The sequence below is a fragment of the Oreochromis niloticus genome, linkage group LG17 (assembly GCF_001858045.2).
Source record: "Oreochromis niloticus isolate F11D_XX linkage group LG17, O_niloticus_UMD_NMBU, whole genome shotgun sequence".
NCBI classification, from domain to species: domain Eukaryota; kingdom Metazoa; phylum Chordata; class Actinopteri; order Cichliformes; family Cichlidae; genus Oreochromis; species Oreochromis niloticus.
Window position 1 is genome coordinate 9,625,408 of NC_031981.2, and position 71,179 is coordinate 9,696,586.

General features: G+C 39.7%; 5 protein-coding genes across 6 annotated transcripts in view; all 5 read left to right on the forward strand.

Moving 5' to 3' along the window:
• The first annotated feature begins 376 nt into the window (after window positions 1–376).
• On the forward strand, window positions 377–25,490 carry ano6 (anoctamin 6). Its single transcript, XM_005451704.4, has 20 exons — window positions 377–656; window positions 12,674–12,744; window positions 13,055–13,183; window positions 15,834–15,899; window positions 15,979–16,266; window positions 17,943–18,056; window positions 18,159–18,274; window positions 18,371–18,505; window positions 18,600–18,702; window positions 18,898–18,958; window positions 19,118–19,263; window positions 19,404–19,481; window positions 21,346–21,574; window positions 21,659–21,828; window positions 21,912–22,009; window positions 22,477–22,607; window positions 22,756–22,961; window positions 23,224–23,423; window positions 24,988–25,093; window positions 25,188–25,490. Exons 1-20 carry the CDS (start codon window positions 602–604, stop codon window positions 25,359–25,361), a joined length of 2,676 nt encoding a protein of 891 aa, XP_005451761.1. The 5' UTR covers window positions 377–601; the 3' UTR covers window positions 25,362–25,490.
• A 2,726-nt stretch (window positions 25,491–28,216) lies between these two features.
• On the forward strand, window positions 28,217–34,129 carry pwp1 (PWP1 homolog, endonuclein). The gene is made up of 15 exons (XM_003444973.5): window positions 28,217–28,411; window positions 28,551–28,609; window positions 28,698–28,852; window positions 28,939–29,024; window positions 29,157–29,253; window positions 29,381–29,491; window positions 29,624–29,754; window positions 30,789–30,859; window positions 31,347–31,443; window positions 31,549–31,610; window positions 31,688–31,799; window positions 32,631–32,721; window positions 33,074–33,195; window positions 33,282–33,387; window positions 33,522–34,129. Exons 1-15 carry the CDS (start codon window positions 28,346–28,348, stop codon window positions 33,614–33,616), a joined length of 1,461 nt encoding a protein of 486 aa, XP_003445021.1. The 5' UTR covers window positions 28,217–28,345; the 3' UTR covers window positions 33,617–34,129.
• Window positions 34,130–34,747: 618 nt separating this feature from the next.
• Window positions 34,748–38,041, forward strand: mrpl42 (mitochondrial ribosomal protein L42). Its single transcript, XM_003444972.4, has 5 exons — window positions 34,748–34,905; window positions 35,357–35,420; window positions 36,718–36,802; window positions 37,005–37,165; window positions 37,931–38,041. Exons 1-5 carry the CDS (start codon window positions 34,827–34,829, stop codon window positions 37,974–37,976), a joined length of 435 nt encoding a protein of 144 aa, XP_003445020.1. The 5' UTR covers window positions 34,748–34,826; the 3' UTR covers window positions 37,977–38,041.
• Window positions 38,042–40,609: 2,568 nt separating this feature from the next.
• ube2nb (ubiquitin-conjugating enzyme E2Nb) lies at window positions 40,610–47,536 on the forward strand. The gene is made up of 4 exons (XM_003444971.5): window positions 40,610–40,766; window positions 42,481–42,727; window positions 44,263–44,403; window positions 45,554–47,536. The coding sequence occupies exons 1-4, from the start codon at window positions 40,737–40,739 to the stop codon at window positions 45,595–45,597; spliced, it is 462 nt and encodes a 153-aa protein (XP_003445019.1). The 5' UTR covers window positions 40,610–40,736; the 3' UTR covers window positions 45,598–47,536.
• A 22,211-nt stretch (window positions 47,537–69,747) lies between these two features.
• The window catches only part of nudt4b (nudix (nucleoside diphosphate linked moiety X)-type motif 4b), an 11,459-nt gene continuing 10,027 nt past the window's right edge, over window positions 69,748–71,179 (forward strand). The window contains exons 1-2 of one of the 2 annotated variants that reach the window (XM_013271180.3): window positions 69,748–69,894; window positions 70,130–70,247. In XM_013271180.3, the coding sequence (XP_013126634.1) occupies window positions 70,149–70,247 (99 nt within the window). In that variant the 5' untranslated portion in view covers window positions 69,748–69,894; window positions 70,130–70,148. Of the gene's footprint in view, window positions 70,248–71,179 lie in introns of both variants that reach the window. The other variant, XM_003445029.5, reaches the window with a different exon arrangement.

Consider the following 71,179-nt stretch of genomic DNA (forward strand, 5'->3'; position numbering starts at 1 on the left):
AGTTTATAGCATTTAAAAAGGAAACAGAGCATTACGATAAAAGATTACATTACATATTTACTCCCCTGTCCCTGTATTAGTTGCTGACATTGTTTACTGTAGTTGCTAATAAAAGGTTTCATTAGAGAGGGAAAAAAACACTGGAGACATTTTTATTTTTTTTTAAAGAAAGTTGTTTAACTGATAGAAGATTTTCTCTTAAACTGAATGTGAATTATATCAACAAGTATCTGGTCAAGGCCTGGAGAGCTGAGGTCCATGCGCAGAATTATTAATTTTGAAAATGTTGATGGGCATAAACCAGAAGAAAGCTACGCAGCGTCAGATAACCAACTTTTATTTGAACACTCTCCTCCTCCTCCCCCGCCCCCCTCCAGCCCCACCCGTTTCACACTCGTACAAGTCGCTGCATAAAAACTTCACTGATCCAACGCTGTGAACTGAACCAAGAATGCGCGGAGGCTGTGCCTTGAAATCACAGTGAGAACCAGCACGCTAGTTGGTTTCTGGTTGTATAGTTGTTTTTTTTTTAACTTTTTGTTTGTGAAGTGATGACACTGGAGCTGTCGGCAGGACTATAAGCGACCACGACATCCTCGAGATGGAGTCCGACATGGAGGGGGATATAGAGCTGGGCATGATAGAGGAGGAAGTTGGTGAGAGAACATGGTCTTTTGCAACAGTTGTCTGCATGCTATTCCGGAGCGCGGACTCGGTCTGGGTTTTATCCTCGTGATGCTGTGGGTCCTTATCGAGGCAGCTGTCGATATTCTCAGGCCACGTTATCTCCGGGAACCACCTACTCATCCTTTGCTACTCTGTAGTGGAGAAATTATTACTATTGTAACTCCTTTAAACAAAGTCCCCTTTCTCTTATGTATTCTGCACTCCGGTATAGTTAAGATATTTACTTTTTACTCTATAATGTGGTAGTCCCATTATGGCGCAAATACAGTGTTGCTCAAGGATAGATGACGGTGTGCAGTGTTACAGATTGATCAGGAATGGGCATGTGCGGAGAGACAATTGCGCACCAGTGGAGGTGTGGTGTACAATACAGAAATCTCCTAGAACCTAAGATTACAAATGACTATAGTTTCTCGGTATTCCTAGATAACACAGAAACACACCTCTCAGCGAGCTTTTGTTGTTTGGATTTTTCACGTTCCTGACTCTGCAAACCGAAACAATAACTCCGCTGCTGAACAGAATGTCTCCTGGGCTGGTCTTCATCTCTGTACCCAGAGTTGATTCTGCTGCAGTGTTTCTGTGAAATCTATATCATGTCTGTCTCATCTAAAGTGACACAGACCTGTCGATGAGATGTTTTTTTTCTCCCTTTGTTCACTGATGTCTTAGACAATAGATCATAAGATAAGATCATAAAATAGATCATAAAGAGCATCTCACTGTAAAGGCACTCTAGTCTAATGGAGGCTTCGTTTCATTAGAATCATTTACAGGACTGTGGTGGTCAGTGCATTCACCAACAAAGTAGTCTTAATGAACGTCAAATGTAAAATGGTCACACTGGCTGTGGTTGAGGTAGTGTCAGTCACTTTGGCTTCTTACCCAGCTTTCTTTTTTGTGCTTCAGTAAACCTGACGTTTGATCTCAGTCCAGGCTTGACACAGTTGCTGAAGGTGTGCACTGGATGTACCTGTTTTACTGAACCGATCAAACAAAGATGAGAAAATCTGGTTTAAGCACTTTTCATGAAAACCAATAATTAGTTATTTATTTATTTGTGTGTAAAGCATACAGCCACATTCGTGTCCTGACTTGTAATAGAGCTGGTGCTCAATTCTTATCTGTTGTGAACCCCCCCCCTGAGCTCGATGCAGAAAGGAAACTCCTGCCATTTTGTAAGAGACTTTTTTTTTTAAACCATCTACGGCCTTCAAAATTATTATTATGTACGCTTTAAGGTCACGTAACTAAGCACCACAAAGTTTCTTTCTTTTAAGGAATAATCCCTTTTCCTCTCATTGTTACGTGTGCCTTTTTTTTCTTTTTTCTTTTTTGTATACTGATGTGTCGGATGTACTCTGAGGAAGGAAGTAGCCTGCGACTGGGTTAGTGGTTTCTGACAAAATAAAAGATTTCAGTGGCATGCTTTTCAAATGACTCACACTTTCTGAATCAGTTATGGTTGCAGTGGTCCTGTAACAGTGTTTGTGTTCGGTGACTGACGATTTCAGATGAATGTGTATCTGCCTGAACTGCTTAAAACCCGGGCTGTATGTTATGTCACTGCACTAACCGACTTTGTGGGATGACTTTGTAGTACAGAAGTCAGACCGTGAGCCTGCTTGAAGACTTTCAAAGGAGAAATTGTTGATTTTAAGAGCAGTGATTCTTCCTCACGCTCCCTCAGCATGTTACTATGGCCTGTGTTATGAAAACAACATCTGTCTCCAGTTAGTTTTCTTTTCCGCTTTATATGGAAACACTGCAAGACTTCCCATATTAGATTTTTAGGTCATCTGTTTTTTCGAAATAAGGGACAAAAGATTTATGAGGCAAATGAGAGAGGCTGCAGTGTTATTTTAATGTGTATTTTCTTGTTTTGACGTAGTCTGTGGTGAGAATGTATGTATGTTGAGCAGCGGAATTTCTATTTTGTATCAGGGGATTTATAGAACAATTGTGGTGAGTAGGAAGTTTTGTGCAAGCAATAAATCAGCGAGAGAGTGTTATGTTTAAGGAAGTGAAAAGCAGTCTGTGGTGCTTCAGTGAGCACTGCAGAGCTAGAGCATTAGCTATAACTCAGTGGAAAACAAAGGTTAAAGAAAAGTGGGTCAGTAGTCCTTAAGAATGCTGTAGACTGGTGGGGAATAAAAAGCTGGAATTAAATATGGAATGAAGCTCAGTTGAGTCATTTTGTAGGCAAAACAAACAAGAGTTCACTGATTTCATTAAAAATGAACCTAGGTTGTTTTCTACAGCATCTGAAAAAGTGGTTGGGTGGAGTATGTGAGCTGTTTCTGGGCTCTAAAGTGGGGAATGCCAGAAAAAACGTACAAGAATAACTGCTCTTTCAGCCTACTGATGCATATTTCGATCAACAATAAGCTCCTATAAGCAGATACCTTCTTAATATAATATATGGGATCTTACCTTTTGCTTTGTTTACCTTAGGTGACTAAACCATTTGTACTGTAGGACCTTAACTCAGTGTAACTATATGTTACTGTACTGTACTTAACTATACAGAACTGTTATAATCAGTAGTATATGCATAAACATATATGCACAACTATTAGAGAGCATAATTTAACTAGTTTATGGGCTAAACTGATATTTTAGACACATTTAGTTTAAAGGGCACACATGCTTTTCCTTATTCTCTGGCACATTTTTGCTGTACTATGAGAGATAGTCACATTAAACATGGCCAAAAGTCTCACAAAATTAGGTCAGCATATGTGCATCCAGTCCCTATGAGTCAAAAGCTTAGGGCACACACTTTTATTCTGTTTTTTATGTTTGTTTAATTCTACTTTAAGGGGAATCCCCTCACACAGTCCTGGCTGTCCCCACCCACCTGTTGGTCGAAGATAACTTAAAGGGACGAGACCCAAAACGGCCTGTTTCAGACACTGGAGTGACAGAGAGTTCGGATATAGAGATATATGAGGACCATTCTGAACTGTAAATCATAAAGCGCTACTCTGCTAAAGTTGTAAATGAGCATCAGCCCTTTCATAACAGGTTTATGACCATATGACAACGCTGTAAAAGAGCTTTCTGTCCATATTTGTCATTGCCTTCACAGCTGCACCCTCCCATGATTTTATCTTGTGGAACTCCAATGAAATCAAAATCTCCTCGCAGACATATAAACACCCGTCTCTGTTTTTGTGTGCATGCCCCAGCAGGCATACAGGCACACTCATCCTCTCTGTCGTGGCTGACAAAGATATGTATTAGGACAAACATGAGATGCAGGTCAAACTGCAAATAAAAGACTAAAAGAGAAATAGTAGCAGAATAACTTTTGTGCTATAAATGCAACTGAAATTAGTACATTCTCTGTACAAGTCTGTTCTGGGAAAAAAAAGCTACAATATAAAATCTATATAATCTGCTAGTAATGCATCTTCTGCAGTATGTAGTTTGCATCCACTTAATCATGGACATTTGGATGTTTGGCTGGACATGGATAATTTCAGGCTTTCAGTGAATTATCTGACTGAAATGATTTTACAGCATACATATTTAATGGCTTTAAAAAAAACAAGAACTGGTTACACATGATGAAAATTACACATATATATATATTTGACTACACTTCTTGGCATATTTGCTAGAATTCATTTAAAATTGTTGGTTTCACGGCATGTATCCAGCCCACAAATTTTCAAAAGGTTTGAGGCTATGGGAAGCTTGATGTTAGCCTGCTTTATCCATTTCAAAAACAGGCTACTGCATTTGTTTGGAGTCATTATCCTGTTGGAACACCCAAGTGTTTCAATAATCCAGCCACAGATTTGAGGTGAAGTTAAAGAATTTGGGGGTAGTCCTCCTTTGTCATTGTTCCATCCACTTTTTGTAATGCACGCTGGCAGCATAACAGCCCCCAGAGCATGTTCAGTGTTCTTAGGTTTGAAAGCCTCACCTTTACTCTTCCAAGCACACCTGTTGTCATTGCTGTCATGGCTATACAACTTTTCCCCTTCTGACCATAAAACCTTTCGCCAGAAGTAATCTGGTTTATGTGGGCAGCTGCAAATTTCAGTTGACCTTGAACCTCCTCTCAGTCAACGGCAGTGCAAAACAGACTTTACTGTGGAGTTCCAGCAGTTTCCAGTTCAAAGCAGTGTTTAGCCTTGGTGGTTTGTATGTTCTCCTGAAAATCCTAACAAATTTTTTTTTCATCTGAGGGCAACAGTTTGGGTCTTATTCCAGAACTTGGCAAAGTGGTGACACATCTCAATAACTTGTACTTACGTCTAACAATTGTTTGAACTGATGATCTTGGAATCTGCAATTAATTAGAAATGTCTTTCCAAAGTTGTGACAATTAGTGACAATGACAGTTTTCCTCCTTAGTGTCAAGGCTAGTGAGTTAAACTCAGAGCGCAGGTTTATTGCTGGGAAAACTCTTCATAGAAATAACATCACCAACAAACTCAAATCACAAATACAGGACTAGGCACTAAACTGGGCACTGAAACCTAAAACTAGAAAACCTGAGGAAACAAACCAGAACCAAGAGCGAGGAAATTTACAGGAAAATGAGGGTTGAAAACACAGCACGAAGTGAGGATTAGGAAGCAGGAAGGAACACAGCTTCTTCTTCTTCTACAGTGGGGCAAAAAAGTATTTAGTCAGCCACCGATTGTGCAAGTGCCCCCACCTAAAATGATGACAGAGGCCAGTAATTTGCACCAGAGGTACACATCAACTGTGAGAGACAGAATGTGAAAAAAAATCCATGAATACACATGGTAGGATTTGTAAAGAATTTATCCGTAAATCAGGGTGGCAAATAAGTATTTGGTCACCTCAAACATGGAAAATCTCTGGCTCCCACAGACCTGTAACGTCTTCTGTAAGACGCTTTTCTGTCCCCCACTCGTTACCTGTATGAATGGCACCTGTTCGAACTTATCATCTGTATAAAAGACACCTGTCCACAGCCTCAAACAGTCAGACTCCAAACTCCGCCATGGCCAAGACCAAAGAGCTCTCGAAGGACACCAGGAAAAGTATTGTAGACCTGCACCAGGCTGGGAAGAGTGAATCTACAATAGGCAAGCAGCTTGGTGTGAAAAAATCAACTGTGGGAGCAATCATCAGAAAATGGAAGACATACAAGACCACTGATAATCTCCCACGATCTGGGGCTCCACGCAAGATCTCATCCCGTGGGGTCAAAATGATCATGAGAACGGTGAGCAAAGATCCCAGAACCACACGGGGGGACCTGGTGAATGACCTGCAGAGAGCTGGGACCAAAGTAACAAAGGTCACCATCAGTAACACACTAAAACGGCAGGGAATCAGATCCCGCAGTGCCAGACGTGTTCCGTTGCTGAAGCCAGTGCATGTCCAGGCCCGTCTGAAGTTTGCCAGAGAGCACATGAATGATACAGCAGAGGATTGGAAGAATGTCATGTGGTCAGATGAAACCAAAGTAGAACTTTTTGGTATAAACTCAACTCGTCGTGTTTGGAGGACGAAGAATACTGAGTTGCATCCCAAGAACACCATACCTACTGTGAAGCATGGGGGTGGAAACATCATGCTATGGGGCTGTTTTTCTGCCAAGGGGACAGGAGCGCTGATCCGTGTTAAGGACAGAATGAATGGGGCCATGTATCGTGAGATTTTGAGCCAAAACCTCCTTCCATCAGTGAGAACTTTGAAGATGAAACGCGGCTGGGTCTTCCAACATGACAATGATCCAAAACACACCGCCCGGGCAACAAAGGAGTGGCTCCGTAAGAAGCATTTGAAAGTCCTGGAGTGGCCTAGCCAGTCTCCAGACCTCAACCCCATAGAAAATCTGTGGCGGGAGTTGAAAGTCCGTGTTGCTCGGCGACAGCCCCAAAACATCACTGCTCTCGAGAAGATCTGCATGGAGGAATGGGCCAAAATACCAGCTACTGTGTGTGCAAACCTGGTAAAGACCTACAGTAAACGTTTGACCTCTGTTATTGCCAACAAAGGTTATGTTACAAAGTATTGAGTTGTATTTTTGTTATCGACCAAATACTTATTTGCCACCCTGATTTACGGATAAATTCTTTACAAATCCTACCATGTGTATTCATGGATTTTTTTTTCACATTCTGTCTCTCACAGTTGACGTGTACCTCTGGTGCAAATTACTGGCCTCTGTCATCATTTTAGGTGGGGGCACTTGCACAATCGGTGGCTGACTAAATACTTTTTTGCCCCACTGTATATAGGGTTTATTGGCGGTTGGCAAACAGCAAAATGGTGCATTACCGCCACCAACTGGTGTGGACCGAAATGACAAAAAATAAATAATTAAACTAATTAATTAATTAATTAAAAGAAAAGAAAATATTCAAATTCTTCCGAACAAATGGGTCTGTCTTAAAAACCAAAATACAGCCTGATAACTTTCACTCAAAGAGCTCACGCGAAATAAATCAAACAAGTCCAACTTCACTTTCATATCGTCCAGCTTTTTGATCAGCTGTCTCCTCTCCATATCATACTTCTGACAATGCAATAAAACATGTTCTATTGTTTCCTGTTCCCTACTGCAGTCACACTCCCCTGTACAGTGTTTACCTATTAAAAATAATGTGCTATTTAAGCCAGTGTGTCCAAATCTCAGTCGAGATATAATCATCTCCTCTCTCCTGTTTCGTCCTGTACTTCTCATTTCCCCCACTTCCCTTTGGATGTTGTACAACCATTGCCCTTTCCTCTCCTCCTCCCATTGCTTTTGCCACCTTTCCTTCATTTTGTGTCGTATTCTGCTCTTGAGCTCCGTCCTACTCACACTAATAGCCATAGCTATCATCGGTCTCCTTGTTGAGACTTTTGCTGTCCTATCTGCCATTTCATTTCCTTTAACTCCATGATGCGCTGGTACCCATAAGAATGTGACCACAAGCCCCATCATAACAAGTCTGAACAATGTTTGCTGGAGCTCAATCAGAATGTCAGGTCTGCAGTCTGAGTGGCTGTCTTGCAAGCTGGCCAGTGATGAGCTCGAGTCTGAGCATACCACAGATCTTAGTGGTGTCTTTTCCTCAATCCACTGGACTGCTAACAATATGGAAACCATTTCACCTGTGTATACTGACAAATCATCACTGATCCTTTTCCCACCTTGATATTAAATTCAGGAACTATAAAGGCTATCCCACTTTGGTTGGCTGTATTCTTTGATGCATCTGTGTAGATTTTGACATAACTATAATACTGATTAATATATTCCTGCACTGTATGCGAATTTAAAATAAAACCCCTCTCCTTGGTCTTTTTCTTTAACAATGTGAAATCTACTACTGCGTCAGGGAGCATCCATGGTGGTATTGTAGGCAACGGTACTGTTTGACTTATGTTTACCTTGTCCAGATTAAGTTCAGCTGCTTTCTGTCAAACTGTCCACCCAAAGCTCTTTAATTGCATTTTCTCTTTTTCCCAGCATGGTTGGAAAACAGTTTTCGTTGGATGATCGTGACCATGTCCTTGTAAACTTGCCCAGTAATTCAATGTCAGTTGCTCTCTTCTTATTTGTAATGGCATTTCCCCCATTTCAACCTGTAGTGCTGCTGCAGATGTTGTTTTGAATGCACCTGAGCAAAGTCTTAACGCTTGATATTGGATACTATCCAACTTATGAAGACTTGTTCTGGCAGCAGAATTATATACTAAAGATTTCCTATCAGCCCCCCAGTCAATTCCCACTAAGCACCTCATTACATTCAACACTTTCTTGCACCTGTCTATTATTTTCTGAATATGTATAGTCCATGTCACCCTTTCATCAAACCACAACCCCCAAAATTTAAATTGTTTTACCCTTTCCAATTCCCGTCCATATAATCTGACCCTGACGTCAACCCCACCTCTCTTTCTTGTAAAAACCATCAACTTAGTCTTATCAACTGAGAATTTAAACCCCCATTTATACGACCACTGTTCTATTTCTGCAATCGCCCCCTGTACTTTCTTCACCAAAAAGTCTAACCGTCGAACATTCGACCATTTATACCCATTTCCCTCATTTTTATTAATAGACCTTCCCTCCACATCATATCATACGCTTTCTCTATATCAAAAAAGACCGCCAGCACACTCTCCTTATTCACTTGTGCCGTCCTTATCTCATGTTCTAAACATAAACATGCAACATTGTAAATTTATGTTGCATGTAGCACCTTGGCTCTGGAGGAACGCTGTTTCGCCTCACTGTGTACAACTGTATATAGCTGAAGTGACAATAAAAGCCAACTTGAACTTGAACTTGAACTTGAATAAAGCTGGATCCATCGTTCCCCTCCCTCTTCTAAAACCACTCTGATACTGAGCCAAATATCCTTTCTTTTCTACATAGAACACTAATCTTTCATTTATCATTCTCTCCATTATTTTGCAGATGTTGGATGTTAATGCTATTGGTCTGTAGTTTCCTGGTTTCGTATCGTCTTTCCCTGGTTTACGTATTGGCATTATCACTGCCTCCTTCCAGCTTTGTGGCAACTTCCCTCCCTCCCAAACTCTATTATACAGTTCTAGTAAAACTTCTTTAGCCGAGTCGCTCAAGTGACTTATCATCGTGTAACAAATCTGATCCTTTCCAGGTGCTGAAAGGTTAAATTTCCCAAGTTCAATTCAGTCTTTGTAAATGGCATATTCAATGAAACATTTGTGTCGTCAACTTGCTGCAGTATCTCCCTGTTCTCTGCTAGTGTAATTTCTCTTCCCCTTTGACCTTCTTCACTAATATTACTTGAGCTATGGATTTTAACAAAAGTTTTTGCCATCATATGTGCCTTGTCTTCTTCTTTCACCGCTGTGACTTCCCCTTCACTCAATACTGGATACCCACATTTCCTTGTAATGCCATTCATCCTTCTGATCATTGACCACACCTTACCAATATCTGTCTCTCTCCCCACAGAACTACAAAAGCTCCTCCAACTGTCCCTCTTTGCAGTTTTAATGGTTCTTCTTACAATAGCTTGTGATTTTTTATATTCAATGAAATTCTGATAATTGTGATTCCTTTTTAACACCCTAAAAGCTTTATTCCTGCACCTAATCGCTTCATCACATTCCTTTGTCCACCGGGGTACAATCTTCCTGTTCTTGCCTCTCGTCAGCTTTATAGTCTGGTTCGCCGCTACCAGAAGTGCACCACACACAGATGAATTTAGATCATCAACAATAACATTCATATCAATTTGCTGCATCTCCATATCACTAACTTGTTCAAACGTCTCCCAATCTGCAGATCCAAAACACCATTTGTGCACACCTCCTGTATCATACCTCTCCACATTCATTGCTATCTCAGTCTGTACCGGATAATGGTCACTCCCCACCGTTGTCTCTTTAATTACCTGCCATGAACAAATACCCGCCAAAGAATCTGACACCAATGTAAGATCAAGTGATGATTCTGTCCCATCCCTACTGTTGACCCTTGTACTGCTTCCATCATTTAGGCAAACCAAGTTTTTAACTTCCATTAATTCTTCAATTACTGCTCCATTTTGATCATTGAACCCTCCCCATAATGTGCTATGAGTATTGAAATCCCCACACCAAATTACTTTCCCCCCTAAGTGCCCCCCAAGTTCTTCCATTACTTCCAGTGACAGTCTTTTACATGGGTTATAAAAGTTTACTACCTTTATGCTTCCAGTTTTTGACCAAGTTTCAACTACAATATACTCCAGCTGTGTACCTTCTCCCACCACTCTATACTGAACTCCTTGTTTGACAAATATAACACACCCTCCACCTCTGCCCTCCCTTCTATCCCTCGGAATACCCTCATACCCTTTAATAACAAAATCCAAATTTGGACTGAGCCAAGTTTCCTGAATACAGATAACATGTGGTTTCTCAATAAATCCCTTAAATTCTTGACCATTTCTTATTAAACTTCTAGCATTCCACTGTATAACTATCAGACTGTCCTCTCTCCTGGTCCTCCTGCCTTCTCATCTCCCCCCAGTCTCTTATGAACTTGCTCCCAGGAAATAGCTTTTACACCAAAAAATTTCTCAGCCCCTCTAACAATTATTTTAATCTTCTCTGTTTTGTGTTTAACTTGGTCTGTACAATTTATTGCATATGCAAGGAACAAAATCATCCTCTCCACTGTGATTGCTGGAGGGGTTTCATCAATCTGTTGTCGGTCAACCTTTGAAAGTTGTTGAACCGGTCCTTTCCCATCTGTTGCCTTTTTCACTTTCTTGACCGCTTCTGCATAACTTATGTTTTGTACTGCTTTAACTTGCTCTATTTCCACAGCTGCCCTCCTAACTGCACATCCCCCATATGTCACCCTGTGTTGCCCATCACAGTTACAACCTTTATCCTGTACACTGTCACATGCATCATACCTGTGTTCACCCCCACACTTTGGGCACCTCTGTTTCCCCTTGCACACCGCTGCGACGTGTCCATACCTCTGGCATTTGTAACACCTGAGGGGAGGGGGAACGTACGGCCGTACAGGAAAACTCATGCACCCTATTTTAACTCTTCCAGGAAGTACCGGTTCTTGGAACTCCAGCATTACAGTCACACTGTCAACTCTTTCCCCATCAACCGTTCTCATCAGTCTTTTGATCCCACTGACCTCACTGCCAGAAATACTACGTCTAATTTTTTCTAAATCTTCCTCTATTGGAATGTCCGTGATTACCCCTCGCACCACTTTAGACTCCCCCAACACCTTCCTCTCTCTCACTGCCTTTCTGCAGATGCCCTCAGTAAGTAACACTTTATTTTTCTGTTCTTCCGTCTTAACGATTATCAACAAATTCCCATCTCTAAGTACTTTGGCTAACATTACCTCTCCAAACTTCTTTCTCAGCTCTCTTGACAAAACTATCGGGCTAAGTTGCACCCCTTCATCCTCCGGCCTAAATTTCAATATTATTTTAAACTCTTCTCTGACAATCCTTTTCCGGATAACAATCCCATCATCCGAACTATTCCCCTCCAAACTTCGTTTGCTGCCCTGAGTTCCTATGACACTTTCATCCTCCCTACCTCTTCTCCCTCTCCTTGCCCCTTTCCCACTAACCGGTGTCCAATCTCCTAAATCCATGTCATCATCGTCATTTACCTGAGTTGCCATTCCAGTCCAGTCACACACCAGTTTATGCCAACCGCCAAAATCCGTAATCCAATCCGCAAATCAGAGTCAAAACCAAGCCTTCTCCAAAGTTCAAAATCAGCGCCGCTCCTTGCTTCGACCCCCTCGACTGCAGCTCCCTAGCCAGCGCTCAACGCTAGCCACAGAAAATGACAACAATCCTGCAGCAGCTACGAGGCGGACAGACGCTCAAGGAACACAGCTGGGACAAATCAGACATAATGAGACGAGGGAAAGCATAACTAGATACACTGGCACAGGAGACAGACTATCAAAATAAAACAGGAAATACGCCATGTACGCACAGACACGGACTCAGAGAGATACGGTACAGAGGGAACATAAGGACAGAGATGACTAGACAGGAGACGTGGGACCAGGACAGGTACAGAGACACAGACTTGATACTGAACAGAGGGAACACGGAGTACAGGGACAGGAATGACATGAGACACGACCGACAGGGGAACGAGAATAAACACGAGGGCAGAATTAAACCTAAGAACTAGAAATCACAAAGCCAGAAGAACTAAAGCTCTAGTAATACAAAACAGAAACCAAACCCCTAATAGTCATGAACCACGATGAAATCAAAAATGAAAAAACTAAATTCAAAACACTTGGCCACTGACCCAGGTCTGTGACATTTAGATTTTCAGAATTCCTTCAATTTTCCTGTTGTTTTAAGTATTGGTCCAAGAAGCCCCATATTTCCTGATATTCATGCCCATGATAAGTTTATGCAAACCTCTGTCCAAAACTGTATGTCTGTTTTTTTTTTCATGTTTGCATTTGCATTCCTATTTATATATGCAATCTTCTTCTTTCTTTCTTTCTTTGCAGTATACCCAGAGGAGTTTTTACCAACTTATCACTCTATCAAAGAAGGAGGAAATGTAATTAAAGCACAAGAGGTGAGTCAACAGACAATGAAGTAACATTAAACCCCTAACATAATATTATGAGCTTTACTGAAACTTAGTGGGTCGGACTGTGTGGTGAGAGAGGGGGAGGGAGAGGAGAGCAGGGCGTTACAGTGTTTGTTGACCTACGTTACACGTTGAATAGGCAGGTCCAGGTCAGCGTTAACATTGTTTCTGCTGCGACTGTCTCCAAGCTGGACATTTACTTGTGATTATGTTCAACAAGTATGACACTATGGAGGAAGAGGAGTATGAGTTTCATCCTGTAGATTTACCCACTGAGCCTTGTTTTTCCCCTCAGGTAGAGTTTAATGACAAACCAGACTCCCTGTTCTTCAATGATGGTGTAAGGAGGATTGACTTTGTCCTGGCGTATGAAGATGAGGACAAGAAGGAGTATGAGAAGAGGCATGTCTTCCAGAGACGCAAGGTAAGCTTGTTTTTCTTTTAACCTTATTGAGCATTTTAGTAAAACGCACCATGCCATTAAATCCAAAGGTACTGGGTGTACTGTAAACGGTGTTAAGTGGAGTAAATAGTGCATAGCAGAGAGATGACATTATAGTAATAAAAAGTTTAATTTGCATAGTTCTTTGTAAAACACGGTGGTTTCTGGTATGTATGTGGCAGCCTGGATATACGGGTCTTTATATCCCATTAATAAAATGATAAAATCAATTTTAAATTTCACTGGAAGCTGATGAAGGGAAGCAAGAATAGAGGTGACGTGTGAGTGCGGGCAAGCCTAGCTGTTATGTCAGTGTGATTACTGACCTTCAAGAAGCTGTCAGGGTGAAAAAGAATTGCAAGGAGCAATGGAGGACATTTAAAGTTATCCAACTGTTAATGGTAATGTTAAGGTTGTCATCGTCAACATAGTAATATATGAGATGCCTTTAAAGCTCTTAAGTAGATGGCCAGGAGAGTAGCAGATATAAGACAGAGTTGGACCAAAGTGCTTCTAGTGAGAATATTTAGCTATTAATGATATTCTGAAGTGTGTGTCAGAATATAATGAAAACCATTTAAGAAAAGTGATGCCAACCTAGTTCAACAACCTGTCATATAAGACCGGTGTGATCAGTGGTGCTAAAGGCTCGGGGACTGCAAACAGCCTGCTATGCCAGCATTCAGAATCCATAGAGTGTAGTTATGATGTTAGATTTAGAGTGTTAGTATTGACATTTTATCTCTGAGCGTCTATTCTTTTCACCAGTGACTCTCTGGTTCGATTCCCAATAGGTTTTATCTGAATGCTTTCATTTTAAAATTAAGATCTGACTGCATTTTATTTATCCCAATGAGTTATATAACGACATTCTTCTAATAGAATAATCTAACATCATAACGTATACACAGAGTGCATACATGCGAATGTATATAGCCAAAATTTTCTCAGTGTTTGATTTATTACTCATACAAATGGCAGAGTCTGTTTCTTATTTGTAAATGGAGTTTTTGTTTGCACTTGGATTAGTCTGTCAGTCTGTGGCTTCATATTATTCGCCTGTCTGTAAATATTCATTATCCAGGATATGAAGCATTAGATTCTGACTGTGAGGTGCTGCTCCTGGCTAAATTCCTTGAGAGAGCAAATGAAGAGCATCATTTTTTCAATTAGATGCTCAAAGTTCACCATCAGAACAGATCTTTTTGGTCATGAGTAATTTTTAATTTATGTTTTTAGATTTTGTGGTGCAAAAATGTTAAACCACCACAACTCTTCCTGGTCTGGTTTCTGTTATTAGTATTAGACTGAAGGATGAACTGGCATATCCAGGCTTGTTTGTCCTCTTTCACAACAGGTTTACAGTCAGGTTTATATATAATATAATGCTTGGAAATTAATATGTCGTTGTTAGAAAAGAAGTGCCACATGTTTTCCACTTGATTGAGATGAGAGCTGTGAATACAGGCAGTGGGTGTATACAGCTGTAACCCAGCTCCACGTCCGTAAAAGCTGATCAGCCAGTTTTACTGAGTTCCTTGGAAAAGATTTGCCTATAAAATTATTGGAAGTATCACAGTCCTGTCCTGCTTTCCTCTCTATTCGTTAATGTTACGTTTGTTTCTTAGTTTGACTGTTTATTCTTGATTGACTCGTTCCTGAATATCTTGAGTCTTAGGTTTGTGTTTCCGTTAATGCTGATTTCAGTTACTATTCTGCTTTAGGTTATTTGGTTTAGTCTCGAGTTTGTTTTTTTTTAGCATTTCCGTCCTGTGTCAGGTTCAGATGTCAGGGTCATTGTCTCTGTATTTAGTTGCTTCCTCTTTCATTTTGATAGTCTTGTCACTTGCACTTTATGTTTAGTTCTACTTCCCTTGTTTCCACTTGCTACATTACTCCTTGCATTTATTGTCTCCCTTTAACATTTGTCTAATCAACCCCTTTAGCTCTGTAGCAGCTTACTGGGAGCTTTCCTGTTTGGAATCTGTAGCATATCTTGATATCTTCCCTATTTTGATCCCTTGTTTAGCACATGACAGGAAATCAAATTTCATAAGTCTGTTAGAACTGAGGAAACATTATGTTCATAAAAAATCCAGCAAGCGGAGAGTCTCTAGAATTCACTCCCTTAACTTTGTTGTTCCAGAGCATAACTTTGGTCAAACACAGGTTGCTTAACCTTATTCTGCTCTGACTGCTGGGAAGGCGTGGTTCTTTCACATGTTGTTGGTTAAATGGAATTATTATGATTGTCTATATACATCGCATGCAATTGTGGTATTTCCTGTTTCTCAATGAGTAATCTTTCTGCTAACAATGTTAGCAGTAACAAAGACTAAAGCTATTTTTAGCTATGCTTCGTTAACAGTTCCTTGAAAGTGTCCATGAGGTGCTGAATGTGACAATTTAGCGATCCCAAATTATTCACCAAATGAGCACACCAAAGACAGAGCGCAGTTCCTGCACCAGGAGAGCAACATGATGCAGTATTACAGTATTATATCGAGTTTTTAGTACATCTTTTTGAATAATAAATAAATAAATCAGTCAACTAAAGGGGCCATGAAAGTATCTGCTGTATCCAGCGATTAATTTGCATTGGATATTTATTTTTTATTGTCTTATTCTTTAGAACCGGCGAGAATGCTTTGAGGACAACCTGATGAAGATGGGCATGGAGTTGGAGGCCACACAATCTGTAAGTGGATGTCCTTGCCTGTAAGATACTGTTTCTGTCCCCATCTCTTACTTTAACTGAATTCTCTCTTTGTTTGCAGGTTTTAGATGAAAAACTCGTGTTTTTGAAAGTTCACATGCCATGGGATGTGCTGTGCACCTATGCCGAGGTCCTGCATATCAAGCTTCCCATACAGTCCAACGACATGTCGGCCCGCCCCTCCCCGTGGCGCTTTTTCTCCTGCATCACCAAGCACTTCTATCCCGATGAGAAACTGATCAGTAAGGAGTCCGAGTTCTTCACCGCCCCCTTTGAGAAGAATCGACAAGATCTCTTCTGTATCAAGGACAAAGATCACTTCTTCACTCCATCGATGAGGAGCAGGATGGTAGGTTGTTCCATGTAGCTGCCATAAGTTCAGGCTGCCTACAGCTCTCCCTACACATAAATATCTCAATGGATTTATGGATTTCATGTTAAAATTATTAAGTCAGGGTTCACAGACAGCCTTAAAATGTCTTAATTTTAAAGGAACTATATTTGAAATAATAGTCATCTTAAAATGTCCTATTTTACTAGTGAGAGGTGTCAAACTTCATCAGATTAATGTGTATACCAGGCATTTGGGGGGTGGGGGGTTCCTAACCGTTTTTATGTAACTTTTTCCATGAATTTGTGGTTGAAGTCTTATGTACAACATATTACATATACTTTCATAAATCGCACATTAAAATAGTGGAGAAAAAGTTAGCAGGACTGGAAAATGCAAGTTTGGACCAAGAACAAAAACTTTTATGCTCCTAGGTGAATGATCTAAGAATGGTTTGCTGTCATAACAATTTATTTTGAAGTGGTATGTAAGGAAACAGGTGGAAGAGACTCCGGAGAGGTGGAGGTACGCACCGGATACAAGAGGGATGAATATCAGTAGAGCTAAGACTGAATACATGTGCGACTGAGAAAGTCTTAAGAGTGCAGATATTAAATGTACATGAATTTAAATACCTGGGTCCAAGCATCCAAGGCAACAGGCAGTGCACAAGGCAAGTGAAGAAGAGGGTCAGGGGTGATTTGTGACAGAAGCACAGTTTGAGGACTATGGCACTTCCAAAAATACAGGAGGTGGAGCTGGAGGTAACAGAGTTAAAGATGTTCAGATTTTCATTGGAGTGACCAGAATGGTCAGGATTAGAAATGAGTACTCGAATAGAATTGAACAGTTTGGAGACAAAACTAGAGTGGAAGATGGTTTCTGCATTTGGAGGGATAGTGGACATATTGTACAAAGTTGAAGATGGAGCTAGGAGGAAAAGAGCAAACCATAGAGAAGAAGGACATGCAGAGGGTTTGTGTGACAGAGGAGGATGTTGGAGTAGAGGTGGAGGAAGGTGATCTGCTCTGGTGACCAGTGAAAGGAAATTTAATTCAATTAAACTGAATTTATATTGCACCAAATCACAACACCTGAGGGTGCTTTATATTGTAAGGTAAAGACCCTACAATAATACAGAGAAACCCCAACAATCAGATGACCCCCTTTGAGCAAGCACTTGACGACAGTGGGACTGAAGAACTCCCTTTTAATAGGAAGAAACCTCCAAGCTCAAGGAGGAGGAGTCATCTGCTGGTTGGGGGTTAGAGGAGGGAGAAAGGACAAAAGACACACACTGTGGAAGAGAGCCAGAGATAAACAATAACTAATGATTGAATGCAAAGAGGTCAATTAATATAGGTCAGAGGCACAGGCTGCTCTGTTAAATCCAGTTTTTTCCCAACTGCAGTACGGAAAGAACTGCATGCAACTGGACAATTCCTCATTAGTTTATTTTTCCAAAGTGATGATTCCAAACTTAGAACACTTGAGACACTCATTTAAATAAAATAACATATATCCATTGTTAGAAATTATATAATTATCTTATAGTTTTTTATTTGATTTGAAAAAGTCAAGAACTCCTTTTAGATTGACAGAGATTGTTGTCTATGCAGAAAAAAATCATTGACAAACTGAATGTATTATAAAATAGTAGAATAATAACTTTTTGACTCTTTTTCTTTTCTTAGGCGTATTACATCCTGAGCCGAGCCCCCTATGAAATACGAGGAAACATAAAGAAGTTTGGCATCACCAAACTGCTGGACGGTGGAGTTTACAAAGCGGCCTATCCCATCCACGATGTAAGTCATAACATTTTCTGCTTTATTTTGCATACAGCGTATTGTCTTGTTTAGCAGAGCTGTACTATGATATGTTAATGGCTTCACTGCTCGTCATGGCAGTGTCGGTTCAATGTCAAGTCCCAAGAACCAGAGTGTCCCAATGAAAGATACCTGCTCTATGAAGAATGGGCTCATCCCAAAAGCTTCTACAAGATGCAACCGCTTGACCTCATACGGTAAATTTTTTTTCTGTGCATAAAAAATGGTCTTCTCAGTTTGTTCAAGAAAAATTAGTAGTAATTATTAATGACTCTAATTATGTTTATTGACAGGCACTACTATGGTGAGAAGATTGGCATCTACTTTGCCTGGTTGGGTTTCTACACGAGAATGCTCACTTGGGCTGCTGTTGTTGGGATCGGCTGTTTCATCTACGGGTACTATACCCGGGACACCAGCACCTGGAGGTACTACAAACAATTTATTTCTGTTTAATGATTTTAAATATTTTTTTTAAAAATTCTCTTTAATGGTCTGTCTTGTGTCTTTGAAATGCTGCAGCAAAGAAGTGTGCGACCCTGATATTGGGGGAAAAATAGTCATGTGTCCACAGTGTGACACGTGCCAATACTGGACATTAAACAGCACCTGTAACACTTCGAAAGTGAGTTCTGTTTTATTGTATTTGAATGCATCTTTACTTGTCTTTAATGTTGCTCAGTATACTTTGCAACACAGCGCTCACCTCACAGTAGGTAGTACTGTTGCCAGATTTGCATAGTGAAATGTGTGGCTGCTGTTTTACTTTGTGACACAGCTGCAGCTGCCGTTGAAATTTAATCTCTTTCTCTTTTTTTAGAATCTTTGCATATTTGATAACTTTGGAACGTTAGTGTTTGCAGTTTTCATGTCAGTCTGGGGTAAGTTTGATACAGTTTCTACCAGATTTTAGCTTCTGTTATTATGTTTGCTTTAGCATCATCTTTGGTATTATTAGTAGAACACCCTATTTATATTGCGCTTCTTTCTCTTATAACTGCCTGGCTTGTTGTTTCCTGTGTTTGTTTCGCTTTGTGCAGTGACTTTGTTCCTAGAGTTCTGGAAGCGCTACCAGGCAGAGCTGGAGTACGAGTGGGACACTGTGGAGTTCCTGGAACAGGAAGAGCCACCTCGCCCAGAATATGAAGCCAAATGTATCCATGAGAGGAAAAACCCCATTACAGGGGTAAATCCCACATATTTTTTCTCCAGCTAATCTCAGCTTGAGTTTTGATTTTCTCCGTTTACATTGCATCAGTGAGTTTCACCTCTTCAAATATTCTTGTTGAGGTTCATAATTTCATTTTATTTATGTCTGCTATTTAGGTGAAGGAAAGCGTGCCATACACAGCCTGTGGACGATGTGTCCGTGTGTCGATAGGAATGACAACAGTCATATTCTGGGTGAGTCATGAATTAAATGTCTTTTTTGTGTCTATTTTGGAAACACTTTTTTTTTTTTTTTTACAAAGAAGAAGAAATACACAACAGGAATAGTAAGAACAATATATAAACTCCTTTTAAGGTATACCCTTCTTTTAATTTTATTATTTTACATAACAGCATGGCATGAAAAACGTCTAATCCTTAGAAGGCCTTAAAATGATTATTATTTATTTAACAGAAAGTAAGCCAAACAAAGAAAACCTATGTACAAAATGTAAAAAACTATGTACAACCCTATTGTTTCTATAGGAATTAAGAGGTTAAATATATAGCCAGGTGCTGCTAGTTAAATGCACTATTAACTGCTCATTAGCTATTAGTTGTTTGGAGAAAACCAAACACAGCATTTCAACACAAACACCACATACCAACTGTGAAGCATGGCGGTGGATGGGTGATGATTTGGGCTTGTTTTGCAACCACAGGACCAAAGAATCAAGGTGTCGCAATGTCCCAGACAAAGTCTGACCTCAACTTCATTGAAATGCAGTGGTAGGAGTTGAACAGAACAGTAAACAAGCAAATGTCCGCATATCTCAATGAAATGAAGCAATGTTGTAAAGAAGAGCAGGCCAAAATTCTTCCACAGTGCTGTGAGACACTGATAAAGTCACAAAGAAAAAAAATAATTATTGTAGTGAAAGTTTGTTCTACAAACCAATTTATTTTGTTCTGATATTCAATTCAATTCAATTTTATTTATATAGCGCCAAATCACAACAACAGTCGCCTCAAGGCGCTTTATATTGTACAGTAGATCGTACAATAATAGATACAGAGAAAACCCAACAATCATATGACCCCCTATGAGGGGGAAGGAAGGGAGGGGGAAGGAAAAACTCCCTTTTAACAGGAAGAAACCTCCGGCAGAACCAGGCTCAGGGAGGGGCGGGGCCATCTGCTCCGACCGGTTGGGGTGAGAGAAGGAAAACAGGATAAAGACATGCTGTGAAGAGAGACAGAGATTAATAACAGGTATGATTCAATGCAGAGAGGTCTATTAACACATAGTGAGTGAGAAAGGTGACTGGAAAGGAAAATCTCAATGCATCATGGGAATCCCCGGCAGCCTACGTCTATTGCAGCATTACTAAGGGAGGATTCAGGGTCACCTGGTCCAGCCCTAACTATATGCTTTAGCAAAAAGGAACGTTTTAAGCCTAATCTTAAAAGTAGAGATAGTGTCTGTCTCCCGAATCCAAACTGGAAGCTGGTTCCACAGAAGAGGGGCCTGAAAACTGAAGGCTCTGCCTCCCATTCTACTTTTAAATACTCTAGGAACAACAAGTAGGCCTGCAGAGCGAGAGCGAAGTGCTCTAATAGGGTGATATGGTACTACAAGGTCATTAAGATAAGATGGGGCCTGATTATTAAAGACCTTGTATGTGAGGAGCAGGATTTTGAATTCAATTCTGGATTTAACAGGAAGCCAATGAAGGGAAGCCAAAACAGGAGAAATCTGCTCTCTCTTTCTAGTCCCTGTCAGGACTCTTGCTGCAGCAAGATATGTACGGAACTATTTCACTTACTACTTCCTTTTTACAATAATTATATACTATTATTTATATAATGTGGTTTCAGTTCACAAAAAAACACATTTTGCTTTAAAATAAAATGTCCATTTTAACCAATGTAATATTCAGCAGGAAGTATTGATCTATAAAAGTAGTTAGGGTACATGGAACAGTTTCCTCTTTGACGCCACATGTTTTCAAGCATCCTGTTATTCCAGCTGTCTTTCTCCACATCTCTTGACTATCAGAAAGAATTTGTAATAATTTTGTTTTGTTTATTATTTTTTTTTACTGATTTTGTCCTTTAGATAATGTTGATCCTGGCATCTGTTGTGGCCATCACTGTATACCGCCTGGCTGTCTTCTTTACTTTTTCTCGTGAACTGAGGTATACAAACTTGACAATTGCTGAGCCAATAAAGGAGTATGTGACACCTCAGATGGCCACTTCTGTCACAGCATCACTGATTAGCTTTGTTGTAATCATGATCCTCAATACTCTATATGAGCGGGTCGCCATCTGGATCACAGACTTCGGTGAGTTAAACATCCAACTGTACTCTCTTTCCTCAATGGAAAATAACCTAATCCACGGTCCTTTCATATCCGACACAATAACAGAGCTTCCACGAACCAAGACGGACTATGAGAACAGCTTGACTCTGAAGATGTTCCTCTTTCAATTTGTCAACTATTACTCCTCATGTTTCTACATCGCCTTTGCAAAGGGGAAAGCAGTTGGCTATCCAGGAAAGCCTGTTTATCTTTTGGGAAAATACAGAAATGAGGAGGTACTATTAGTCCATAAAGTTTTTACATAGCCAAGTAAATAGCTAGATATCCATGGCTCTCAATGTGTGTCTTCGATTTGCAGTGTGATCCGGGTGGTTGTTTGATCGAGCTGACGACTCAGCTGGCAATCATCATGGGTGGAAAAGCCATCTGGAACAACATCCAAGAGGTCTTGATACCGTAAGGACTCGGAATCTAGGACCTGTTTTTGTTGAGATGAGGTTGAACGCTAACTAGCCATCTTTTAAAAAGCTGTCCTTTTACTGTATACATACATTTGCTTGAAAAGTGAATGGACCCACTTTTTCCTAAACAATTCTCCGAACTTTTCAATTAAATCCAGCCCATTTGAGCTGATGTGGTCTATATGTCAACTACATTTTTATCTATTATGTATTTTAAGCTTGAACTAAAAAGTCAACCATTTGGACAGCTGATAAACCTCTAATGAACAGAAAATTGCTAACTGGGATGAGCATCTCTTTAAATTTAGACAAAGGGATGTCTTTTCAAAGGTCGAGACTTCACAGAAAGATTTAGCTCAGTAAACACAATAAGTCGCTTACAACAGTATTCAAATCGATTAGATAAATAGGCAACAATACTTACTTACTGTTACTTTACGCCATCTCTTTCATCCTTTCAAGGTGGTTGAAGAATTTAATTTATCGCCGCTGCGCCCATGTGACAACGGAGAAAGTGATTCCTCGCTGGGAGCAGGACTACCAGCTCCAACCCAGCTCAAAATTAGGACTGTTCTATGAATACCTTGAGATGGGTGAGATGGCAATACATTATTGGCACTTTGTCTGTTATATTTGCAGCTGCAAGTAAGATGCTGTTGTTGATAACAGAACCTGAATATACAGAATAATCGATTATTTTATTAATACCTGGTGCACTGGGAAACCTCTTGTTCCTTACAGTCATCCAATTTGGCTTTGTGACCCTGTTTGTGGCCTCCTTCCCTCTGGCTCCGGCCCTGGCGCTGCTCAACAATATAATAGAAATTCGGGTTGATGCTTGGAAACTCACCACTCAGTTTCGCCGTGCTGTGCCAGAGAAGGCACAGCACATAGGAGCCTGGCAGCCCATTCTTCAAGGCATCACTATCCTGGCTGTGGTAACAAATGTAAGCTGATAATTACACCCAGGCACTAGTTTTTTTTAACTCATTTTACAGGCGATTACAGTCTCAGCCCTTCAGTTTAGTTAACTACTATCACTGAACCACAGTTATTAACTGCAGGCTCAAAATGACTATATGTTTGTCAAAAACTAAGAAAAACGTTGTACCGTGTGCAAAAAGAAAAGTCTCACATTTTAACTTTTACAACCAGCTTTCTGCTTTTTCTGCATTAACTTTGTGCCCTGATGTTTGTTTGTTTCAACAGGCCATGATCATTGCTTTCACGTCGGACATGATCCCACGGCTGGTCTACTACTGGTCTTTCTCAGTGTACCCCTACGGAAATAATACTGAAAACACCATGAAGGGCTACATCAACAGCTCGCTGTCGGTATTCAGTACCAACGATTTTCAAACAGTTGATGATGACTATATCCACACGCCTCCCAACCTAACCACTTGCAGGTACAAAGACTGAATCATCTCTGTGTGTTGTGTTCAATTTTCATTTAAAATTAGCTTCCACACTTTCTAGACAGTGCGAGGTGGACTGGAAGGGCAAGCGCTTAAACTTTTTGTTTGTTAGTCCATTTTGACATAAGAACATCACACAGCAGATTTGATCAACTCCACTATGAAGGTGCATTATAGGATTTAGATCTGGTAACTGTGGAGGCCATTTGAGTACAGTGAATTTATTGTCATTTTTAGGCTTGAGATTGCTTGAGCTTTGTGACAGGGTTAGTTATGATGAGAAGAGACCACAGCAACAATATTTGGGTAAGATGTAACATTTAAATGACACTCTGTGTCCCAAGAAGATATTTCCCACATCGTTACACCACCAGCACCCTAAACTGACCAAAAGGCAGGATGGAGCAATACCTTCATGTTGTTTACGCTCAATTATAATCGTACCCTCCAAATGTTGCTGCAGAAATGGAGACTCATCAGACCAGGAAATGTTTTTCCAATATCGTTAGTTTGTGCACACTAAAGCAGTCTGACTGGTCACCTCTGACATCAAAGGTGCTTTTTTCTCCAGAGACCTCCAGCTCACTGAATATTTTATTTTCTTCACACCATCTTCTAAACTAGCTAGAGATGGTTGTGTGGGGAAATCCCAGTAGATCAGCAGTTTCTGACCATCCCATTGGGCACCAAACACCATATCCCACTCAAAGCCACTTAAATTAGCTTTCTTCTCCATCCTGATGTTCACTTTGAACTTCAGCAGGGAGTTTTGATATTGTGTATATGCCTAAATACAGTAAGTTACTGCCAGGTTATTGGCTGATCAGATATTTACCTTAATTAGGAGTCCAAAAATATGTACTTAATGAAGTGGCCAGTGAGCGTATTTGAATGTATGTAACTTGGGAAAAAAAGGTTTCAATTAAGTGAGTTGACTGTGAGTTTTTATTTAACCTTAGTTAGATCATATATGCATAAACATGCAGAAACCTATGCACACATATGTGTTTATGTTTAAATGCAAGTAAATAGCAAACAGTCCCTGCAAGTACGTGCAAGGCAACCTGATTTAATCACAGTTATAAGATTTACTGAAAAGAAGTTTTATCTGTAGCCTTGAAAAATGCAAGGAGAATGACTAAGCTGAGGGAGGGAGTAAAGACTAAGGACAAGAGAGGAATGCAGACCAAAGCTATTTTGGTATTAGGCATGGGGGCAGGGTTTGGTTTCAGCAGGGCAAAGACGGAGTCCAGATCAGAGCCGAGGAATGGACCAAGGAATGCTGGAGGTTGACGAGACGGGCTTTACCAGCATGTGAACACAAATGAGCTACAAAACTTTCCAGAAACGGCTGGAAAACTGTTGAGCTCGAACCAAAGAGTGGAGAAGGATGAAAAGCAGCTGTGGCCTGACTTCCACTCCTAAAATCAAGCACAGACAAATTATATTCTGCAGTCATAAAAAAAAAAAAGATTAAAGCTGAGAAATGCAGAAACAAATGTGTGGCAAATCAGTGCAGGTTTGACGAAAACTACTAAAAACTTTTCTCTTACAGGTATCGAGATTATCGGTTTCCCCCCGGGCACCCCAAACAGTACGAATACAACATGTTCTACTGGCATGTGATCGCTGCCAAAATGGCTTTTATAATTGTTGTAGAGGTGAGTATAAACCAAATCAACAGATCATGTCAGAAAAAGATCATTTAACAACATGTCAATGGAGGTGTCGTCTTCTTTGTGTGTGTCTTCGCAGCACATCGTTTATTTTACCAAGTTCATCCTGGCCTACATAATCCCTGACGTCCCGTATGCTGTTAAAGAACAAATCAAACGGGAAAAATACCTGACCCAGGTGATCCTCCACGAGACCAACCTGAAGCTGGTGTCCAAACGTTTAAAGGCAACTGAAACTGAAACTGAAAGCTGAGCATTTACAAAAGAGGGACTTGGAGGTGGATGAAAACGGATTGGACACAAAAGCAGAACCTTTTAAGTGTGTCACAAGAAGAGTGTTCTTTCTCTGTATTCAATTCAATTTTATTTATACAGCACCAAATCACAACAACAGTCACCTCAAGCGGCTTTATATTGTAATGTAGACCCTATAATAATAATAATAATATCCATCCATCCATCCATCCATCTTCATCCGCTTTATCCGAGGCCGGGTCGCGGGGGCAGTAGCCTAAGCAGGGAAGCCCAGACCTCCCTCTCCCCAGCCACCTCCTCCAGCTTATCCGGGGGAACACCAAGGCGCTCCCAGGCCAGCCGAGAGATGTAATCTCTCCAGCGTGTCGTGGGTCTGCCCCGGGGCCTCCTCCCGGTGGGACATGCCCGGAACACCTCACCCAGGAGGCGCCCAGGAGGCATCCTTGTCAGATGCCCGAACCACCTCAACTGGCTCCTTTCGATAATAATAATAATACAATAATATTATGATTACCAAGTTAAGAAAGCATGAACTGCCTGACAGGAAACACCATCCTTGAGGAGCTGCAGGACAGCGAACGGAAAAAACAGAAAAACCACTGATGTGTAGTCTTCCCTAACCACTATTTTCTTGCCCTGGACTGCCTTGATGTGTTTGCTGGTGAAAACGCACTTTAAGAGTCTTGTTTTTCTAGTGAAATAAATGTAGCTGTCCCTTCAAATATAAAGATAACAGCACAGGTGGAAAAGACAACAGCAAAATGCCAAATATGAACTTTTGACTCAAGAAATGTGAATTGTAATTTTTTTTTTTAAATTACAAAAAACCACAAATCCATCTTGATGTTAAAGACCAAAAACACAAATACTAAAATCAAGAAAAATGTAACATTTAGCACATAGGTTTTTTTTTTTTTTTAAATTTTAAACTAAATGACATGTTGTATGTTTTATGCATTGACTTTTGCAACCGGATTTATTCAAAAGGGGAAAAAAAGGCAGGTAAGAACGTCAAATCAGTGCTTTCAACTGTGAATCTTTCGTTTTTTTTCCTTCTTTCAGCTCTTTCACATATTTTTCATGGCTGTTACAGAGATGACCTTTCAAGTCATAGCAAAGGATACATTAAGCATTTTTTAGTTATGCTATTCTTTTTGCTTGTTTTGGGTATATCAGACTGGAGCAGTTTTCACTTTAGCATCTCACTCTGTCAACCTTCCTCCACGTGGGTGTTCACAGCTTTCACACACATTTAATAATCATCAATATTGCAAAATGCAGATTTGCACCACTTTTGAATGCAGTGTTGGTATAATGCTTTTGTCACCTCTGTTAAAGAGGTCGATCTAAGAACTCACAATGTTGCACGACATAAATGTGCAGAAGATTTTCCCCTTTAAACTTTACATGTGTTTTTGTGTGAGGTGGGGGTTCTAGTAAGGAGATAAATCAACAAGTTTTGTATATAAAAAATATGTTGAAATGGGGAAAACATAATATATCCTGTGAAAAAACTTTGGTGAATATAAGTCTTGTGTATGACCACTGCACTTCATTTTTTATTATGAAATGATTGTTCAGCCCTTTTTATGTTATCCCGTGTCAGTCATGAAAGTACCTCTTTTAATCGACCTTGTCCTGAACGTAAGTATAATCACCAGTAACAGTATCATATATCAATATCTTTATTGTCTTGTTGTTTTATACGGTCATTAAATTGTTTTTATATATATCTATAAAAAGCATATTTCGTGTCTTACATCAGACATTAAAACTTTTAGGTTTTGTACCTTTCATTTAGCCCTCATCTCTGATACGGATACAAGTGTAGTGCTCACATTAGTAAAATTAAACACGGCCATTATACTGAGTTGAGGGGGGTGCACCTTTAAATCACAACAGAAAGGCAAACACTCAGCAAAAACTTCTCAGTGATACTTAGCAGGAGCATCTACCTTAAAACGCCTCACAGCACTGTCTAAATTATCCTTAATTTTAATGGTCACCTGACCAAATAAACTCTATAACCAGCAGGGATGTCAAACATAAGGCCAGGGGGCTTGAACTGGCCTGCAAAGACAATCCAGCCTACTAGACGGCTTTGAAAAATGTTAAGAATTTTTACTACTTTTTCATTTAAGTTTTACAGTTTTCCCTACTGATAAATAGCTCCCACGTGGCCATTCGTATTACACCAAAGTAAGTAACTGATAAACAAATGACTACCTGCTACCTTGGCTCATGTGATTAGGTAGAGGATCATCAGGGGGTCCTTTTGGCCCTCTTTGGGGGGGATACTCCCACGGGGTTTAAATCTGGGACTCTCCACCATTTGACTCTTAGAACTGAAGAAGCTTCTCGAATGAGAGGTGAAACGTCTTCAAGCAACTTACAGAAGTCCAGACGCTTTTCTTTCCAGGCTCCTTAGACTACGATGACCTGGATGACTGAGAACCTTCACAGACACTACCTGCTGTGGAAATTGTGTTAACAATGAGTCTAGAGGGTTTTTTTTGTTTGTTTTTTTAAGAGAACTCTTTTTGTGAATTAAAAAAAAGCTACTAGAGCTTACTTATTTCTTGCTATTTAAGTCGTGCTGACAAATTTCTTTCATGTACTACAGCAGCATTTCTTCAACAAATAGTAAAACTGAAACATACTGTTGAAATTACACTATTTTTCTTATATAAATCTCAGGCGTTACAGGTATAATTAAACTTCTTCAAAGTGGGCTTACTTTGACATTCTGCTTTTGAGGGATTCCTCTTAGAAATCTCAATTCAGAAGTCTTTGTGTGTCAAGTTTCTCTGCTACATTTTTGATCAGGCAGATTTTTCAACGCTCCTCAAACGCCATCAAGACGCGTCGCAGGACCCAGTGAAACTCACATGTACGCCCCTAGTGTGCATGCCTGAGGTTAAATAGTCTTTTAGTGTGTAGTTTATAAAGTTTTGAGTACATAAAACGTACAGTTTGTCCGCAATGAGCTCTCAGATTACTTGTATCGGGTGGGTAAAACGAGGCGTTGCCAAGGAAACCCCGGATAAAGTAAGTATCGTTAGCATGTTAGCCGACCGGCGGCTAATCTGTCAACATGGCAGTGCCCAAACTTTTACACGTATTAAACCTCGAGCAAATTACATATATATTTTAAAATAATAAAGCCACTTTTTAAATTTAACTCCAGGTTGAGTTGAGCCAGGAGGAGCTCCAGCGAATCATCACTGAGGCGAAAGAAGAATTGGGGTATGTTAAAGGCTCACTGCTCCCGTGTATCCTATCACACTGTGCCTGCTGTCATGTACTTTTTGTTTACTTCTTTGAATGCCCCCAGGGAACTGGCAGCTGAGGACGAAGAAGAAGATGCTGAGGGTGTACCTGTTGAAGAGAGTGATACTGCTGAAGTGCCACAGGATGAGAGTGAAGAAGGAAAAGAGGAGGATGAGCTAGCAGAGTATGGCCTGGATAAATATGATGAAGAGGACGCAGGTGAGGAAGGGGCAAGGTGCTGTTTGGTTATTTGAGTAGATTTGCCGCTTCATCCCATATCTTCTGGTGTCCTGCCTCTGTTTTAGTGACCGCTAATCTTGGTGACAGCCTGGCTGGACTCACAGTGTTCAGCTCTAATGAGGAGGATCCTTACATCACCATCAAAGACACAGTGAGTGGCCTCCAAAAATAAGTACATGCATTCTGTGTTGTGCCTGAAGAGCTGTTATAAACTTTAAAACCCCTCATTTGTTTTCCAGTGCAAGAAATTTGTGTTAATTTTTTTGGATAACTTCCTTCCTAGGACCAGTATGAGCGTGAGGACTTTCAAATCAAACCCACTGACAACCTGATCCTGGCAGGCAAAGCAGAGAAGGATTGCTGCAATTTGGAAATCTTTGGTAAATGCCTTCATTTACTGACCTGATGGACAGATAACAGAGGATTTTCTTCAGCAAATAGAAGGAAATTTTGTTCATTGGATACTGCTGCTGTGGCTTAAAATAAGCTAAATGTGTTACTTTGCAGTTTACAACTCAGAGGAGGACTCCCTTTATGTTCATCACGATATTCTGCTGCCAGCTTATCCACTGTGTGTGGAGTGGCTAAATTTTGACCCAAATCCTGCAGAAGGAACATGTAAGAAAACATCAGATAATAAATGCAATGTAGATAAAGTCTCTTGTTTCGTTGTATAGGACCTTTTAGCAAACACTGTCTCCTGTGTGTGTGTGTGTGTGTGTGTGTGTGTGTGTGTGTGTTACCCTGCAGCTAACTATGCAGCTGTGGGCAACATGACCCCTCAGATAGACGTGTGGGATCTGGATGTGGTGGACTGTTTAGAGCCAGCCTTCTCTCTGGGAAGCAAAAAAGCCTCCAAGAAGAAAAAGAAGAGCAAAAAGGTAAAAGCCTAATTAGTGGTTGTATTCTCAGCAAGAAATTGAACCCTCAGATGCCCATCAGAGTGAGAGTGTTTGAGTTTTAGATAAAAAGCACTTGAAACACTGGAAAAAGTGTTCCTGCTAAAATGGAGTAGAAAGTAGGGGTGGCTTTAAAAAATCGATTTCCCCGAATCAAATCGATTTTAGTTTCAATAATGCGCTATCGCTTTCATTAAATCCTGAATTGATTTTTAAATATAAATGTACTTTACCAGAAGTATCAGAATCTCAGATTAACACTCACAAAACTATTTCAACAACTGCCAAACAACTAAATAAGCAAATGACAGCAGGTAAACAGATGTAAACACAGAGCGCGGATCCCCCCGTTCACCTGACAGCACGTACATAGACACGCCGTCGGGTGCTGAAAGCCGAAGTCTCACAGATTCTAAAGCTGCAGGTTTCGTCACTCTCTGACCAAAATTCACTGAACCAGCAGCAAAAGAAGATCAAAACTATGCTTCACGTTTGAAAAACATTGTCATGAATTTCCTCTTACTTTCGCTGTTTTGCTTCCGCCACGATAACTTTGCTCTGCTTCACTTTAGCAGTATCAGGTAATATTCATATGTTGATTTGTGGTTTTCTTCAGTTTTTGATCTACTGCAGAGTATTTTTAAGGTGATTATCTGCTATAAAAAGTCAGGCCAGGAAAATCTCCTTCATGTTTTTCTGTGTTTTATCCTGAGTTACTTTGACACAAAGGCATCTGCTGTGATGCTTACACCTCTAATGAAGTCTCACAAGCGACAGCTTTGTTTTTGTACATATAAAAAATATGAATATGTACTGATAAATGATCATAATTATAATATTTCTGACTGTTTGAGTCAAAATTGAATTGATTCGAATCAGTTATAGAAATCAAATCGATACCCAGCCCTAGTAGAAAGCACTATATTAGTCCTGGTCCATTTAGTAAACTCTGAGGTTTAATATCGGCTGAGACTGAGTTAGTAATTAGTTTCTGTCTGTTCTTTTAAAAATAACAGGGGGCAGCAGCAGAACCTGTTGAGGGACACACAGATGCAGTGCTGGATTTATCCTGGAACCAGCTGGTCAGGTCAGTATCAGATTGCATTAATATGCATTCATCCATTTTCTACCACCTATTCTCATGTGGGTTGTGGTACAAGGAGTCAAAACAGAGGCCTTCGTTTACTCTCGGAAAATTGACCCATCTCTAATGGAGAGCCCAGATTTCCTGTAAATGAAGCTCATTTCCTCAGCTTATATCTGAGCTTTTATTATTTCAGTCTCTACCCCCTGCTTCTTATCATAGGTGAGGGTAGGAAAGCAGGTCAACCAGTAAGCTGACAAGCTTTGCCTTCACACTTTGGTCTCTCTTCACCACAACAGACTTAAACATGCTGCACCAGTTCATCTTTCAATCACACGATCCACTCTTCCTTCCACTTGTAAACAGTCCCAGAGATACTTGAATTCCTTTACTTGAGGCTAAGAGATGGTTTATATTAGATGCATGTGGTATAACTGTACATACTTGTACATTTGTTGGTCTTTCCTGAAACACAGTCCCCTCTTTTTAGGAATGTGTTGGCTAGCGGTTCTGCAGATGAAACAGTTATCTTGTGGGATATGTCTCAAGGCAAGCCAGCCACAACCCTGCACAGACACACTGATAAGGTATTCAATGAGAAATAAAAATACAATTCACAGTTTATATTGAGTGTTGCATTCCCAGAAACTACAGCCTTGAGCTGCTGGATAACAAACATTTTTGTCTTTCAGGTCCAGACGTTAACATTCCACCCGTTTGAAGCCCAGACTTTGCTATCGGGATCTTACGACAAGTTCGTGTCATTTGTTCTCCTCACCACCAGATTTTGGATTGACAAAAGTTTGGAGGCTTAACATGTTCTCTTTACAGGACAGCTGTACTTTATGATTGTCGGAGTCCAGACAGCAGCTATCGGACGTGGAGGTTCAGTGGCCAAGTGGAACGTTTGGTCTGGAACCACTTTTCACCCTGCAATTTCCTGGTGAGTCCTTAAAACATCCTCCAGGATTTTCTAGTAGACAAGCTGTGCAGAACACAGTAAAATGCATTTCAATTTACAAAGCATCCCAAGTTTTCTAAGAAACAAGTGCTATTCTCAGCTCCCATAAAAGTGCCAGTGCTCATATTAGATGTCATTCTTTAATTTTTGGGGGCATGTCTGAATATGCAAAGTGTCATCGCCACTGTTTGTAAGACAGTTTATTTAAATTTTCTTTACATACAAATTGTTTTTAACTGTAACAATGACTCAGACATCAAGGGTGAAACTTTTGCCTGGGCCTGAAATGGTGCTGACTTGGAATATTGCTATGCTATAACATAACATAACATAACATAACATAACATAACAACATAACAGAACAGTAGAGAGATAAATTTGGCATTTTCCCTATTAAGAAGTGTGTCACTCCTTTGGAATTTTTCAGGGAAATGTGAGGTGGTCAGGCTTGGGAAGCATTTGTTTAGCTGACACAGAATGACCCATCTGTTACGCCTTCTCCCAGCACTGATGCTTCACATTGATGTTTTTGGCTGACGTCCAGGTCATTTTCAGAGCTCGACCAGCATAATCACATGTGGAGATGTGGTTTATGCTAGTGAAACAGATGAAGATGAAAAAAAAAAAATCATACAAAAGCATCAAAGCTTAACCGCATTAAATCACATTCCTTTTAAAACCCGGCTGAGCAGCTGTGACTCCAGCTGGTGTGTGGTCATTATGCAAAAGACTTTGCGTATCTCATTCTGTTGATTTTGTTGTTTCTTCATAAGCTCTGTGCTTTATGTGTGGGTTTTTTTTCTTATTTTTCAGGCAAGTACAGAGGATGGTTTTGTCTACTGCCTCGATGCACGCTCAGATAAACCGGTGTTCACACTGAGGGCACACGATGAAGAAGTGTCAGGTGTGTGTGTGTGTTCAGTCCTTTTTTTCAGTTTAAACTCTAGATAAGCTTTTCTTTTGTAAGAGTGGTATTTGTTTTTCTTGGTAATGAGTCATTTGGGAAAATATGAAAGCATTCCTTGACATTATTTATACATACCAGAGAAATGTGGGAAAACTCGTGGTTGGCTTGTTTTTCATCATCATCTCAAAACCACTTCCTTTCTGGAGGAAATCATGAAGACAGTTGGGTAACACTGAGGCTCTGTGATTCAGCCCAACCAAGTGGAGCCCTCCTTTCCTTGTGTTCTTGAAAAGATACAGTAATGACTGTGCTATAGAAACCACGCCTAACCCCCTTTGAATTCCTGCAGGGTTGGCCCTCAGCAGCCAGATTAAAGGATGCATGGTCACCTCTTCAGCTGACAAACATGTTAAGATTTGGGACATTTTAGGCAACAAACCCAACCTGGTGCACTCGCGGGATATGAAAATGGTAAGTTGTGTTGTGGATTATTTTTCCATGTGTATAAAAAGTGGTTGTTAAAAGATGTTTAACCTGACTTTGTAACCTGTGATAAGGGTGTGCTGTTCTGCGCATCATGTTGCCCCGACCTGCCCTTCATCTATGCCTTTGGGGGACAGAAGGAAGGTCTGCGAGTTTGGGATATAAGTGATGTTGCAGCAGGTAAAGTTAAATCATGTGAAGTTAATTCCAAACGCAACTGCACGACTTGTTCTGTGGTTATGTAAAGTGGCAAACATTTATTTTTGAAGCTGTTTCAGTTAATGGTACTCTAATGTTATTGTGACTGCTTTTAGTGGCCGAGGTCTTTGGCAGTCGAGAACGCTTGGTGGCAAGTACGGGATCACAGGCATCCAGCGCTGCAGCCACATCTGACATGGAGGTCTCCTAGTGACAGTCTGGTTAAAATGGATAAACTGAGCTAATGTGGAAACACATCAAGCTGCCATGCTTGTGGCTTCTTTGTGGAAGCTCCACTGAGAGGCTGGCCAGTCTTTGAAAACCAGGCCCAAAGGAACCAAAGAGCTCAGTTCAGCTTCTCTCTTTCCACATATAAGGCCGCTGACAAGAACATTTAAAGACATGTTCAGGAAAGTCGAGGAACAGTTGCTCTTATATTAATATAAGTGGACTTCTTTCAAATTTTGAATGACTGGGTGTAATTTAAAATCCATGCAGTTTTTTTTCTGTACATTACCAATGTAATATGCTGCTTATATTACTTTCTCAAGAATACCATGCACACTGATCTGAACAGTGGTTTTATACCCTTTTCTGCTAATAGATAAAAATTTTGGGGGAAAAAAGTCTGTACAGTTATTTGATTTGGCTCAAGTGTAAAAATAAATAAATAATGGACTCCTCCAACTGTTGTATATTCAAGAAATAAACACAGTTCATTAGATTTGTGTTGATTTTGTTCTTTGGTTTTCAAACCACTTATGAACCACTAGATGGATGTATTAAGGATGTGTACAAATGTGGAGCGTTAAATATTTATGGTTGTACTGTACATTAGGCCATAACCTTTAGAAACCTTTAGACTTTCTTTTGGGTTTTTTGCTTAAAAATAATGCATTTAAAAACTGGACATAATACTAAGAATATATGGGAAAATAACCACCTATAATGTAAAGTATGAAAAGTAAGAATTCATAAATGTGAAATCAGTTTACTGTTAGTCACCAGCAGGGTGAGTAGTAATAGACTATGAGCAATCAGTGTTTTTAAATCATATTAAAGAAAAACATACAAAGTAAAAAGCATCACAAGTACTACATGTGTGCACTGGGAATTTGAACTGTGAGTATTTGTGAGGATCTCAGGGTTCGACAGTGTATTTTATTTTAAACGAAAAATTTCTAAGATATTTAAAAATATTTTACGTAACAGCATTAAGTTGAGTTCAGTTTGGAGATTTTGAAATAATCCAAACATGTTAGATGTTAGATGTCAAAGAAATTTGAAGTGAAATGCAGGAGTTCAAAATAAAGTCGGAGTAGAAATACTGAAGGAGATCGGTGTAGCAGCGGAACTGTTGAAGCCGAGTCAGAAAACAGAGTCGGAAATATTACAGTGTTGCACATACAAAATAATTAAGCATGGCGTCGGGTCGTTTGTGCAGACTAAACAGTCTCCTAACGCGACTCTCCGGTCGCACTCGGTTATCGTGTGTACAAAGTAAGTTTTATGCTTCATTTGTCATTGTTGGCGGTCATGTGAGTGTACGCGAGTTTACAGATTTATTGGTTAACAGCGATGGCAGCGGTGAAAGCTAACGGGCTAACCTTGACAGTTTAGGTGGCGAGTCTGACTTAATTGTCCAAACCACAGTGTGTCTGTACAAAAATAAATAAATAAAATAAAATACTCGCTGCGAATAATTTAATATATTACAAGTTTACACGTTTCCTAGTGACTGTAAACGTAAGTCATGTTGGGCACAGTAGCAGCATCATATGTCTAGTATCTGTGTTTAGTAGTTCCTGCTGCTGTCTCCATCCTTGTGTTATGGTCTCTAAGCTTTCAGAGTTTCATTTATAGCTAAGAAGTTGAACCGTGTCTATTTGTGTCATTAGTTGTCTGGACTTGTGTTACATCTGTGCTCGTTGTTTTTGTTTTCCTGCTGCAGCTTGTTTGGTCCCAGCTCGCCAGAAGTCCAGTGTTGGTACTACTTCTCTTGATGGCCCTGAATGGTTTGTATTTGTCAAATTAAGATGAGATGAACAAAGACAAGTGATTATCTTATCTTGTGGATTAGAATTAGCACTGCGTGTTGTATTGTCCAAAAGTCCTGAACAGCCATTTATTTCATTTCTTTAAATTTTGACTCCAAGCAGCCAGACTTTGTTGTAACTTTTTAAAGAGGCCTCAATTGGTAGTTCTCTGGGCTTTCTGAAGGACTTTGAAAGTTTTTCTTTGGTCATTGGCGCCTTTTTCACAGTAAATTCACTCCCATCCTTGTGCTTGACATAAGGAAACATAATTTCCTTATAAAGGCAACCAACTCAAGGGATGAAGTGTGTCCCTAAAAGATCGAATGAAACTAAACAAGTGGAGAAAAAATCCAGCAAAGACTTGACACAGGATGTCTCGGTCGATCCATCTACTGTTCACCAGTGCCTCATCAGAAATTGTTTCAGTGGAAGTTCACTTCATTCTTAAAGAAGAGAAAAGGCTGAGGTATGCCAAATTACACAAAAACTGGACTGAAGATTTGTGGCATCAGGTTTTATGGAATGATTAATTCAAATTTTAAATCTTCTGTTCCAATCACCATCAATATGTGCAGATGTCCACAGCCACTGTGGAGGGTCTTATGTTGTTTGGGGGTGTTGGGGATCTTCTCAAAATAGAACAAACAAACTCAGAAAAGCATCATAATGTTTTGGCCCACCACATAATACCATCAGGAAGGAGTCTGATAGACATCGGCTTGACTTTTCAGCATGACGATGATCCCAAACACACTGCCAATGCAGAAAAAGTATGGCAAAACACACAATGGAACACCATCAGTCGTGGCTTGGCATCCCCAGAGCTCAGACCTCAACATCATTGAAGCAGTGTGGGATCATTTTGACAGGTAGTGAAACAAAAGCAGCCAATATCCAAAGAAGAGCTTCGAATTTCCTCCAAGAAGCCTGGAGAACTATTCCTGAAGAATATTTAAAGAAATTACAAGAAAGCTGCCTAAGAGAGTTCAGGCTGTGTTGAAGAATATAGGTGGTCATACAAAGTAATGACTTTCAAGCTCATTAGAATTGTACAAACCTAAAATTGGTGTACATATTTCCCATTTAACTAGCAAAATATAAAGAATTCGTTACTTCAAGACTTTTGCACAGCACTGTAGCTGCAGAAATATTTAACATTTTTGTAGTTGTTGGAACAGTTAATGAAGTGTAAACAAATGTGACAACTACTTAAGTAGCTAATGATAGATTACATAATTTTGACATAGATACTAATCTTTCAATTTTTTGGCTTTAGTAATGTGGAAATTGGTGTGACCTCAGATGGAAAAACCATAGTGTGCTACCATCCCACTGCGGACATTCCCTATGAGCTTACCCAGGTAAGGCAGTACTGTGTAGCTTTTTTCAAAAGTATTCTGGATATAGTTTTAGACCTGTTATTATTTTATAACAAATAAACTTGAAGTATCAGACTTACAGCCATTAGAAAAGATGTAACTTTTCTGTGCACAACAAGTGAAAAAGCTGCAGGATTGCAATAAAACACTGTGTATTTACAAAACGGGAAATGAATCTTTGCAGCCTATAGAAAGACCAGACCCAATGGCCAACCAGGTCGAGACGCACGACCAGGTTTTAAAGGCCCACCTCAGCAAGGAGGTGCTCAAGGACAACGGCCCCACAATAGAGGAGCTGAGCAAGATGTTCTTCACTACAAAACACCGCTTTTATCCAATTGGACAGTAAGTACACAAGTAACACTCACATAGGCAAAGATATGTGGTGAAAATGTTGGTGGGAGATTCGCCCAGACATTCTTCATCTGGTCTCCCTTTAGTAATTTATTGTTGATTTATTCCTCCAAAGTTTACATTTGGATCAACAAGATGAATTATGTATAGAAAATTGCTTATCTGGATATATCTATGTTACAGGTATTATTGGTATTGCACAGTCCCGATCAAAGCTTAAGACCACTTGAAAAATGTTTGAAGTGATCAGCACTAACGGTGGAGCTACTTATTACTGAGCTCATGTTTGGGTTTTCTGTTTTCTGTTTTGGGGTGGTTACAGGTTTTTTGTTTTTTGCATGCTCAAAAAATGTTTTGTCTCACTTTCATTTCTTCTTGTTGCATGTTGAAGCTCTACCTGGAACCTTGTTAAGATCCAACCATGTTTGTTTGTCATTTTTCAAGTGGTCTTAAGCTTTTCATCAGGACTATATTTACTGGCAAGCTGGTCAGAAATGACATATTGAAGAAATTTTCCCTTGAAAGTGGGTTACTCAACCTTGTTTCTTCTGGTTTGCTGATTTAACAGTGTTAGCACAGCAGATTTAGATGAGTTGCCAACTTTGATGAGGACACTCTGTCGCTCCTTCTGTTGTTTTTATTCTTTGGATGATTGTGAAACGGTGTAAAGGAGCTGAAAGAAAATGTGCTGTCTCTTTAAAAATGCGTCTGTACTTGTTGTTCTGTATTGATCGGCCTCTGTTTTGTTGTTCACAGGTATCGAAGGCGACGCATAAATAAGGACCCACCGAAGGACAGATAGCTACCAAACAGCAAATGATGTTCTTCTGTTGTCACTATAATGTTAAATAAACTGTTAAATAATAAGTTAGTAGTTACCATTTTTTGATACAGCCACTACACTGGATTTCACAGTTGCCGTAGAATTTTCTTTAGACTGATGATGTAAAGCAGTGGTTCTCGAGTAGCCTGGCAAGTCACACCCGTGTGTCTTCAGAGATTCCAGGTGTGCAGGTGTACAGATCCATGTCAGATATTGTGATGTCATCGTGCTGGCTAGCAGCCACCTACCAACCTCCTTTATGCACATGTAAACACCTTTTATAAAGGTGTCGTATCATTTTCATTTCATGATGGTAGCATATAGTTCATATCCCTGAAACTTTAATTATAAATGACGATTTATGATGTCAACATGTTGCCTAGCAACCACACTAAAATCAGACCAAACAGTATTGTAGCAAAGTAAACATAATGAATGAAAATTAAATTTACTATATTTGTGCTCAGCAGACATTGAGTTCTCATTAAAGAGGTATGCTGAACAGCTATGCTGAAAAATATAGGAACCCCTTAAAGAGACACTACTTCTGCTACCTAACTGTTAGCAAAAAGGACAACGTGTGTGGGAAAGTGAATCACTTTCAAAGCGCAACTAACCACCTGTACAACACAGCAGCAGAAGAAGAGGGGAAAAGGTCATTCTCTTTTGGTTGTATTTTGTGGGTGAACTGTGGCCTGAATGTCACCCGCTTGAAGCGGGTTGTGGCAAGTGATGAGTGTGTCCGTTTTAATGCAAATGTCATAATGCACCTCACATCTGATCCACATTTGGTAGATCTGTGGCTATGATGTGGCAGTTTTATTCACAATGGATCACAGAGGAGCCACATTTGGGCCAAACAGTGATTGTTTTCTGAGTTTTGGCTTCAGCAGAATTAAATAGAAGGTGTCATACCACATTACAGGTAACATGCTTGATTCAGGACAATGCACTTGGATAAAAAACGTTCTTCAGTCTGTTGGGCAACCGGTCAAACAGCTAGTGTCCAGGATGAAAACTGTCTTTATTGATTTTTAAGGCTTTTTAACAACATTTAGGTTTTGCAGTCTTGTTGAGTGCAACATAGAAGAAGCCCATTCCACAGAGCTGAATTCTCCACCTGACAGTACCCAAAGAATCCATCAGCACAAGGCTGGACAGGCCGATGGTTTTGATGTGTTGGCCGCTTTTGTATACGAGTTTGAACAAACATTGATGTAAATTGTAGTGCAGAGCTTAGCGGAAGCATGCAGCTGAGAGGTGGTAGTTCTAGTTTTCTATGCAAATGAGTTTTTCTTTGTGTGTTTCTTTATTACACGTTACATATAGTATTGTGAGGAAGATGGAGAGAAATATTAAAACAAACACTTATCCATTTAAGGGCAGTTTTAAAATTTTAGTATTAATTCAAGATTTTGGGCCACTCTGCAATTTATTTTTTGCAATATTCTCTTTTAGTTGATAATTTTCTGTTATGTATTTAAGAAAAACAATCAAAAATGTATACATCCATCTCAAGCATCATAGGTGTACTTTTTATGAGATATTTTATTTGCTGTGTGCTATTCTTGGCATAACCCTGTTACAAATGCTCAGGAACATTAAAAAACAGATTTAAAGAAATATTGTTTAATAAGTTCTTTTTATATCATACATAGTGACTCTCATACTGAACACTCATTCAATTTCAGGTAATACTTTATTCATTTGTTACCAATTTATTTTAAGATACATATATTGATACAAGCTGTAGTTTTTTTTTAACCTGCTGTCCACACACTTACATTCCAAAAGATGCATCAGGGCAACTCAGGATTTAGTCCCTAAAATTCTTTGACACGCAGACTAGAGGAGCTGAGGATCAAACCATCTACCTTCCAGTTGGTAGATGGCCCCCTCTGTGGCAGTTTGCGTAGAAACAAGTATAAATAACAAGGTTGCAAATCTGTGCTAGCATTAATGTTTTCTCATAAAAAGATGTGACCTGTGGAGTGTAATGGACTGTGAAAGTCAAAGATGAATGTAGTTATATAAATAAAGAAAGAAATCTTTGAAATTCATTTAGCTTCCTTTGGTAATATGGCAATAGGGTTGCATTAGTTACAGTAATACATACAATCCAGTCAGAAAAGATAACAAACTGGACTACCCTATAATTGGGACTACCCAATTATAAGAGACATGCATTCATAAAATAAAGAAAGCTGATTCATAACTTTTAAAAATCTTATACTTGACATCCAGTTTGGCTCTCAAGACGTTGGGACAAATTGGGATTTGGGGAATTCTCCAAGGCTGTTATGTATTTTAAACCATATGTTTGAACCACTATTTTAACAAGAACACCTGTGATTTACACAACAAATTAAAGTTTTAGTATTTTGTGCATAGACTGTTTTCAAATTCTGGGGTGTGACAGAAAATGTCCTGCAATTGTAGAATGGCCCTTTTATTTTGTCTTCTTAAAATAATAATAGCAGCAGTAAAAAAAAAAATATATTCAGGACCCTTTGGAAACATTTAACTAAAATTTCAGATTCATAATATGTTTTATTTGTTCATTTATTTAGTATTGCAGCAGTTATATTTTTACATGGAAGTCTTTAGACGTCAGCAAACTTGTCTACGTCATCTGAAGCCACCGGAAGCGTGAGTTATCTGTCCCCGCCCCAGCAGCTCAGTCAATCCAACCTGAAGAGAAGGCGAGTCAACGGCTAAAAATATAATAGCTAACACAAGATGGCCGGTCTGCCTCGTAGGATTGTAAAGGTACTCCTGGCATCGGACAATATGTATATATCACAATGAGCCGTTGAATGTATTTTATAGCGGTTATTCAGTCCCAATATGGACGTAGACGTGCAGTCATCTCGCGTGTAGCCTGGCGTTAGCAAGGCTAGCACATTTAGCTCCTGTCGAGCTAGCTCGCTTGTCTGTGTTTTGTTTGCCACTTCCGTTTAGTGAATTCTACTGTGACGGTGGTTTAATTTTTTATACGTGAGGAATTCTTAACTCGCTTAATTTGCAATGTTAAAGTTATTGCTTTCTTACATTTTCAGTATGAACCGACTGATTGTAGAAATTTGTCCCAGTCGCCCTATGAATGGATTTGCTAAGTGAGCTAGGCTAGCAGTTTTAGCGTTGCCGATTCGTACACATGCCTGATGCTGATGTGAAGCGCTGCCCTTGTGCTCACGAAACATATGTACGAGCCCAATTACGCGAGCATGTCAACATGTCTTGTTTAGTTTAGTTTTTGTATTAAAATATATGGAACTAAAACAGAAATGCAAGGCCTTAAGGGCTGCGGTCTCCTCCCTTAGCCTCACCGCAGCTTCGCTGGGCCAGGCCCGGCAGTGGGCGCGATCAGCCTTTTCCGCTACGTCTAGCAGCTCTTCCTCAGGTTTAACAGGTTTTCACAACCAGTAACACGACCGTAGGCAAAGTGGGAAAACCGGACTAAGCTTCTATTTATAAACCTATGGCATTTTGCTTTACATTTACAACAAATAAACGTTTTTGTTTTTTCTGATTCTAAGAGTGAATCAGTTTCCTTCCTGTTTATTGCAGATGTTTTGGTGCACCTGCTCAAGCGAATGCAGAAATCTTAAATAGATACTTCCTCCTTGTTCATTCTCGCACAGTGTTCATTGCGGTAAAACTCTTTAGCAGATACACTGTTAATACACCCAGTGAAGTGGAACACTGAAACAGTTTCTAAAAGTAATCTGGACAAATTTATTCAGACTGACAGGCAAAAAATATCTGCAGTCAATCTGATAACTGGTTGCTTCTTTAAACAGGGATTATTTATTGGCTAATTCGTTTGTTTGTTAATGTCTCAGAGTTTGGGCAAGAAAAGCTATTTGAAGAGCTCCCTTTAAGCTAATGTGATTCTGATTGGCTGCCCCTCATAAACGGAAGGTTTGAACTGCAGTTTTGTTTAGAGCAGTCTGAAACCACAGTTTTTGGCTCACATACTCTTTATTGCAACTGTATTTTGCTTTATAAAATGTTTGTACTCGGCCAAAAAAATATTTCCATATTAAAGATAAGAACCACTTCTCTAAAGCACAAACAGAAGTACAATGTGAGGAAGGAAAACAGACTACAAGAAATTAAGGAGGCAATGGAGAGAGAAGGCTTGTTTTAGGTATTGGGAAATGATTGCTTGAACTTTGAAAAATTTTTAGATTAAAATAAAGTGGAGCCCCTGAGTTATTTGTCAGTGCGAGGCACTACGTGAACACTTGACTACCTTTAGTTTCCATTTTAAATAACTTGTGGAAATGTTTTCTTGTCTGTATATAGATAAAGTGGAAAATATTCGTGTGACTATGCGGGGTGAAGTTGTGTATTATGAACCATTATGCACTTAAAAGTCTGTTGTTGACACCCTCCTACAGTTCTTCATGCAACACTTTTTCTTCCTTTTTAAATTCAAAATGTCAACATCTGTGTTTCTCACTATGACCTTGCTCAGGAAACGCAGCGGTTGATGGCAGAGCCTGTTCCAGGGATCACTGCTACGCCTGATGAAGGGAATGCACGCTACTTCCATGTGTTCATTGCAGGGCCTCAAGATTCTCCCTTTGAAGGAGGCACATTTAGACTTGAACTATTTCTTCCAGAAGAGTATCCCATGGCAGCTCCCAAAGTGCGATTCATGACCAAAATCTATCACCCCAATGTTGACAAACTGGGAAGAATATGTTTAGACATTTTGAAAGGTGAGAAAGAGATAAAAATAATTTACATGATTGTTTTTTGTTTTGTTTTTTTTAAATATGTACATCCTGTTTTCTTTTTCTGGTTGATGTTGGTGTGAAACAACACTGACAGCATTCTGCAGGACTTGATTGCAGCTTTTTTTTATTGCTTTGTAAAAGTGAGGAGCATCAAACAGTTAAAGCTTATGGCTTTTATGCCTTTATAGCAGTCACAGGTTCATTTACCTGCCATTCCAAGTACAAATGTGTGGTACCTGATGGTATCAGTGGAAACCCACTGTATAAGGAGATAATAATGCTTTAAGAAAACACTTATTTGGATTGGCATTGTTCTGTTTATACAATGAGCAGGCAGTGAACGTCCGACATGTTAAAGCCTGTTGTAGAGAAAAGTATGCCTTCAGTTTTATATAAAGAGCTCATCGTCTGAAAGAAGAGTGAAGTGAGGTGATTACTTTCAGTAGGGCGTGGAAATAATACGAACCATTTTCATGTTATACTGAACTGATTTATTGTTAATGTCAAAATATGAGTTTTTAAATTGTATTTGTAAGGAAAAGGAAGATTAATTCATGACGTGTTCTAGATCAAGATTTGGGGGATGGGGATAGATATCATTAGATTGGAACACTATACAGCCATATTTTATGCAATGATTTCATAATGATTAAACTATTTTATTCAAGTGAAATTGTTGCAAAGACAATATATCAGACTTTTTTAAAGGCTCATTTTAAGTTTTATATCTGCAAAACATTTTAAATAATTGGAGACAAAGCCTTTGTTTTGCATCAGCTTTTCTGATGACAAGCGAGGTGTTTCCTCTTTAGAGGTGTATTTGATTAAAAAAATGAAATAAAATTTCACAATTCAGGTCCACAGGAAGAAAGCTGCCATTCGACAGCTTGCTTATAAATTCTTTTTCTTTAAACAGCTGAGATTTCTCTTTGTTTTATGAGTGCAGAGACAAACTTTGCTCAGTGGTTGTTCCTGAGCCCGTGCACTGATTTCTGCTGCAGAATCGAGTCTGTTTCAGTTCTCTCGTGCCTTGTGTTCACTAATTTCTTTAGATTATTTTAACAATCATATGCAGCGTAGGTGATGACAATCCCAAAGTCTCTGCATTTTCTGTTGAGCAAACAAATGTATTTATAATTTATTTGGGCACATAAGCATTATTATACAATGATAGAATCATGGATTTAATTTTTATTATCTTGATATTATGTGGTAATGAAAAGCAAATTGGTATATAAAATGTATCAGGAAAGCATGTGGCTGTGTTTGCATATATGCTTAGAAGGGAATGTGGAAAATAGAAGAGATTGTTTAGCAGACTGATCAGCACTAAAGGACTGCTACTCCCTCATATGTTTTTTTTTCTTTACCTTACCTTTCTGATTAGCACAGCTCTGATTTTGACTGCTTTCCTTCTCTGCCAGTAGCAAGTTGTTGACATTAGGTTTGCCATCAGATTTGTTTCTTTTCCCATTTAACCCACCGGCCTGTTCCTCTTTTTCCTGATCTTCCCACAGACAAGTGGTCTCCAGCCCTGCAGATCCGTACAGTGTTGCTATCTATCCAGGCATTATTAAGTGCTCCCAATCCAGATGATCCACTGGCAAATGATGTTGCAGAGCAGTGGAAGAAAAATGAAAGCCAAGCCATTGAGACAGGTGAGGAGAAGATTTATTTTTTCTATTAGATCACTCGGGATTGGCTTTGTTAAACTGTATTTCTGCTGACACAGGTGGTCACAGGTTTCAGTGTGAGAAGTGCTGTGACAGATGGGGAAAAAAAACAACAGCTCAGGTCCTGACCTTAACTGTCAGCCACTTTACAAATAGCTGCAAATTAGCCAAAGCTGAGATGATGGTTTTCTTTATGGTTCATTTCCTGGGAGGAGAAGAATAACAACTAGAAAACAAAACAACAAACCTGTTGGTGACTTTGTGGGAGGGGTTAGCTTGCTGACCTACTGTAAATAAAGTAAGGTGATAGTAACAGTTCTCAAGTTTGCTTAGCAGATGACGCACGTGAGAGCTGCATATATTTGTTATTTTCCGAACATTTTGTGAAACATAGTTTATCAGCTCAGGAAAATAAGTTGATGCTTATGGAGGTCTGCACGTAATGATCTTTTTGGAGAATCTAGTAAAAGAAGTTGATTGGTTTGTCTCGGCTGATACGCCACTTCTGAGTGTACAATGACAATGAAACTCCTCGGTCGTGTCTCACTTGATGGTATCAGTTGAAACCCACTAAATAAGAGAGATAATAAAATGCATGCGTGTATGCACGGCAATCAATCATGAAACAAATTGTTATGTGTTGTTAAAGGCAGTCTGAGATGGGCTTTTAAACAGGGTTTCTCTGCCAGTTTCCATGGAAATCTTTGTGACTAACCAAACCAATACATCATTTAAATATTCTGCTTGTGGTTTGACTGTAAAAGCAGAAACACATAATGAAATCAGAAGCCTTTTTTGGTTTTGTTTTAGGATATCAATAATTTAATGCATTTGTGTGAAATCAGCTTTGTGTGGCTCAACATAATGTCCTTGTTTTCCTCTATCAACAATCCAAACTCTAAACATAATAAAGTTAAAAGGATGTAAAGCGTCAAAAACAAGCAACACAGAAATGAAAAGCCTAAATATTTAGATTTTGTATTTGGAAGTCCTGTGACCTCTCAGTTGCTTTTACTGCCTGTTCTGGGATTAACACTTCTGTGTATACCTTGCAGCACTTTACTTATTTACTGTTATTTACTCAGCTGATGGCCCTCATACCAAACAAAACCCTCTTGTTTTGTTTCCTCCCCAGCCCGAACATGGACCAGGCTCTACGCAGGCAACAGTGAAGTATAGAAGAAGAGAATCAAGGCGTCTGAATGTGATCCACAAAATATACTCCTATTCTGTCATTTGAATTTAACGGACACAAAAAAAGAGAAAAAAAATATTATAAGTCCAAATCTATCTGAAAGAAATGACGAGCAGCAGACCTCTGGGTGACATATGTTAAGACGCGTTAAATGTGTGTTAGCCTTTTTTCTTTTTTCTTTCTTTTGTTTTTTTTGTTTGTTTGTTTTCTTTCCCCTGTGTTGCTATTTAAATGCATGGACAGAGAATGAGACCCTCCCCATTACAGTCTTAAAACTCACAATACAATGTGTTGTCTTTAACCAGGCCACATACTGGTACGTTTGCAAAGTGTACATGCATTAAAGCTGTCGTTCTTTTAACACATGCATTATTTGTCAACACATCTGTATGTCTTTTTGTGTTAATTCAGCACTGCACCGGTAGAAATAGTAAATGACACATAAACTATTAATAATGTAGGTTCCCAAAATTTAGAGGGATGGGGGGAAAAACCCAACACAATTGGAAGGGGGGAAAACTAAAACAGCAGTTTAAATGCACAGCAAGGGTGAAGCTGAAGGATTTCGCATAGGAAGTGCTTCCTCAAACTTTTATACAAGCTCACACAAACGTAAGTTCAGCTGCTGAATCCAGGTTAAAGAAAACTGGGATAATTGAGAGATGTATGCCCTGATGTAAGTGCCGGGTTTGCTAATGGGGAATACATATTCCTTCACAGCCCCAGCTCATGTTTTAAAGAATTTAGTCAGTGCCTAGTATCCTGCAGGTTTTGTGTATTCATTCACACCTTACCATTGGAATCAGGTGTGTAGAAAAGATAATAGAAATGTTCTAATTAGAATCCAATGAATGGGGATTCCTGCAGTAATCCAAGAGCTGCTGGTTGGTTGTAAGTCTTGGAGTACTTCCACAGGCTTAAAAAGTCATTCCCAACACATTAAGGGAGGCAGATGAATGCTCAGTGTTGAAAGAAACTAAATGTCATAGCAGAGTAGCATGTGTTGAAAATGACGTCAGCTTTTTAAGAGGGTAGGAAGTTAACTTGTTGTTGGTTTTATGTTCATTTTTAACTATCTGTCCATGCTATATCTGTGTTGCCTGTTTTCAATTTTATTTTCAGTGTTACTTCATGTACCATACCAAGCTGATAACAGGACGGTTCAAACTAGACGTCAGAGGTGAAGGGGGGTGTTTTCTTTAAGGGGGAAGTTGCGGTTCTTGCCATTGATTACAAGGTTGTTTTCAGAGTTTTCTGCTTTTACATTTAATCAGTTCCCGTGGGTAAATTCAGTCACTGTGGAAGCAGGAAGAGCGGTGTTACAAATAAAGCGTGTTCAACTTCAAAAGGATTTTTGATTGGCTAAAGAGAATGGATGTCATGCACGCTGTACGATAATCCCACAAAATCCAGGGTGTGATTCAATTTGATGAACACTTTAGAAAATATAGAAACTTTCCTTTTAAAAGGGATCAAATAACGTTAAAGGCTCACTGCTACATTGCCTGTACCCTTCATGTTGCTTCATTGTGGCTCATCCGAGAGAGGACTGACCGAAACCTGTTTGTAGCTTTTTTTCTTTTCTTTTTTTTTTTCTTGGATTATCACAGGCTTTGCTTAGATTTGATGGTGTCCAGAAATATTAACTCTAACTGCTATATTTGCTGAAGCCTGGAAGATGGAGCACGGCTTAAAACCTGGTTAATTTATTGTTTCCCTGAGGGACTTGATGGTAATCTAAAGGAAAAAAAAACAGTCACTCACTGGATTTTTGAAGTATATTGATCAACATACTGAGCTCAAACTGAATAATCAACTCCCCATGTGATGAATAAAAAAAAAAACAGTTCTGTCAGTAATTTCAGTGCATTTGCATACATGGCTCTTCAAACACTCTGGTAATAAACTGAGTTGAGTAAGTAAGAGGAGTCTTTGTTTTATGATGTGTGGATGGATGGATGTGTCCAGAGCTGAAAGCTTACAGCTAAGATTTATTCTACACTCTTAAAAAAATACAAAACAAAACAAGCTCATGCCTCATGAGTTTCTTTCATGTTCATCTTGTAGCCAGTCTTACATTTATAATCTGCTCAAAAAATTTGGGGAATACTGAACTACAACAGTAGATCAGTCTGTCCAGTTAGGAAACATAAAACCTTAGCTGCTTTAGTGACAATAACTGTGACAACAGATGCATTTGGAGAGGCAACAACACCACAACTACCAAAGAGGGAGTGATTTTGCAGATGGTAGGCACAGATCGTTGCTCTCTTTCTGTCCCTCCTGGCTGATTTTTTTTTTTCTAGTTTTGCCTTTTGCTCGTGTTCTTGGCACCAATAGCAGAACCTGTCGGTTCTGGTGTTCTCTGGTCAATGCACAGTGTTGATCTGTGAGCACTGAAGGATACTGGGCCCTCATGACAAGCTTGCCGAGTCATTTTCTGGCAGTTTGGCCCAAGAAGTAAACACAGCTCCTGCTGGAGGTCATTTTGTAGGGCTCTGGCAGTGTTCCTTCTCCACAAAGGACCAGATACCATCCCTGCTGCTGGTGTCTGCTGCCGGGAGACACAGCAAACCTTGTGACAACACACATGGATGGCATCTGACAAGCACACTGAGAAAAAACAAAACTAGAGAAAAATTCATTAGGAAAAAGAAAGCAATGATCTGTGGCCAGCACCTGTAAAACAATCCCCTTTCTGGTAGCTGGCTTTTCTTGCCTCTCCACTGCACATGTTGTCACTTTCCTTTGGACCACAGTAGGTAAAACTGATTCACAGTGGTTTTTGCTTCCTAACTGGACGCCCTTTAAGTTTGAGTTATACTGTGATGACCGAGTGCTAGTTTTTGAACAGCATATTGAATACTCCATCCTTAAGACATTTCGTAGTTTTTGCAAGCAGAAGGACCATTCATGTCCAGCGGAGGGAGACAACCACAGATTTAACCATGCTGACTCGCACAAAGTGAACTCTTTACTCTTACTCATAACTCGGGGGAAGTATGCACATCCACAAAACCATTTCACTGTGGGCACACCCAGAAATACTGAGTCAGAAACCCTGTGAGGAACGACCCTGTCCCTCAGCACGTTACATTGTATTAGTTAAATATTGCAAAATTTTAAAAAAAATTGTGCAACAGTTTAAAATTTTTTAAACTGTTGCACAAGTGCTGCGGTCTCACCAGCTGGTAGCCATTTATAGTTGTTAGTATTGCTATGGAAAGAGAAATTTACTACTCTCTTTTCTTCACAGATTCATATTTTGAACCAAAAAAAGTAAAGTCGTCTGGACTGACGATGCATCTGATGGTACTTGGTTATTAGGGGCTAACATAAAAGGACCTCTTTTCAGTTTGTTTACACCAAATTTCAACCCCTGAATCAAGATCCCAACATTTTCCACTCTTCTGTTGTCCACTTTTGGTGAATCTATGCAAACTGTACCCTTAGTTACATGTCCTTAGCAGACAGAAGTGGCACCCAGAGTGGTGGTCTGCTGTTTTAGCCCATCTGTTTCAGGTTTGATGTGTTGAAAATTAATAAAGTAATTAATGGCTGCTCGAGTTATTGTTACTGTAACTGGATATTTTCTCTTTTTCAGAACCTTCTCTGTAAACCTTAGAGATGGATTGTGTGGGGGGAAAATAGTCCCAGTTTAAGACAACCGGTTTCTGAAATTGTCACACCAGGACACATGACCTTTCTTCCTCATTCTGATGTGCATTTTGAGCAGTTATGTCTAAATTAACTGAATTACTGCCATGTGATTGGTTGATTTGTGATAAATAGGTGGGCATATAGTTTGTATACATAATCCAAAGGTTATTGCATCTTATAAAGCCTAGAAAATCTTTTAAATTCATTATATTTAAATTTATTGTGGCTGTATTAGCCAGCCATATATTATCACCATTGTCACCAGATGGCGCTACTAGCAAAGACGTTCTTCCTCAAGATTTGTGTTCTTTCCAGTTTGGTCACATCTTACCAGGTATTTTAAACATCTGAATTCCTGATGGAATGGATTAAGTAGTTTCTCTTAACTCCCTGCAGGAGTCACCTGTCTTGAAGGCCTTGTGTTTCCTCACCTGTAAAAAATGTTTCACAATGTTTTATGACTCCATGGCTTGGTTTATATGACAACTGTGAGTCATTCAGGCGGGTATGTAGCCATTCTCTGAATGAATGTGCAGTAAACGATCCCCTCTTGCTATCTGTAGCTTCTGCAAAACATTAACCAGTTACAGAGTCATTTGTCTTGGGGAAGGGAAGGGTTTGTTGTTGCAGCGGTCATCCTCAGAAAATCTCTGCTCGGAGTCAGATTTCAAAGTCTTAACCATTATAACTTGTCACATGCCTCACATTTACATATGAGTTCAAACATGCCGGCGTCAAAAGCATTACACGTTCTTATAAATATATATATAATTTTGGTTGATTATGATTTTAAGAATTTGGGTCCTTCTCTGGTTTACTGCTCTGAGACATGGTTAATCATCCCCTCACATATGACATAGTATTACTTGGGAACACATTTTATGGTTTGTTGGAGCTAGCTTTATAGGGCATATTGAAAGACTTTACTACTTATGAGAATACAATAAATATTAGCTTTGCAAATCATCTCTAAAGAACATTTAAAACATGGGTGTCAAACATAAGTTCCAGCGCTGGATAGGCTCCATTCCAGCCCACTGGATGGCTTTGGAAAAGGTGAAGGAGGACATAAATTTTGGACTTTTAATGGTATTTTCATATGTTTTCCAGCCTTTCCTACAGTGATTAAGTTATAGATTTCTGTAATTCTACAAGTTCATTTCTCACTATATAAACCCAGAGAGTCATGCTGACAGATTTCTCTGATTTCTTTATTATGTAGAAAAACTGAAACATACGGTTGAAAATGAGTTTCCCTGATTTAGAAGGTTTATCTACGCCATGTTTTCCCTGCAGAGATCACAAATGCAAAATTGTAGGCATGTCTCCAGAAAAAGTGAGCTTCAGCATACTCTATTAAAAATGGTTATATTTGCATTTTTAAATATATTGGTGTGATTTGTAGTGATTATTTGACTCACTGTTGTCTTCTTATCACGGTTAAAGCAGTCTGCCTTTTCTCTTTGGGCATCGACAAGACATTTTTACCCAAAGAACTACTGCTCAATGATCTTTTCTCTTTTTCAGATCATTCTCTGTAAACCAGAGATATGATCTTGTGGATAAATCCCGGGAAGCTTTGCAGTAAAATATGAAATTCATTCAAGCCAGTCTGGCAGCGGCAGCCTTACTGAATTCAAAGTCACTTCTTCCACATTCTAGTCCTCAGTTTGATCTTCAGCAGGCTGTCTTGACCATATCTACATGCCATGGAGTTTCTACCATGTGACTGGCTCATTAAATATTTGAGTTAATGAACAGGTAAATGTGTGTACCTAATAAAGTGGCTGGTGAGTTTATTAAAGACGAACATAGCCATTTTTGGGTTGTCAATGGAAAGCTATGTTAGCTGCCAATGCTAGCATGTTTGCTTAGCAAGATGCATCTGTAAATTCTGGAGGTGCATCACACAGATACCTCATAATTAGTAGTGAGTATAATGTATGGATAAAATATTTTAAAAATCAGTGCAGAATAAACTTCAGCGGGCTCTTGGATTTAGATAATGGTGTCCATTTTTAGTCCAAGACCAACCAAGCCGCTAATAATTGTTATGGGAGGAAAAATGAGCCCAGCAAACATGTTTGTTGGGTATTTTAATATTGTGTTGTGCAAAATGTCATGTTTTGTCTTTTTTGTTTGGTTTTTGGTTTTGTTGTTTTGCACTTTGGGGCTACAATCTTTTGTACAACTATACTACAAAAGGCCATTATTCTGGCGCTAAGTACAGTGTACAGATATAAGCATGTGACAATACTACAGTTACGTCTACAGTGATTGCTGCTTTAGAGGACATGGAGCTAAAATCCTAAACATAGCCCTGCTCCTGTGACACACCGGATCATGTCTCATGGGGATTGCTGACTGCAGGTGAAAACATTCCGGTCACATGCTGGTGATGTTGAACCAACAGGTGATGGCAGACATCCTGTTTTGACTGTTGCTTATAATCGGAATCACCACAAACTTGAAACGCAAACCCCGTGTCGGTCAGTAGTCGGAGGATATGGTTCAGTTTTCTAGGTGGTGAATTTGCTGGTCTTCTTTGAAATCACTCACTCTTTTATTTTTTCTGTTTACTTTTCCATTTCTTCCTCATATTTCCACACTGTGTAAATACTTGCATTTCATCCTCCTTCTGCTTTTCTTCCTGTTTTTTCTTTGCCCTTTCCTGTCCTCGAGTCTTCCCTTCTCTCCCTTTATTTTGTTTTTTTCAACTTTTTTTCTCTCTTTTACTCCTTCCCTTTCTCTTCTCATTTCCCAGTGTCTTCCTTCTCCAACTTTCTCTCATTCTCCACTTTTATTCTGCCTATCCTCTTCACCGCTCCCCTTTTATCTTTTCCCCTCCTCTTCCTTCCCTTTTCCTTTTTTTCCCCTCATTTCATCCTACATCTTCCCTCCTCTGGTTTCCCGATTCCCCATGCCTCCTCTCTATCTCACTGCAAATGAAGTATAGGGAGACTGCAGTCAGAGTCATCTAACCTGAACCCTCCTGAAGTTATATAACTGTTCTTGTTATCCTCCATGCGTGAAAAACAAACGTCAGCTACCCAAAAGGGAATCCCTCCTTTTGGCCACTGCAGGTACCCAAAAACCAACCAGAAGCTTTAGGTAAAGGAGATGTTATACAAGACAGCTGCAGTGGAATATTAATGAACGCAGTGATTAGAGGAGCTTGTTGTGAATACAAATTAGGACTTGGCATTTTTTTTAAACCACTTTTGAATAATTGGGTTTTATAAATCCTTAACCTTTTGAACCTGAAGCTGCTTCGTGGGTTCTTTTCATTTTTGCATCAACCCACGTTTCAGCTGGGCATATTAGCAGGTTTTCATTTTCAGGACAGGGTGGGCTGCTCTGAATAATTTAGCATAAGTGGGTCCAAAGTAATGACATGACACAACATTACTTTACATCACACATGAACAAGATATTCAGATTAGACATTTACAAACACGAGACCACCAAGTTATAAATGCATATGTTCTTTAAAAGTCAGTATTATCTCTCCCACAGTTAGTAGATTTGTATATCTACACTGTTTTGGTTACAACTTTTGCTTTCAGAATTGGCTGAATTCGTAATGCCATAGATTCAAAAGGGTGCTGGAAACATTCCTCATTGACTTTGATCCATATTGACGTGATTGCATATTTGTCAGCTGCACAGCCATAATGAGGATAGCTTGTTCCACCACTTCCCAAATCCCAGATCTGACTGTGGAGGCCATTTGAGTACAGTGAACTCATTGTCATGTTCAATAAACCAGTTTGAGATGATTTGAGCTTTGCGACATGGTGTGTTATCCTGCTGGAAGCAGCCATCACACAATGGATTCCCTGTGGTCCTAAAGGCATGGACATGGTCAGCTACAATACTCGGGTACATTGTGGCTTTTAAACAACACTCAGTTGGTACTAAGAGACCCAAGGTGTGCCCAGATTTCCCCATGCCATTACACTGCCACCACCAGCATGAAGCATTCAAACAAGGCAATGTTGTTTACACTAAATTTTGGCTCTACCACTGGAATATTGCAACAGAAATCACGACTCATCAGACCAGGCAGTCTTTTCCAATCTTTTGCCATCGAAATGTTGGTGATTCATTGCAAATTGCAGCTAAGTTTCCTATTCTTAGCTGATGGTAGTGGTACTCACTATGGTCATGTGCTGTAGCCCATTTGCTTCAGTGTGTTGAGAGTTGTTTATTTGAGTTACAGTTGTCTTCCTTCCTCAGGCCGAAGCGGCCTGGCCATTCTCGTCTGACCGTTGACTGGCATCAACAAGGCATCTTCAGCCAAAGACGTGCTGCTCACTGGATATTATCTTATTTTCAGGCTATTCTCTGTAAACTTTAGAGATGGTTCTGGGGTGAAATCTTAGAAGATCAGCAGTTTCTGAAATATTCGATCCAACTAGTCTAGAACCAACAACCTCTATACCTTGAAAGTCACTGAAATCACCGTTCATTTCCATGATGATGCTCACTTTGAATTTCCGCACATCATCTGGCCCATGTCTGCTTGCCTAAAAACATTGAGTTGCTCTCATTTGATTGGCTGATTAGACATTTGCACAGCTGTACCTAACAAAGTACATGAACAGCTACTGTAATTTATTTTATGCATAAATTATGCATAAATTATGGCAAAGTCCTGGCAGCTGGGAAGTCTACTCACTGTAATCTAAACAGTTACAGTAAAATATATTACAGTATCCACTGTATGCAATGAATGTAAATTTTACAGTACATTCCAGTCCCAATAGTTTATTAATGTAAAATGTATTAAGGAACTATAGACTTATACCTAAGCATCAGTCCTCATGCTGCATTTTCATGTCTGAGCTCATGTACTCTGAATTTACTTCGACCTCCTTAAATTATGACAACACATCGAGACACACTATATTCACAAAAGAGTGCATTACTGCACAAATTTGACCTTTAACCACTATTTGTCACAGTGTACATCACATTTTCTGTCACATCATTCAAGAAATTGTTAACCCAAATGCATTCATATCACCATTTAGCTGTACTGGTGCAAAGAGCACACCATAAAACAGATCATCTCAATGGCTGACTTAAGTAAAAAAGAGCTAGTGCATGTTCTCATATCTGCAGCCATGAGTCTTTGCGTGTTTGTGTGAGGTAGTGGCACGGATTGCTTTTCTATTCCTGTGGAATTTTCATCCATAACTCACAAGGCTGTCGCAGGCCATCCTTCCACTTCTCTACGTGTAACAGCTACTGCAGAGAAAGAGTGAAGTGTGTGTGTGTGTGTCTTGAAATGATTGCTGAGGCTCCAAAATGTAAGACAGCCTTGCGCTGAATTTAACCAAGATACCAGTGCATTGATGCCATTTTGACTTAGCAGTAGTGGCTGTGAAATATTGTGTGACCTGTAACACCATTATACTTTAACTAATAGTAAAAACATTTATGCCAGCCTTTATGCCAGCATGGACACTGGCACAGGAGAGCATGGCTCAGAAATGAGCCTGAACTTGTTTAACTTCTCATCATTTCCAACACACACAGATCCCTGCGGCTGGAGCTGAGGTTAATGGAACAAAACAGTTCAACCCTGAAATTGTGCCAGTTCAATTAATTTGTCTCATCAGATAATAAACAGACACACCCACCCATAGACTATAGATAGAATCAGAAGGGGCTTGGTAGTCCAACTCAGCAGTGCTAAATGTAAATAATTAATAGCTTCCATTCACTGAATTTCTTCATGGGGCCTGGGCAGGGTAACCTCCACCCAGACTGGTAAACAAACCTACAACTGTGTGCTAAAAGATAACGTGTTACTGTATCAGAGGGAGTCATGCTTGTGGTGACAGTGCTGATCGATAACCTGCCAGACAGTGCTGACAGTGAGGTTTTAGCAGTCACAATGTTTGTTTTGACAAATTGAGCTGTAGTGATTTTCCATGTTTCACCCTTTCAGGATCAATAAGACTGATCCTCCTCCGTGTCCCCATTGTACTGCTCAAATCTCAGTCAGTGGACGAAACGTTCAACCTGCCTGCATTTTATCAGCTATCTGTATGCTCCTGCATACCTGAGATACTGACCTATGACCTTTGACCATCTTGTAGAAAGAGATAAGGAGTGATATTCTAAATTTCTAACCTAAAAATCAATTTTTACTGTACAGATTAATCCAGATTTTTCTTCCAGATTAAGCTGTAAAATGTTAACGAAAGAACTAAAAAGGGATACTGCAGCATAGACTGTATATAAAAGATGGATGTAAAAGTAACCATAAAGCTGAAGTATCTTCAATATGCAACATCTGAGAGGAAGAAGTCCTACTGCAACTAATATATAATAATACTATATGTGAATATCAGGAGCTGAACCACATGTCAAATATTCTTCTTCCAATTATACGTCTATCAGTGCACACACCCATTTGCTCTTGTTTCGATGCCCCACGCTCCCGGTCCCTTTTCTTTGTTAGTCATCGACTGGGAGCTGCTGCTGACCCTCAGTGAGGCCTTCCCCTATGTCCTGGCTTATTGCTTCAACATCAATTAACAGTTGTCACTCGTCTGGGTTATTCATCTGAGTTATTCTTCCGAGTCCGAGAATGCATAGCGCTTGGCCAAAAAATGAAACAAGTGCCTGGATACAGAATTATAGCTTGATCCAAATGTGTTAGATATTTTCTTGAGAAGAGCACGTCTCCCAGTTTTACATATTCTAATTCAGTATGTATTTGGGAAGTTATGATTCAAAAATTCCTGAATCCAGACCTGCACTGACTCCAAAAGCATGATCCCTTCTTAAAGTGAGCCGACCCCAAGGTCTGGGAACATGCTCTTGGAAATCGCTGCATAACATTTTATGTAATCCTGCTAACAGGCAGACTAACAGAATTGATCACATAACCTCTTTGGTGAAGGTAATGAGTTCATGATCTCCAATTTCTAATATTCTTTAACCCTACATGATTTTAGTTTTCTAATTTATGATCCCATGTAGATTAAAATCGACAAAAAAGCAGTATGATTCATGTCTGGCTAATTATTATCATATGACCATGCAGTTGTGCTGCTCTAGTGTTTCAGTAAATGGCCTAATGGCTACTACAAAAATGCCAACTGGATGTTTCTGATAAGTAGTCCACAAACCACTGGGTGATGTCTTGGTGGCCGTATCTATGTTTTGTTATCAGTCTATGGTCTACAGCAGTGCTAGTGTGTCTGTGAGGCACAGACACATGCGAATAATTTAGCAGCTATATTGTTTGCCATGTTTATAACTTAGGAAAATTTTAGCATAACATTGGTAACCACAGGTACCTGGCCTTTATGGCATTCTATTTCAGTCCATCCAATAAATGGTTCAACAACAATAAATATATAAAAACAAAAATCAAAACCAAATAGAAAAAAAATCCACATATTCACAGTGAAATGTGAGAATCTGTGGCGTTTTCACTAAGAAGAAAATTGTAGAAATATTTGATAATCAAACATGTTTCCGTCATTTTCTCAACTAATCACTTTTTAAGTTAATATTTCGGCTCTGATAGTAAAATGTGTTTGTCACTTTTAGAGAAGGTTAAGTGCAGAAGTGACTCAACCCAGAACTCTCGTAATCATCAGAGATAAGTTAAGAGGGATGGGTGGGAGAGCAGTGAGTGCAAAAGCACTGAAGTTAGAAAAAGCAGGTCTCTGTTTACTAAGATACAAGAGCCAGCTGTGTCATCCTCACTTTTAGTGCATATTTCAATAAAGAAATAAGTCAGGAACAAGACATGACAAGAAAGAGACCAATGATACAGAGGTATAAATCAAATCAAGTGTTTTTTTTTAAGTATAAGTACGGCTATTGAAAAAGAGGAATGCAACTAAGCTCTTCAGGATGTAGAAAAGTATCAAGTGTATTTGAGCTGGGATCACATTGTACACATAAGCATGACAAAGAGTAAAAGTTGGACACACTCCAATGATAGCAAAACATAAGTGTGTCAGATAGAGGAGACTCAGAGTTCAATCATGCTGCAGAATTTGGAGAGTTTTTTTCCCGGCCCGGTTGTGCATGTGAGGATTGACCTGGAGCTCAAACAGATGGTGTCCAGGGTGTGGAATGTCTTTTATGATGTCCTCTGTCCTCATCATGCAGAGAGTGCTTTGAGGACGCACTTGTGATGGCATTTCTGTGACAATAATGCCCTGTGCTGTTTCTAATACACACTGAAGGGCTTTTTTTGTCAGCTTTGGTGAGGCTGCTGCCATGCAGGATGTTTTTTGATATATGTCTGTGAACCTGAAGCTGGAAGCTTTATTGTCTTCTTGGTAATCCTAAAATCCACAGGGATCTAAGTTGTTGTAAGCAAATACTCATTTTGGAAGATTTTGGAGCAAAGCATTTCATCTTAGTTCTGCAATAGACTGATAACATGGCCTGGGTGCGCCCCACCTTTTGCCTTCTGACTCAATGGGCCCCTGCGATCCCATGACCCTGAACTGGATAAGCGGTTCAGAAAAGGATGGTTGGACTTCTCATCTATTTCCACATATTCACAAACAAATCTTTATCTTCTCAAGGAAAAAATATCATGTTCTCACTAATTTTGATTTACAATGAAAAACTGTATTTAAAGAGCAACTGCTGCCCTTTGACTAATAGATGCATGGACCCAAGCCCGGTGTCACTGCATCCTGGCAGAAATCTAGTGATAACCACAGAAATCTGTGCTGGTTTTTATCAGGTCACTGTGATGATTATACCTTAAACGTCTTGATAAGCGTCAGTAAATCTCCAGTTTTAGCAGGATTATGCCAGCCGGTGAAACACGTACTTATAACAGTGCCCGAATAGTACTAACAATTACAGCTGTAATGAATCATATGATTTGGTATTTTCTCTTTGTAACAGAGTGATGTCACCTGAAATGCAGCCACGCAGCACTTTTAGTCCTGCTTCCCTTCCCTTCCTCTCCCCCTCCCTCCTCTTTGTCTGTCTGTATTCAGGTCACTTTTTCTTGCATAACAGCTCATTCATAAAACAGCACCGCGCCTCGGGGAAGGGATAAGGGGAAGACGCTGGATGGGTGCTGAGACGTAAAGAATACGTCTACAGAGGGAGGATTTTGCTGCAGTGTGAATATTTGTCAGGTCATGGTGCAATGTACTGTACTGTAACTGCTGGATCAGAAATCTCTTGTATCTCAAGTCAAGATAGAAGAAGCTGGCCACTGGCCAGGGGCTTGTCATGTGGAGTGTGGAGCAACTTTGATTCCTTGTATCTATACTGCTGTATTTATTTTAAGATTAGCGTTGGGGATATGCTTCATTTCACTCTAAATTTGCTTTATGATATGATTTGAATTATGTTTGATTTGATTTAAGCAAAGACCTCATAGTTACATGAATTCTGCAGAGGTTAACATACATTGATGATCATTTTTGCATATCTGAGACATTTAAACATTTGCTTCTAACTCTCACTGTAGTGAGTTTGTGATGATATTTACTAATTTTATCACCAGGCAAAATGCATTAGGTTTTGGGTTGCTCACAATTGTGCCTAAACATTTTGGAGTGGGGAAAGCATAAAATGACATTTATAAACTGACTGACTAACTGAATTTTAAGGATGTGAGGTTAATCAAATAATACACATGCTTTGGATGCCCAGGATCTCTGGGAACATGTGGTCACGATAAAAAGAAAAGACATGAACGGTACGGAGGTTTACAGAAAAAAAGACTCCAAAATGAGGCAAAATACTACAAAAGCTTCAGTGAATATTAAATATTCATTTATGACAGAAAGGACCGATGAGATAATGTGCAAATAATAGACATAAAGAGGTTTTTTATCTCTTCTTCATCAACATCAGAATTTTCATGGCATACTGTCAGTCTGGATGTTTTGTTTTGCCGATGGATGAACAATATCATGGCTTTTGATGACCCTGGAATGTTCAGAGTACATGTTCTGACAGGCCTGGCTGTTTTTCTCAGCCCAGCCTGTCAGGAGGTGAATAAAACAAAAGAAGATGATACTGTTTGAAGTGCAGCATAATAATTCATCCATTGTCACCAACTTAACGTCCGCTCCTTACAAAGCAAGGCCTGACAGATCACATTCCTAGCTCATCATGACTTATCATAGGGTTTTAATAGAGCACTTTTAATGCAAAACATTGGATCACACAATGACAATACAGACCACCTACTTTTCCTGTTGATGTTCTCTGCACGGAAAACCTCCTGTCTCCTCATGTTTTTCCTCTTTAAAACCACTTATTACATCTGATTATACACGTGAGTACGGGATTTGTTTCTTTTACTTCTTCAGTTACTTTAATGAAAATTCAACACAATATTATCCATTAAAAATTCCATAAATCTTTTAAAACTTCCTACTGTGTGTCAGTGTTTTGTTTCCCCCAGCAGCCTGTAACCCATTTAATCCAGAATCTTTCCCAAACATAAGAATATCCAGATTATATGTCATCAGCAAACCTTTGAAGTAATCACGGTTTTAGGACAGTTTTTATCCGTTCCAGTTATCCCTTCACTGTAGTGCCAGTCATAAAACAGACTAATTCTTGGTGGGTGTTGGCCTCCACTAAGGCTGCTCTTTGTCACTGATTTTATTCATAGTTTTTATGGACAGAATTTCTAGGCGTAACCAAGGCGTGGAAGGTGTTGGGTTCAGAGGTTTTAGGATCTCACCTCAGCTTTTGGCAGATGATGTGGTTTAGTCGGCTTAATTGAGCAATGACCTTCAGTTTGCACTGAGGTGGTTTACAGTCAAGTGTGAAGTGCCTGAGGTGACAATTAGCTCCTCCTGATCTGAGACCGAATAGAGTGAAATGCCCACTCAGGGGTCGCTTCCCAAAGTGGTGGAGTTAGATATATTTTAGGGACCACCTACAGCTGTGCTTCTGGCTGGTAGGTAGAGGCTTACACCTCTTCATTATTAGCAGTGGGGAGGGGAGGGATGTATGGGGGAGAAGGGGGGCATCGTCACCACTGACAATGTTGTAAAAAAAATCCCCACAAGGTCGACGAGTTCTCTCAGCATAACTCACAAGATCAGCGCAGTCCACATGAACACATGATGAAGATCCGTTTGAATATCCAACTTTTTGAAACATGATGCACTTAGTTTGCTCAAGTTACTGACTCACAGGACTCCTAAGGGTCATGAGTAACTTTGGCTTTCTCTTCCCTGCTGTCAGTTACCGCCATATGCCCTCGTCACAGTCGCATTTTGAGCTGTTTGGGTGGATTGCCTCTTTCTGTCAGGCTGTGTGTCATCGTGGCTGTGGGGTTTTGTTTCAGTCGACTTTCCCACATTCGGGCAAGCTGTCACTGTCTGGGTTTGTTTATGCCCCTTTAAAGCCTAATCTTCACATGATTATAGAGTGTCTGTGTTTTTGCTCTACCTCGAGGAGACAGAGGCATTATTGTTGGAGAAACACTTGGTCACAGGTAGCCTCAACAGTTTAACGTAGTGAGATAACATCATTGTGAAGTATTTATTCTTCATGAATCTTCAATTTGATGCTCTAGAGCATGAAAAACTATTTACACATTGTGTAAATTACCATGCCTAATATATAATTCTTTTTCAGATTAATCTTCTGGCAAGATCTCTCTGTGTCTTTCTGAGCAATTCATCATAAGTGATGTTTACTCTCACTGAGTCTGCTTTATCCACTGCTAGCATAATGACAGGTTCGAATATGCAGCCACAAGTCCCCATTGTGCCCTTCAGCCTTCACAAGCAAGTCATTCTTCCATCCTTGGCTTTGAGACCTGTATTTATCCTGTTGTATAGACTGGAGGAGAGATGTTGATGTGATTTTTGGGTGAGGATTGCAAAAAGGCTTGGCCTTAAAGTTGCACACTTACACAATGCTAACTTTCCTTTGTTAAATTTCCAATTGCATAAGTCTTTGGCCAGAAAACACTGCCAACCCACCACCATCCGATAAGGATAAGATGGATCAAGTTAGTTAATAGCTAAATAACCCAGCGGAAGTCAGGCAAATTCTTAAGAAGCTAGTAGAGACTAAAGAGGGAGATAAAAATGTAAAATTGGGGAATATTTTTCATACACTGGCTCAAATTATAACTCCTAATAAATGCTAGTGTTGTACTTTGTCTTCTTCGCCTATCAGCTTCATACTTTTAATGACAGGTGTTGTTTTTAAAGCTTCATTGCGCCCTGGAAGATATCTTTTTCTGAATCCAGGTAATGTGGATTTGGCTTTTACTGCAAACAGTTTATCAGTGTACTGTCAACATAACCTTAAACCTTCAAGATTCTGCTGCATTACCAACAATGCGCCTTTATGTTTCCACTCAGTTTAATCTAAAAGATGGGTTCTCAAACTGTGTCCCACGGGCCAGTGGTGGCCCTCAAATAACAATAAAAGAATTCACAAGGACACTTTTCATTCATCCAGACTTCCTGTCATACAATAACATGGAACCACAGAACAAGACAGAGAGTGTACTCGTCTTTAACTCTTGGCTTTTTGACATCATGCTAAATCAGACTAAAGCTAAAACTCATACAGCTGGGTTTCAGTCACCGTACACATCCATCCACGCATCCATCCGTCAGCTTCTTCTTATCTAAAGTTGGTTCTTGGTGACAGCAGGTTTAATGGGTTATTCCAGGCATTTCCGGGTGAAATGAAATATATAATCTCTCCAGTGTACCCTGGAGAGATTATATATTACATATTATACATCTCCTTTGTTTATGTAGACATAAACAAAAGTGACATTCCCAACAAAAACCACTATTCTGTGAAAGGACAGATTACGAATCATAAAAAAGGGCTCGTGTGTGCTCATCTTTTCCACTTAGTCATCAAAAGTTTTTGGAATTCTCTGATCTGGAATTGAAATTTTTTTCTTTCACCCAAGGTACATATACATACACTTACATCTAGAGAAACTTATGTTACCCCTTTCTAAGCACAGTACATAGACAGACTTCTCTCAGGGCATAGCAAACCTCCAGCTGCCTTATTTGTGACTCTGTTCACATAATAGCTACTTGTCAGGTAATGCCAGAGGTACTAAATTACTCTGGAGACAAAGATGTTTATTTATGCGTGCGAGAGTGTGTGTGTGTGCTGAAGGTGGGGTGGGAGTAGAGGGACTTTTACCTTGGCTGACCTGCGAATTTCTTTTGCATAATTGTTGTAAACACCCATTACTGCTCCTACAGCAAACTCTCTATCCCACAACAATGGAGTAGATGTTTGTGCTCGTTACATACCAAAGAGCTAGCTGTATGACTGAACTGTGAAACGGGTTGGCCACAATGTGTGAAGTACTGTTTCTTCACACATTTACTGTTCTTAAACGACTTTTTAAGAACAGGCTCATTGACAACATAGTGAGCAATCACAATCAGAGAATAATCCTGAGACTTTGTAAGAGGAATACACTTTGAAGAGTTCCCACTCCATTAGCATACACCTCACCATATCAGACATTTTCACACAGTTCAGCCAATCACTTCAGTATTTGTGGTTGTTGACATTTACAGGCCTGTGAAAAAGTATTTGGCCCTTTTCTGATTTCTCTTTTTTTTACATATTTGTCAACCTTAGATGGTTAGATCATGAAACAGATATTAATATTAGCCAAGGGAGGTTTAAGTATTATTGACTTGTTTAAGGTTGTGCCAAAGCATCTCAGTTGGATTTAAGTCCAGACTTTTGGTGCGTTACTAAATAAGTCAGAAATTTCAAGTTTTAAGGAGTCACTCCTAGGAGTGGCAGCATTCCCAACTTCCGAAAAGATACTTTTTTTTTTTTAGCTATTTAGTGGTGAATTTGGATTATTGTCCAACTGCATAACCCCAGTGCACTTGAGCTTCAGGGTACGAACTGATGGCCCAGTCACTTTCTTACTGTTGAATCATGAACTCTGACCTATCTGAGACAAGTGAGGCCTACAATTCTTTATGCTACGCCTACACTAATCCGGATAAATTTGAAAACAGCGTTTTCATCTAAAAACGGTCCGCGTCCACACTATCGTTTTTAGTTGTTTTCATCCACACTGAAAACTTTACATTCCTGATCATGCGTGAAACATAAGACGATTCGACCTGTGTCATTTCCGTCTGCCGTTTGTTTACTTTCCGGCTCTTTGAAACATCGCAGCAAACTGTCGAGGAAAAGTGCCGAGTTTTATCTGGAGCTATCTGGATCATGTACAAACTGATATTAATCTTTAATAGGGCTTTCAAAATTGAGAGCAAACAAAACAACTGCTATACAATGCCGTCCGCCACCTTAGTTGAGTTGGTCACATGACTGCCTCATGTGACTAAAATGTGTCATCGTTTTCGAAAGCCTCCGTTTTCGCAGTCCTCACTGCAACGCGAAAACAGCATTTTCAAATGTATCCACTTTGGAGAGCGTTTTCAAAAAGCGTTTTCCTTGACCAAAAACGCTGTCTCAGTGTGGACGGAAGGCCAACACGGAGAGACAAAGATGCGTTTTCAAACTAAAATGTATTAGTGTGGACATGGCCTTAGATGTTGTTCTGGGTTCTTTTGTGACCTCCTGCATGAGTTGTTGATGCCCTCTTGATTTTAGTCATTTAAGTTTTCCGTATGTGGATAATGACTTTCACCATGGAGCGCCCAAAGCCTTTGAAATGACTTTGTAACCTTTTCCAGACTGACGGATGTCAGTGACTTTGTTTCTTATCTGTTCTTAAATTTCTTTAAATCGTGAAATGATGTGTTGCTTTTTGAGCTCTTTTAGTCTACTCCACTTTGTCAGACAGGTTTCGGTCTATCATTACTATTACTGCCTGCTAGGTTTGGGCAGCTTTTCCCCATAGTATAATCAGCTTTTAGATCTGAAACATCCAAATGTGACAAATATGCAGTTCAGATACATTTTCACAACACTGTATGTAATTTTAAAATTTATATTTTAATGAACCAGACGTCAGCCTGGAAGAGTCAGATTCAAGTTCTCGGTTTCTGCCTTGGTGAAGAAACAGCATAGATCTACCTTTGCAGAGGCTAATATTCAACAGCTGACAGCAGCACACATCCATCTTGTCAGCCTTGGCCAGCCAGCAGGAGTTTATCAGATGAGTTTCATCTCATTAAACGTTCACTTCACGCTCAGTACCTGAAAACTATTGTTGCATATTTGCTTGTAATAATGACTGTATTTAAGAGAAGGATGTGTTGCAAAAACCTCATTTTACTTAAGTGTTCAATAATGAAGACCTTATGGGAAAACAGATGGCTGGACCTAAAATTATCCTGATAGCTGCAGCATGACGATTATCCATGAGCTAAACTTAGGAAAGGGATAAATGATGTCTCATTGTCTTTATCTGGATGAGGACATCTCCATCTTTTATATTAGAGATCATTTCAGGATTGTGCTATCTGGCAAGCAGCCAGTCCTTCACATGGCTCATGACTGAAGGCTCAGCGCTGAGGTCAAAGAAGAGACTTATGGGTGAGCTAATCAGCTCAGGATTTTATAGGCATAATCACAGTTGGCTGCAAACACTTAGCGGATCACAGGCAAATGAAGAGGCAGATTGGACTCGGTGTGTGAGAGCTTGGGTGTATGTGTGTGCATCTATAGATGTAGCAACATGTATACACTATTTCTTTGTAAAAAAAAAATACATGTGACATGTGTATCCATGTGTGCATGTTGTGGCTGTAGACGACTATATGGAGTTGTGTTGACGCAGACTCTCCTGATAAAGTGAAGAGTCAGTTCTGTGTCCATCCATCTGTCTCAGCGTGAGCCAGAAGAAACCGGATCCATATATTCCCCTCACACCTCGGCTAAATGGGGACCTCTTAATTGCCCTCCTTTGCTATGCAAGACGGCGATGATAAACCACTTTAAGTATATGATGACAGAAAGATTTATTTTCCACTGATGCCATCAGGATGATAACATCTGTTGTTATATTAGGGAGCAAGATTTGGTTCAGCTGGTCTGTTTCTAATTTTAGTCCATTATAAATCACTTGTAATATATCATGCAAATGACATCGGGAATCTATAAATACATTAAGTTTCTAGCACGTCTCCCTTACCCTGATGGTATGGATACAAATGACAACCTGCAGAAACTCTGCAGTCATTTGTAAACTTAAGATGACTACTTAAGCCATTGGATATGCAGTTATCTGTACTATTTAAAGAAATCCACATGTTCTCTACAATGCTTTTTCCCATTTGTACCCATTACTTTAAATAGCATATGGCAAATAAATGATTATCTTTTAAATTATTTATAGGTTATGTTGGAATTGCTCTGCAATTATGGTCCAGGAGGTCAGATCAGTGCAAAGCCATGAAACCATTGCTAAAACAAGATGATGATGCCGTCTGACTTGCAGTAACACGATGACCTGCATTTGATGCTGTATTTACATCTGAAGCAACTGATGACAACAGTGATTTGAATGATAATATGACGGGGGGTTACCTGTTTATTTCCACACAGAGGTTTCTAGGTTAAATGGAAGGGGGAGTCAAGATTTCTCTGTCCCCACACCCCTCCCAATTTCATGGGGGAAAACGTGTGAAAAAGGGTCACTGGGATTATCAGGATTAGCCTGTTTCACTGAGTATCAGTCTCATGACACTAGTGAGCTCATCAGTTAGTTCTGCACAATCTCAAAACTACACCCAATGATTTTCAGTAAATCAGCAAACTGAAAGAAACAGAATAGTGGTTATGCTGCACCAATTCCCAGCTATCACCTAAAGTGGCTTTACAACTACAATTCCCTCAAAAAGTCTAATATATATATATATAAAAATATAATGCAATGATTCACAATAGAACACAGAAAACATATTAACTGTTTAACCTGAAACATTTGACTGTGTCCTGAAAAATATTAGCTCATTTTGAATTTGATGGCAGCAACATGTTTCAGGAAAGTTAGGCTGAGGCAACAAAAGGCTATAAAAGTAAGTGGTACTAAAACGAAACAGCTGAAGGAACATTTTGCAGCTAATTAGGTTAATTTGAAACAGCTCAGAAACATGACTGGGTTTCAAAAAAGAGCATCTTAGAGAGGCAGAGATTCTTGACAAAGGTCACTGAAGACTGTGAACAAAATTGTAACGACTTTGAATATCTCATTATCTAAAGTACATAATACGATGCCGTGCCATCCACATGTGCAGGTTGAAACTCCGTCATGCAAAGAAGAAGCCACATGTGAGCATGATTCAGAAACTTCTGTGGGCCAAAGCTCATTTAAAATGGACTGAGTTAAAGTGGAAAATTGTTCTGTGGTCAGATAATTTGATATTGGACATTTTTTGGAAAACATGGATGCCACATCCTCCAGAGAAGGACCATTTGGCTCGTTTTAAGCATTTAATTCAAAGACCTTCATCTCTAATGAAAAGGGGGTGCATTATTGTCTATGCAGTTTGAAGCTTACACATCTGGAAGGGCACCATCAATGCTGAAAGGTGTGTGCAAGTATTAGAGCAACATATATTCCCTTCCAGCCTTCCATCTTGTTGAGGGAAGACCTTGTATTTTTCAGGAAGACAATATTAAACAGCACACTGTATCTATCTCTGTATTTCAACAGCACTGCCTGCCAGGAAAGTTGAGCATTACATTACATTTTCTCAGTGTAAAGATTTGTTATGTTTCTATCTTTTGTTGTGAATAGAATATGAGTTTAAGAGATTTTATTGACACTTTCATACAGCATTTAAACTTTTTTTTAATTGGGATTGTATATTGTAAGGTTAAGGCCATACCATATTTGAGAGAAAACCCAACAATTGCACAGTCCCCTATGAGGAGAGCGCTGGACAACAGTGAGAAGAAAGAACTCACTTTTAACAGGAAGAACCCTCTGACACACATTATGAGAGAGAGGAGATACAGCTTCACTACTGTGATGCAGTAGTGGTTTATAAACACATGGGAAGTGAAAATATGTGAGTGCACAAGTAGAGGGAGTGTATGTCTCTTGAATCCAGTCTGGAGGTCTGATATCTCAGGGCTCTGCCTCACGTTCTACTACATCATTCTACATCAGGACGTCCATGGACAAACCTAAAAAGCTAAATATAAAAGTATTTATCAGAAGTAGTATTTAGCCTGTTTGCAATCTTAGTGGATGCAGAACTTAAGCATGCTCCAACTGTTTATAACGAATGAAATGCTTCTCAAAGTGCAACCTGAGGGATACAAGAATGTATGAGGCCAATGTTTTTGCATTGCATCCATAAGTTACCAATGCTTGAGGGAAAGTACAAGAGTGAAGGAAATCTTGAATGGCAAGCCACATGAAAGCTAAAGTAGCATTTCCTTTAATGATGAAGTATTCGACCTAATGACTACACAAAGGTCTAACTGCTAGAAAACTTTTTTTTATCGCTTTATATTGTACGATCTACTGTACAATATAAAGCGCCTTGAGGCGACTGTTGTTGTGATGTGGCGCTATATAAATAAAATTGAATTGAAAATTGAATTGAACAATTTCATTTTGCCAGCATTTATCTCCTGAAACTTTAAAGACAGAATAAAGATTCACTTGACTATCTCCACAAATCTACACAAACAAGTCGGATATTGCAGTCCCAGTTCCCCTTTGATCAATTTCATTAATTTATGGATTTTTATCTTCTGGAGCTCACTTTGCTTTTGATGTTGTTATCTGCAGGCCTACAGCATGAAGGCCTGCAGGTCAAAGGTAAACCGAGGCCAGGCTTCCCCTCAGTTAATGCGTGCCATCAGCACATGTGCTCTACTCTGTCACCCTTAGACTGTAATTTGATTATCTAGAGTGAGTTTAAAAGACATCATTTAAACAGTGACTACATTTACTTAGTTGATAACTTAGCACTTCCCACTGTGCTGTTGAAACTGCTGAAATCCACCCTGCTGACAAAGGCAAAGGATGTTGTTTTGCTTTCACTTGAAATTACATAAATTAACCCTTCAGTTACATGAGAGCAACTGCTATTTGATAGTCTTCCCAGGAAGAGCAGGTCAGGAGTTTGCTGTCACAACCTCTGACAAAAAAACAGTTGCAACATCAAGACACCTAATTCCAGTTTTCAGAAGTAACTCAGAAAAATACTTCTGAGACCTACATGTTTGTTTTCCTGCTGAGTGGGAATAACACACTCAGAATATGACCTCTGTAATGACATAAAGTCAGTGAAAACAGGGAGTAGCTCACTGATTTCCCAACACTGGACAGAATGTGTCGTACGTGATCTTGTGCACACTTTTGTCGAAAAGAAGAAATCTAAGAGGTTTTTAAGCAGCTGGTTTGTTTGAACTAGAAAAGCAACTTACTACAGCAAGAAGACTGTGTAAGGCACATAGAAGTAGACAGAATGTCTACTTCTTACATGTGGCTGTACAAAAGGTGGAACCTGTAAAAGAAAACCTATAAAATCCAATTCAATAAAACTGACACAGCTGACTATATCATGGAAAATGCTTTGTAAATCCCATCCCTTTCTTGGATCTCAGAGGTGGTATTGCTCAGCCGAGCCATGATAATTCAAGGAGAGCTCCAGGTCTGGTGGGTCTGGTGCTAATATGATTAGCACATATCTGGGGGATTTAAAACTGTGATTTCACAATTTGAGTGTTTCCTTAAAAGATTGTCTTTTAAACTTTCAGTCTGTCTTTTATGAGAGTAAGCTTTTTGCAGAGCATATCCCAGATCAGAACACAGTGAGTCAATGAACAATACCAGGAAAATGTAAAGGTCAGAAATCAGTAATGTCCTCTATCAAAATATCATACTTCAAAAGATCAAGAATGTCATTTCACTTTAATAGAATTAGATTCTGTCAAGGACAAGTCATCCATTAATTCAGTTAGATTTTAAACAGTACTTTTACTTCCTCCTCGGTTCTCATTCGCACATGAGTCTGAGTATATAATACTGTTTACCTTGTGTCTGCGATGGACTGTAAAACTGCCACCCGAGCATAAATATTGTTATCTTGTCTTCTGACAGATTTGTTCCCCCCCTCTCTCCTTTTGAAGTTCCGCCACACCAACATCAAGGCTGTAGCTACTGTGGACACTGAGGTCATGTCATCTGCATTTGTGTCTGTGTTGGGCTTTAAGAAATAAAAAAAGAAACGTCTGTGGAGAAGGTGCCAGAAAATATGTAGATATACTCTGCCTGGTCAAGATTTGGTTTTGTGGGATTAGGATATGGGGCAGTACTTATCAATATGATTTTTTTCTTTTTCAGTGCAACAAATGATCTCCAGGACCTCCTAAAATTCTCATCAGGAACCACAGACTGGACGTTTGAAAAAAGCTCCCTCTTGTGCCACTGGAAACAAAATTATAAACTTACGTATAAATCTATGTTTTGAGTAGACGCTTAGCCCCGCCCACTTTACACAAGCCCAGCCAATTAGCTCATCCCCTCCTCAGAGGAGTGATCTGTATTTCCGAAACTCCGGGCTGCTTGTTCATTGTACTGAGTCAGCGGCCATACGCAAATGGATCCAGAGGAGGGCTGTGCTGTGTAGGCTGCACTCTACATAAGCTCTCACCCTGCGGGACTGCGCGCACATACTGCCGACTGGAGATCGCAGGTAGCATCTGGGGGCTTGAGTTACACATCAGAGGCTCTGATTTGTGCTTATTTTCACAAGGACAAGCTTAAATCCAGGATTGTCTGACGAGGTCTTTCCTACATCCTCCGTTCCTGATCTGCCCATCGGGTGCATAGAGCAGTACAATGCGGCGGCTGTGCTGTTGACTAATTGGACACCCCCTCCACCTTTTTCTTCTTCTTTTATTTTGCTTTTTTGCCGGTTCTTCGTCAAGGAGGCACATTTCCAAATCAATGATGAAGCTCAAACCAAACCAGACCAGGACATACGATGGCGACGGTTTCAAGAAGAGAGCGGCATGTCTGTGTTTCAAGAATGAACGTGAAGAAGAGGTAAGAGAGGTTATCCCAGTGTGACGCTGTGTTTTCCTGCATCTTATCAACAATATGCAGCGTTTGTGTTCAGTGACTTTGTGGCCTAATCAATCTGCATCTAGCAGCCATTCAACGTGCACAGGGATGCTCGTTTTCTAAACGCACAACGATCCGTAATAAGACACACGGGCTTTGATTTATGGTGGTGCCTACTAGGTGTAGTTATGTGTTTGCTGGCAAAGCCGCTGTCTTTTTTTTGTGTTTGCGTGCTGCTGATGTGCCTTGGGCCATCCAGTTTAGGCTAGTTTGAGGAGCACGTAGAGAAAAGGGGGGAAAAGCAGTGCTGTCGAGCAACCTTCACCTAGCATTATACGACTAATAGTATGTTTGTTTCAAAAATAAAACACACGGGCAGCAGCGCAATGTGAAACTGCCCTCTCAAGTAAGGCTGAGGTCTTATTTTGAAAGTAACTTCCGGTTAGCTTTTCGCTAGCTTGAAGCAACGAGCAGAAGGGGGGCGAGGCGCTCACTTGTACGTTTCCTTTAGTAGAGGGTTTAACAGTGGCGTGGGCTGAGTGGGGGGTGACAATATAGGCCACAGGTCTACTGCTAAATATATCCATCAAATGTGGGGTCATTTTACTCATTTTAATATGACAATAATGTGAGCGTCCATGACCGAGCAGCTTCATTCACGGTTATGCTGCATCCCGCCGGCCTTGGGCGGGCTGCTGCGTAGCAATACTCTTGATTAGGATTTAAAGGGACCATCACATGTAAATAATGAATGGATGTGACAGGCTGTGATGGGCAGTGCTTTAGACCCACCTCAAAGGAGATTTAAGGTAACCTAAAGCAGGGCTTTAGTGAGACGTCCGCCAGATTTTAAAAACTACCAGAGCTTTCTTTTGTATTTTATTTTTTATATTGTGGGGTGGCTGTTCCCCCCC

Excerpts from the sequence above, each read along its gene's own strand:
- mrpl42 (XM_003444972.4), top strand. The coding sequence starts at position 34,827 with ATGGCGTCGGGTCGTTTGTGCAGACTAAACAGTCTCCTAACGCGACTC. Across the intron at positions 34,906-35,356 it reads TCGGTTATCGTGTGTACAAA|CTTGTTTGGTCCCAGCTCGC; the intron begins GTAAGTTTTATG and ends TTCCTGCTGCAG. Across the intron at positions 37,166-37,930 it reads CGCTTTTATCCAATTGGACA|GTATCGAAGGCGACGCATAA; the intron begins GTAAGTACACAA and ends TGTTGTTCACAG.
- ube2nb (XM_003444971.5), top strand. The coding sequence starts at position 40,737 with ATGGCCGGTCTGCCTCGTAGGATTGTAAAG. Across the intron at positions 40,767-42,480 it reads TGCCTCGTAGGATTGTAAAG|GAAACGCAGCGGTTGATGGC; the intron begins GTACTCCTGGCA and ends GACCTTGCTCAG. Across the intron at positions 42,728-44,262 it reads ATGTTTAGACATTTTGAAAG|ACAAGTGGTCTCCAGCCCTG; the intron begins GTGAGAAAGAGA and ends ATCTTCCCACAG.
- pwp1 (XM_003444973.5), top strand. The coding sequence starts at position 28,346 with ATGAGCTCTCAGATTACTTGTATCGGGTGGGTAAAACGAGGCGTTGCC. Across the intron at positions 31,800-32,630 it reads TTTCACCCTGCAATTTCCTG|GCAAGTACAGAGGATGGTTT; the intron begins GTGAGTCCTTAA and ends CTTATTTTTCAG. Across the intron at positions 32,722-33,073 it reads ACACGATGAAGAAGTGTCAG|GGTTGGCCCTCAGCAGCCAG; the intron begins GTGTGTGTGTGT and ends GAATTCCTGCAG.
- ano6 (XM_005451704.4), top strand. The coding sequence starts at position 602 with ATGGAGTCCGACATGGAGGGGGATATAGAGCTGGGCATGATAGAGGAG. Across the intron at positions 18,506-18,599 it reads CGGGACACCAGCACCTGGAG|CAAAGAAGTGTGCGACCCTG; the intron begins GTACTACAAACA and ends GAAATGCTGCAG. Across the intron at positions 22,608-22,755 it reads CTATGAATACCTTGAGATGG|TCATCCAATTTGGCTTTGTG; the intron begins GTGAGATGGCAA and ends TGTTCCTTACAG.